At 37.6% G+C, this 53,840-nt stretch overlaps 2 protein-coding genes and 1 pseudogene across 2 annotated transcripts; 2 read left to right on the top strand and 1 right to left on the bottom strand.

Moving 5' to 3' along the window:
- LOC109216429 overlaps positions 1 to 1,939 on the top strand; it is a 4,884-nt pseudogene extending 2,945 nt beyond the window's left edge.
- On the top strand, positions 13,159 to 17,865 carry LOC109244190 (lateral signaling target protein 2 homolog). The gene is made up of 2 exons (XM_019411247.1): positions 13,159 to 13,541; positions 17,412 to 17,865. Exons 1-2 carry the CDS (start codon positions 13,275 to 13,277, stop codon positions 17,589 to 17,591), a joined length of 447 nt encoding a protein of 148 aa, XP_019266792.1. The 5' UTR covers positions 13,159 to 13,274; the 3' UTR covers positions 17,592 to 17,865.
- Positions 19,694 to 51,734, bottom strand: LOC109244201 (pre-mRNA-processing protein 40C). The gene is made up of 17 exons (XM_019411258.1): positions 51,548 to 51,734; positions 49,019 to 49,262; positions 48,782 to 48,934; positions 47,436 to 47,636; positions 46,654 to 47,293; positions 46,378 to 46,541; positions 45,403 to 45,440; positions 43,427 to 43,505; positions 40,442 to 40,912; positions 30,027 to 30,110; positions 28,376 to 28,516; positions 27,866 to 27,972; positions 26,498 to 26,621; positions 25,355 to 25,498; positions 21,884 to 22,030; positions 21,271 to 21,393; positions 19,694 to 20,289 (listed from the first exon to the last, which is right to left on the bottom strand). Exons 2-17 carry the CDS (start codon positions 49,256 to 49,258, stop codon positions 20,017 to 20,019), a joined length of 3,129 nt encoding a protein of 1,042 aa, XP_019266803.1. The 5' UTR covers positions 49,259 to 49,262; positions 51,548 to 51,734; the 3' UTR covers positions 19,694 to 20,016.

The raw sequence follows: 53,840 nt of genomic DNA on the forward strand, positions 1-53,840 counted from the left end.
TATATATATATTCTTAACGGGTTAACGGATTATCCGTTAAGAAAATTGAATAATCCGCCTCCAAAGCCGTTAATAAAAGAATTTCAATCTGTTCCCCGTCAGTTAAACCGTTAACCCGATACCAAGAAGCCACTAAGCTTCGATTTTGGTTCGGTTTTCGATTTCGGTTCGATTTTGAACACCCCTAGCCACCTATGGGTGGTACCATTAAACAATCTATCAAAACTTCTAGGTTAACTAATAATGAGGCCGAGTATGAGGCCATGATTGCAGGTCTCGAACTAGCTAAAAGCTTGGGGTAGAATCATCGAAGCCAAGTGCGATTCACTGTTGGTGGTGAACCAGGTGAACAAATATTTTGAAGTTCGAGAGGACAGAATGCAACGATACTTGGATAAGCTACAGGTAACTTTGTACCATTTCAAGGATTGGACTCTGGATCATGTGCCTCGAGAACAAAATAGCGAGTCTGATGCGCTTCCTAATCTAGGATTCTCGATCGAAGAAGAAAATATCATCCCGGGGACTGTTGTCCAGTTATCTAGGTCTGTGGTTGAAGAGGGTCATGCCGAGATAAATTCAACAAGTTTGACTTGGGACTGGAGGAATAAATATATCGATTATCTGAAAAATGGAAAACTCCCATCGGACCATAAAGAATCGAGGGCCCTACGAACCAAGGCTGATAGGTTTGCATTAGATGAAGATGGAACATTGTACCGGAGAACGTTCGACGGGCCATTGGTGGTATGTTTAGGGCCGGGGGATACTGATTATGTTCTACGAGAAATCCACGAAGGTACTTGTGGGAATCACTCCGGCGCCGGGTCTTTAGTTTGCAAAGTTATTAGAGCAGGGTATTACTGGGATAGCATGGAAAAAGACACTAAGGAGTTTGTTAAAAAGTGTGATAAATGCCAAAGGTTTGCACCGATGATCCATCAGCCCGGGGAACAACTCCACTCGGCCCTATCCCCGTGGCTTTCCATGAAATTGGGAATGGACATAGTCGGTTCTCTACCAACGACCCCAGGTAAAGCTAAATTTATTTTGTTTATGACTGGTTTTTTTTCTAAATGGGTGGAAGCATTGGCCTTCGAGAAGGTCAGAGAAAAAGAAGTTATTGACTTCATCTAGGACCACATCATATGCCGGTACGGGATACCTGCCGAAATTGTATGTGACAATGGAAAACAATTCATCGGCAGCAAGGTAACGGAATTCCTCGAAACACACAAAATAAAGAGGATCTTATCAACACCATACCACCCAACTGGAAATGGACAGGCCGAGTCGACAAACAAAACTATCATTCAAAACTTGAATAAAAGGTTGGATGATGCGAAAGGGAAATGGAGAGAAGTTCTACCTGAGGTCCTTTGGGCATATCGAACAACATCGAAGTCTAGCACGGGGGCTACTCCGTTCTCTCTAGTATATGGCTCCGAGGCCCTCATCCCTATCGAAGTCGGAGAACCCAGCGCCAGGTTTCGACATGCATCGGAGGAGTCAAATTACGAGGCTATGAATACTATCCTTGAGCTATTAGATGAAAAACGAGAAGCAACGCTTGTTCGGATGGTCGCGCAGAAGCAGAGGATCGAAAGATACTACAATAGAAAGACTAACCTTCGACACTTCGGAATCGGGGACTTAGTTCTACGGAAAGTCACCCTCAATACTCGAGACCCGAATGAAGGGAAACTGGGCCCGAATTGGGAAGGATCGTACCGAGTCCTCGGAATTTTCGGTAAAGGATCTTACAAACATAGCACAATGGAAGATGAACAATTGCCGAACAATTGGAACATATTGTTGCTCAAATGATACTATTGCTAAGGTATGAATGTGTCTTCCTTGTCCATTTGAATTTAAAACTAACTCATTACAGGTGTTTGATCGAAGATATCAAAGGCACCTTTTTACACGAAGGCCTTAGGTTTTATAGCATGCGTTGCACTCTTTTTCCCTTAGATCGGATTTTGTCCCAAATGGGTTTTACCGACAAGGTTTTTAACGAGGCAACAACTATATGCTACCTAAGGAGAACTCAACAGTATCCAAGGCTTGTTTTCAATCAACCTCGAATACAGGGGGGCATCACCCTTGGAGGTCATATTTTCGAGGATAATACTTCACGCCTAAGAGAGCCTCGATAGGAGAACTTTGTAATGGGACAACGGTCAGATGAACCATGTCCATATAGAATAGTCGAGCCCCAACGGTAAAACATGTGTATCAATTATTTGAAGAAGCATCTTGTTTATATCAAAAACAATTTGTGTCTCAAAGAAGTCTACTATTATACGATTTCTACACTTATAATCCTACGGAAACGGCTCAAGAGCCAGAGCACGAATGCACCCCCAAAATACTGGGGGACTGTCATCGATAGTCAGCACATCCGAGTCGTCAAAAACACGGGCTCATAAGACCTCAAAGAGGCATCCCCTCGACACAAAGGCCAAGACTAACATACTCGGGGACTAACCTTTCGAACAAGTTAAAAAGGTTATCGGGAAACAAGTTCGAGAGACATACCCGAAGGCTACGGCCATATTAAAGACTACGATCATATAAAAAGGCTACGGCCGAAATAATGCGGCTCGGAGACGTCCGACTTACGCCATAATTTAAGGCCTTCAAACACTTTGAAAAAACCAGTTAAATCAGGCTACCCTCCGCAAAAGCAAAGATAAAGGGCTTCGATAATATCAGCCCTTGAATAATTTAGAGGCTTCGATAACATTAGCCTTCAAAAAACCTCAAGAGGTATCGATTATGTTTACAAAAACAAATTACTAATAAGGTTTCGATCCATTGAACCTTCAAAAAACCCAACGACTACAAAAAACACATGCTAAGGCATAGATAAATTTTCACTAAGTCTTTTAGCCGAAAAGAGGGAAAAATAATAGTCGCTTTAGAAGCCGAATTGGCCCAAATTAAAAAGCCTAAGGGCCGATATATAAGAGCCTAAGGGCCAACTTAAAAGTTAAAAGAGCCTAAGGGCCAAAACATATAGGGTTCGAGACCTCGTTCTCACTCAACTCGGACTCAAGAGTCCCATTATCCCGAGCTCACGCCAAACCAACTTAAGCATAGCTCGAAGACTAACAAAAACCTTAAGAGGTATTCCCTTCTAAGCTCGAAGTTCACACACTGATCACTACAAAACCTAAGGGTTGTTGTATTCAGAATTCGAGCCAAGGTTCACTTGGTCATTGAAAGTTATCAAATTTTTCACAAAATAAAGACAATGCGGAATCAATATGGAATCAAAGATGAAGCAAAGCGATCCTTTTATATTTATAAGAGGGTCTTACAAGATATATTTTACAATACCCATGAGGGGTCCGTGCACAAAAGCACTGAAACAAAAGAAAGAAACCTAAACCTACTCTGGGGCCACATCTTTGGCAGATGCATCTTCGGGAGCTGCGTTTTCAGGAGCCTCATCCTTGGGGACTTCATCTTCGTCTCCTCCGCTCTCGGAGCACTGGCTGAACCCTCGTTATCAGAAAGCAAAGCGGCAGCCTCTTCTTCCAAAGTCTTTGCCTTTTCAATATCAGCTGAGAGATCGAAGCCGCGAGCATGCACCTCCTCGAGAATCTCTCTCCGGGACTGTTGCCTGGCATGGTCAAGTGCACATGATAGCTTAACTTTGGCCGCAACAGAGATCTCTTTTTCTCGGGTGTTAGCTGCTTCAGCATTAGCTCGGTACAAAGTAATAAATACCTCTGCGTCAGATTTGGCCTTGGCAAGCTCAGCAGCAAATAGCTTCGAGCTCCTCGATTTTGCAGCTCCAAGCTAGGCTCTCCTCCTTCACACTTTGAAGCTGGCGTTCGATTGAATCCAGCTTCTCCCAAAGAGTATCCTTCTCTGAGGCGAGACGGTCCATGCCTTGCCGCCACCCTAGGGTCGCGGCCTCCTTCATCTTGAGCTCCTCTCGGAGCTGCTCCACCAGCTCGCCCTTTTGTTGAACCTGCAAAGTTGAAGCGTTAGTCGACCAATCGGGATAATGCATAACAAAACTTCAGAGGGTATGTTACCTTTTCGACAAGCTCGGTCTGTTCTTGACGAGTCTCCGCCAATTCAGCTCGAAGGTCACTGATCTCTCCCTCTTTTTTGACATAGAGGGTCTTAAAGCCATCTCTCTCTTCCGAGAGCTTCTTGAGCTCGACCTCACACCGAGAAAGCTCATCTCGGGACTTGGAGAATGCTTCTCGATGAAGCGTCACAGCCTTCACAAAAAAGGAAAAGTTAGACTCTGAGCAATAAGGATAAAGCGCAGGCGTAATTTTAAAGGGCGGAAACTTACTTGTTCGAGGAGCTGATGGGCCTCATCAAAAACAAAAGAAGCATCTGGATCGGGACCATCTTCCATACCTGCAAGGTACTCTCGAAAGATATCGTGCCCTTCATGGCTCGTCTCGACACCAGGAGTTCTCATGTTCCGAGCATCTCTGAATTGCCCCTCGGAGAACTCAGGACCAGGCGGCGACTCATCCACATTAATTACCCCAAGTGATCCACTCGGGGCATTCTCCTCTCTTTGAAGGGCCTCGGAACCGGGCCCCTGGGTCTCACCCTCTAAATGACCTCCAAGATGAGGTGCTCTTTTGCTGCCAGATGGCTCAGGGACTTTGTTCAAACTCCCCTCGAAGATCTCTTCAGTTTTAGAATGAACCGCATCAGCCACCATCAATTCGGCAGACTTCGAAGCGTCAGTGATTCCTCTTTTTCAAACTACCAACAGGTAGTCGTCGTCCTCGCTCTCGTCCTCCTCATCCCTAAGGCGTTGGGTCGTTCCTGGAGATAGGGCCACGGCATCGGCCTTAGGCTTTCGAGCCTTGATTTTCTTCGGCTTCGGGGAATTTGCAGGCGACCCCCTCTTTCTTTTCCTTTCTTTGGAAGACCTCGGGATCTCTTCTTTACCGGGCGAGGGCGGCTGCATAACAACGGCGTCTCCGAGGCCTACATAAAGGCAAAGTAAGTATTTCTCCGAGAAAAACAAATAAGCAAACAAGAGGACTCACCATGGTTTTTAGCTTCCCATCGACCTTTGGCCAAGTCACGCCAGCTGCGCTCCGCGTACGAAGAAGTGGACATCAGCTTCCAGACCCAACCTTCGAGGTCTGGGACCGCACCAATAAACCAAGCAACAACTACAGCATCAGAAAGGGGTTAGACCGAGAAAAAAGATGAAATCGAGAAAAATAGGGCATAAAGTCATTATCGACAAGCGTGAACTTACGTTTCATATTCCATTCTTCGGAGAATGGCATCCTCTCAGCAGGTATCAGACCGGAGGTCCTGACTCAGACAAACCGACTCATCCACCCTCGATCTTTGTCTTCATCGATGCTGGAGAAGAGAGATTTCGTGGATCGGCGTTGCAGATAGAGACGAGGACTATATAGCCTGATGAGATGATCGAGGGTAAAAGGCATTCCCTTGACCTGTTTCGAGAAGAATCTGATAAGGTTAACGATGCGCCAAAATGAAGGATATATCTGGCCAGGCGTCACTTGGTTTTGTTGGCAAAAATCAAGAATAACTGGATCAATAGGACCCAGAGCTGGATCGGCAGGGCCTAGCGTGCTGGATCGGCAGGGCCTAGCATGAACGGGTAGGTGTACACGCTTAAGTACCCTGCTTTATGAGTAGTAATGTCCTCTTCAGGGGAAGGAATCACTACATCTTTGTTCTCCCAGTTGCGGTCCTTTTTCACTTGCTGGAGCTCATCTTTGGTTATCAAACAAATGTATCGAGACATGGGCTCGCATCGGCCTGGTGTCGATACAGGTTTCTCAATTTTGAAATCGAAGGTTGTTTCACACGGCGGGGGAATACACTCCTCGATACAAGGTGGCACCACTGTTTTACTTCTGGCCGGTCGCGATGACGAAGAGGCTTTTTCTTTTTGAGGAACAGATTTAGATGTTTTAGCCATTACGGTGTAGAAATTCAGAGAGAAAGGTTTGATATTGAAGTAAGGGCAAATTAAAGAGAAAGATGAACTCGGAGAAGTTGAAGGAGCTAATGAGATTTTGAAAACGATTAGAGAAATAAAGTTTGCAAAAATTGTGAAGTTGGCCTATTTATAGAAGTCACTTAAGCGTATTGGGGAAGCCAAATTGCCGACCGTCAGCTGCCTCCAATTAATGACTTTGGGAACTACACGAAAGCGACCTTTCAGTCACTTCAGCCGCTGACATCACGAGATTGACATTGGGACCGAGGTGTCGGAGCATTGAAGATCACATCGTTTCTTATCGACCTACCCTAAGAAACACAGGGACTATCTGTATACGGTCAAATCATGTACGCCCGATTTTCCAGGCTCGAGGGATCACCTTAGGTCCGAGTCCGGATGAGGCCGAGTTCGAAATCGACGAACCAGACTCGAGCTCGAAGACAGAATACAAAGCCCGAAGACAGGATTACGAAGAATATCGAAGCCAAGTATGCTTGACCCCAAATAATGCCGTTATGAATTTGTAACAGAATGAGCAAGATTCATGCCACGTCCCCAAGATCAACGCGCAAATCCCGGAATAAGATTGTACGATTCCGTACTAGGCAGTTAGACAGCTGTACCAATAATATTCCTTACTGTAAATAGAAATGTACCTTATTTAGGGTTTCCCTATTATATAAAGGGCACCTCAATCATTTGTAACATCATCTAATCATTGGCAAAGAATATACTATCCTACCTTTCTCGCTTATTATTCATCAGAGCTGTCCTTTTTGCTTTATTATTCTTACTTTATTGTTCTTGATTCATCTCGAGGTCACTGAGCTCGAGGTCGATACTGCTAAACAACACTGGTTTGATTTACTTGTTTCCTTCATTTATAACTCACATTTCTTGATTATTAATTTGTATTGAACTTAATCACATATCTTTAAAACCACAAATCAAATTTAATTGTTACTCGTATTTTCGAGGTAAACATTATTAACAAAGAATACTAATCAAGCAATAAAAACAATCTCATAAATAAATGTTTTGAATATATATACAAAACAAAAGCCAGAAATATTAAGTAGAAGTGAAATAAAATTATGTGTCATACCTGAGTTATAAAATTGCATTTGTGCATGAACTATCTTTTTTAACTCGCAAAAAAAATTAAAAAAAAATCTAGTTGGTATTTTTTTCAAAAACTTTTGGATCATTTTCGGCAGTTGATTTTTCTTTTTTTAGCAAAAATTATTTTTAAAATTGTGGTGTTAGTGTATTTTTAAATTTGAACCACAGCCTAACCAGAGAAACCAAAGCTAACTTTATCAGAACTAAGCTACCCTCATCTCATTAGTTTTACTAAATAACAAAAAAAAGAAATGGAGCATAAAGCGAAGAACTTGAACTTCTGTTTTGGATAGACAAAATTAAATTGATCTACCCCTAGTGCGGAAAATTACTTGGTCAATAAAATATATCGATACTTTTTCATTAAGAAGTTTAAAAATATTTCTATCAATCTTATAATTTATTTTTTACTTGATAATAAGTAAATTACTAATCCCTTGCTATAAGAGAGAAATACGATAAAATCATTTTTGTTAAGAAACTTAGCTCAAAGTAATAATATGAAACAAGCAAATAGACAAGAATGTAGGGAGCCACGGAGGAGAGATTCTTAATTCTTCATATATTCAAGTCTGTTACAAATGAGTTCTCATCCTCTATTTATAGTACAACTTTGAGGTATACCAAAAGAATTCCATAAATATGCTATTAAGCATTGAGATCATGGAGGAAGATCATGGGTAAGTTATGGAGGTGTGGGAGTTACAACAATAATGGTGAGAAGTAGTGGGGGTTATCTACATAATGGAGAAGAGTAGTGGGAGTTATATTTGATTAGTAGACATCCATATAAATATATATTTCATAACACTCCCCCTTGGATGTCCATAGATAATGTGCCTCGTTAAAACCTTGCCAAGAAAAAACCCTGTGGGAAAAAATCTTAGTGAAGGAAAAAGAGTACACATATCTTGTAATACGCATTACTTGCTGCCTCGTTAAAAACCTTGCCAGAAAAATCCAGTGGGATAAAATCTGTGCGAAGGAAAAAAAAGTACAGCGCGTGCTATACTCCCCCTGACAAAAATATCACTTGATATCTCAAAGACGATAAATTCCAATCATGTATAACAACTTCTCAATTGCTGAGGTTGGCAATGCCTTGTGAAGAAGTTTGCCAAATTATCACTTGAACAAATTTGTTTAACATCAATCATGTCTGAAATAAAACTTTAGTGAAATACGTTTTATTTTGTCTCCTTCGGTAGTCCTTCTTTCAATTGAGCTATGCATGCAGAATCATCTTCAATGTAATTAAAATCTTGTTGAATATCATAATTTGGCATTACGCTCACATCCAAATAGATTATCTGAACAACGAACCATGCCCTGCATTTGTATAACCAACATAACCTTGACAATATTTGTTAGAATAAACAAATCTACATCAAGTATTCCTTTTGAAATATAATACTAATTGTATTCCAATATCTCCACATTGGAATAAAACTATATCTTGCTAGCATATTGTTATACTCATGGTTCTAGCCAGATATATTAGTGCATCAATTGCACTAGACACAAAAATAAATCATGTACGCCATGATCGCTCTAATCTACATAAGGATCTGCCGAAGATTTATTTAATAAATTTCTTGGGAACCTTAATATGCTTCAGAACAATTTAAATCATTCAAGGATTTTCGTTATATGCATATCAAATGTATGTCAGACCCCCCACAGGAGAACATGTCTCCTAATACCAGGATATTTACGAAAATTTTGTGCCACAAGTCGTCTTTATGTCAATCGACTTGATTTTTTATTTCACTTTCAGGTGTGGGGACTATCCGTCCAACTTCACATTTTTCAGGTGAAGTCAATTTCATTGCATATTTTTCATTTGGCCAATCATTTATCTGTCCAAATTCCATGACAGATTTGAGCTCAAGATCCTCGTCAATATTAATAATATTGAGCGCTACATTATATTAACAACATCGTCAACGATCATTTTACATCGGTTCCATCATCGCACAATAAAGACATAACTTATCGAGATCTCATTATTTTTAGGTACCTGAGCCTCTCCCATGAGGTCTTATAAAATGTTATGTCATGGTGCTCTTATAAAGCACTTGCCTCCTTATTATGACCATCTTGAACATTTGCTCCCTCCTTCTTCAAGGAGTTTTATCTTTGGAACCGATTTGTCTATTACGCTTGATGCGTGCCATAGACACTGTCTATCATGAACTTTATTCCATTTGGAGCATTAGCAGCTGAAATATGACATTTAGCTTTGGGTCAGCAAATACGCCTGTCATAATTTTGCAAATGAATTATCACTTGAACTTCAAGTTCATATTTTCTTGTACGAGGATCTAAGTGTACTCATAATAATTCATTCCATGTATTACTTTTTCAACTGCTCATTTTCTCCCCCAAATATTGGGATCAACAACACATATCCCCAACCTTCTTTGGGGACCAATCTTTTTGCATTGTAATGGAATAATTATATCATATCGCACATCCATATTTCTATATAGAAATTATTTGGTTCCTGACCCTGAACCAATTGTGATAGGGAGAATTTATCATAACTTGTTGGCTAGATGCGTACAAGTGCTGTTGTATATTATATAATATACTTAATACAAAATTTCTATTTGAAGTTTTGTTCTCATAACCAATGGTTTAGCTATAATTGGAGGCATACAATTTCTGCTAAACCAGCTTGGATTTAAACCAGCATTATCAAGATAAATTATCATAATATATATTCTGGAATTGTGCTCTAATAATTTGAGCAAACAACCTTGCAAAAACCAAAGTGCAAGTTGATAACAAACGCACATGTGACCATACAATAGATGCATCTATTAAAATCATATAATAGTAAACGATCCACATGGCAGGTGATTGGGCCCATACATATATATCACCTTTTATTCGTTCCAGATATCAAGGGATTCAATCCCAACCTTAACTGGTATATCATGAGAAAAAAACATCACAAGAGAATTCTTAAAGAATCTTCTATTTCTTTAATATATGCCAATGTGAATTCTCAACCAATTTTCACATCATAACTGAACCGGGATGGTCAACCGGTCATGCCAACTAATATTTGTTTCAATAAACCTCTAGTTTACTTATGGCATGTGATTCCATCACGAATATAGTCTCAATATACCAACCACTTTGGCTAATATATTTGAAATTCAAAAAGTTCCTTTTTGAGACTTACTACCACCAATGCCATGAATAATTTTTTTTATTCCGGTAGTAACAAATTCGCTCTTTCGGAGCTCTCAATAATTTTGTACTACAAGATCTTTTATACCACCATCCAAGTGGTGAAATTTTCCTCCACGGAAAAAATTATCTTATCATTGTCACAATCAAAAACATTATAGACAAGACTCATTTCTTACTTTACTTTTGCCTTTAATAACTTTTTATAAGGCATGGTAAAATATTTTTGGCGTACCACGTGTACGCGACCAATGACATATTCATGTAACCATATTGTAATATTCATTATCTTTATTTCTCTCAAACCTCCCTTAGAGGTGAGTTGTGGTATTTATCCAACCATGCATAAGCACATTCTTATGCATAATTTTTATCACATATATATTTCAGCATTTACTTTCAGGAATGAGTCTGCATTTACAATGCTTATCACAAGTCACATTTTCAACGAATGGACTATAATCATATGAACGTGTCTCGTATTAACAGACCACATTGATACATATTCCTTCACCTTTGAAGGACCATTTTGAGAACCCTTATCGTTCTCCTTTTTACAATTACCATAGTGATGACAACTATTATTTCGTCGCTTGCTATGCCCTCGTACATGCATACAGTCATGAAAAATTATTTTCATTAGTCATCATTAGATCATCAATATGGTGCATTGGGACTCAAACCCAATGCCTTACCCATATAAAGCATGCTAGGCCATAATAAGTTTGGACTCAAATCCAACTCTTATTATCATAGTGCATCAGGACTTGAACCCGATATCTTACCCTTATAGTGCGCTGGGACTTGAACCCACCGTCTTACCCTCAATTAATAGCATAATAAACCAAAGTATACTGGGACTCGCCCTCGAGTATTTAAAAGTGTTACATCACTTTAGGCAACCATGCATACTATATAACTCTGTCATGGTTCAAGTATATTTTCTTATGCAAAACATTCAATTTAAAGAACTATTGCATGATAATCCTAGGTACTAATAATAAACAAAACCAAAGTAGCAGCAGCCAAGTGTTAAGAAATTATCATAATTCATTGACAAGCAGATCTTATAAGCGTTCACTGTCAGCTACCACTTATCATCTCTTATTCTTACATCTCTAAATTAAATGTGTCTTAAATGATGTGACGAAAGCATGTGGACATTCATAAAATATCATAACAATGAAGGAATTTTTCAACTGTTTTAGGCAAACTCACAAATTAATTTTGAAACGGTAATCCATACACATTATAACCCCATAAAATACGATTAAAAGTACTATCATATCCTTTCATCTTTATTAATATAACATCAACCAATAATAAAACATTAGAAAGAGCTATTATCAAATCAAAATCATGGGTTCATTTGGTTATAAGAGCACGTAATCGTATAAAATTTTTTTTTCTTTGGTATTGAACAGTGAGGTAAGCACAAAGAGAAAATGACAAATATCAAACATTCAGTAAATTACCTAATAGCTTGGTAGGTTTCTATTATATTACTTAATTGTCATCCTTATTTGTACGTTAAAAAAAAAGAGCATGATTAGCATAAATGAGGAATGGGTAAAATCAAAAGAAGTAGATTCCATCTATACAAACACACGTTGCTGTACCTATTAGCATACCCGATTTTGAACTTATACTCATTCTTTCGCAATTCGTGCTGATAACGTATTACGAAACTTAGCTCAAAGTAATACATAAAACAAGAAGATAGACAACAATGTAGAGAGAAAGAGAGGAGAGAATCTATTTCTTCCATGTATTCAAGTGTGTACAATGTGATGCCAAAACCCTCTATTTATAGGATTACATAGAGGCAAACAAAAGAATGTCATAAACATGCTATTAAGCATTGAGATCATGGAGGAAGATCATGGGTAAGTTATGGAGGTGTGGGAGTTACAACAATAATGGTGAGAAGTAGTGGAGGTTATCTACATAATGGAGAAGAGTAGCGGAAGTTATATTTGATTAGTGGACATCCATATAAATATATATTTCATAACAATTTTAACATTTTGTGATAACTGTCATAAGTTTTGAACATGTAAACTGTCAAGCCGGATCTGATGTATCATGGGGATTTGCGTGTATGTTCCATATTGGGATTTTCTTTTTGTAATTATTACTATTGTCTTTGTCTTATTTTATTCAATATATAGTATTTAATTGAGCACAAATGTTATTGTTTTTCAGAAGTAATTGCTACTCTCTTCGGTCCCCAATAAGTGACTATTTTACCTTTCGGACACCCATTAAGAAATATAAACTCCTAGAGAAAAAATATGTATTCACTAAATTAATCTTAATTAATTGTTACCTTGACATATTGGAATATGTAAATAAGGGCAAATTTTGAAAAAATAAAATTAATTCTTTCTTGATTATGTAAATGGATACTTAATTTGAACCAAAATAAAAAGGTAAAATGGTCACATGGTGGGCCGGAGAGAATAGTATATTACTGAAACAAGACAATTTAAGTGTCCACAGGATCACATGTCATCATTTATGATGCAATTTGTGAAAATTTGCTCCTCATGGAATAAAATGGAAAATAATCCAAATTTTATATGGACTTAATTCCATAAAATTCTGCAGGTCTCTATTTACTATAGTAGGCAAACTAGTTACATAGACCATGGCTTGCTTAGCACAAATTTCGAATTTGAAGTTAATTTGTTGCCGTGCAAACTTTAAACCTCGGCTTTGAAGTTCATCCTCGTTTAGTAAGATTATTTTTGTCCAATTATTAATTTGCTTAGCACAAAGTGGCTAAACGTGTAATTAATTTTTTAAAACTGATTATGTTTTAAACGGTGGCCCCGAAATCGGCTATTTGTGCACTTCTCCCATGAAGTGGTACCTATATAAACTTCGATGGGCCTAGTGTTAAAGAATTCTCGGCCTCACGAAGCCCAATACGCTGAAGAAGAGAGGAAGGGTGCGTATCGCAACTCCAATGGCGTTATCCTCCGTTGTTATGCCGTCGTTATCTTCTCCGCCGCCACGTACGGCGGCGATGTTGAACCGCTCCGGTTCACCGTCGTCGGCATCGTCTTCTGCATCATCCAGTGGCCGGATCTCCGGCTCAACGCCACTAGCCGTCGCTTTTATGCCGTTTGTGAGATGGACATCGCTATCGTCTTCTCGCCGGAGTTCACAAATCGTACGTATGGCACCGGAAGAAGAGAAGATGACTCGCCGTTCTCCTCTAGATTTCCCTATCGTAAGCTTCAAAAACTCTTTTTTCTGGTTATTTAACTTAAGCCAGCTGTGCTCTTCTACAGAAAATGTTATTTTTTAGATAATAGCAGCTATCGAAATTTCAGTTTAGTTTGGGTTAAGTTTAAAACCTATTATATAGAAGATAAAAAGTTCAAGTTATATACAGTGTCAGTGCAAAACTGATATTGATGCAAGAAATTAGGAGATAGTTTGAGTTAGTTTTATTTGTGTATCTGATGTAGTTAGTTAACTAGCAGTGGATTACAGCAGTTACCTTTTGTGTTGCTATATTAACCCTTATGTACTCTTTTCTTCTGGATATCTGTGAAAAATATATCCTTTAGTTTGGTTTAATTGATTACTCGGAAGCTTATCTTCCCTGTTTTTCTTTGCATTCTTCAAGTACTTGTGATTTCTGGAATTACTTCCATCAGACATCTACAGGTAAGCCTCCTTAAGATGTAGGATATGTAATCTTGAAAATAAGACATATTATGTGTTGTAAGCTTCCTTACATGCCCGTGTATTTAACTTGAACTCTTTGTTTAATCTAGTTATATTTTTGGCCAAATACATAGATAGCTCCTTAAACTTGTCACTAATTTTCACTCGGGCACTTTAACTGAGTCTATTACCTTTTAGACACTTTAACTGTGTACAAAATGTGCCAATTAAATTTAAACATCTCATGCTGAGGTGACACAGAGAGTGATTTACACTTGCTCTTGTGCACGTGATTAACTAAAATATTTAAAAGAATTCCTTTCTTCTTCTCTCTTCTTCGTTGCCAATGACCTCTGTTGCAGCAAACCTTCTAATTCAAACACTCTCAGGCTATGTGGACCAATAATCTACAAAAAATTAGAACTTCATATACCCAAAATATTGTACAAACTATGTTCAATAATATATATACTCTTTTGATTACAGGTGCATGCCATTTTTGAAGTTCAAACTATTTTGCTTTGTAATGGTATAACTACGTAGTATCATTCGTCTGTAAGAGATCAGAACCCTTTCAACCAAAAGTAGCAACAGTTTCTTCTATACCTACGTCCTTGTATGTATTCTAATTTTATTTGCGCTGGAGCAACATTATTCTTTGTTGTGTTCCTCGATCATTTTTGTTCGGAAACCCAGATCCTTACTCCTTAAAAGATGGTTGTATCTCGGTGACTTCTTGACTTTTCGGTGGTTTGTATAACGGTCTTCGGCGACTTTCTGTTGCTAGATTGCTACTAAGACAAACCTCTTGATGACAACGGGTGTCGCGCTAGTCCGTTGATCTGTCCAGCGACTCACCATTGATGGTCGTGTTTGGATTTGTGGAACTCCATCCCTGTCTCTATCACCGGCGACTTTTTCAAAAAAGTTCTCTTTGTCAAATTCCGAACCGGAGGCATAAGTTTGAAGGTTTGTTAATGGAGAGTTTTAATCTTTGAAAAGAAATGGAGAGTTCTAATTGGAGAAAAAAGAGAAAATATGGGAAGAAAAAATTAAATAAAATCAGAACAGCCACGTGTCCTCTTTCAGCTCGGTGTTATTGCCACATCGCCGAGGGTAAACATCACGTGCTTTATTCTTGTCAGAGATCATCAGGAAGGTGTTCAATTGGCACATTCTGGATACAATTTAAGTGTCTAATAGGTAATAGGCTTAGTTGAAGTGCCTAAATGAAAAATTAAGGCAAGTTTATGGGGCTGTCTATGTATTTGGCCTATATTTTTTGGTCATTTTAGTGTGAATGATTGTTGTTATTTGGATGAATTAAATTGTGATAATGCAATCAAAGTGTCAAATCCTGTCAGAAAATAGCAATTTGTTGAAGTTGCAATTTGGTTGTGCTAAAGGTAAACCTATGTTTAGGAGGTAAAAAAGTATAGTTTAATCTAGACATAGATTTTGGTTTTTTAAGTGTGAACAATTGTTTGGTTTGGATGAATTAAAATTTTCAAGTGTCTAAGTGGCAACTATTTGAAATATACAGTTTTGGTTGTGAAAATAGTACAACATTTAATTGGAGGATTAGAAGAGAATGAGTTACTACAGTAATTGGTTATTTAAGCTCAAATGGTTATTACTGGTTAGATGAATAAATTGGGAAATACTCTCAAACTACCAAGCTATCCGTTCATGCGAACCTAAACTCCCCCACCCTTATAAAAGAAAGTTAATCCCTTTGTTTGACTAGTCAGTGACTCAGTTTCTGAGAGGGCCGTTCTACTATTAGGTCTGGTCGAAACAACTTAGAAGAAAGGTTATCGACCTATATGGTTAACTTTTCATGCCGGGAAAGTCCGGTATCAGATCTGTGTAATTCAAGCCCCCTTTCCTTACCCATTTGCAGCTCCAGTGTGTGAAGTAGTCTTAGTCTGGGGATACCCTAACCACCACCATCTTTCCCCCAAGGAGGGGCCCTCATTGACTTTATTTAGCGTCCAATCTGTTATATCTCCTTCAAATTTCTCTTTTATTCCGCAAAGTGCTACCAAGAGAGTAAGGGGGAAAAAAGAAGTGCCACCAAGAGAGTAAGGGGGAGAAAAAGAGAAGCGGAATAATTTTGGTAGTATCTTCCCATTCCCCTTCCTCTTCAATGCTCCTGCCCGTTCAGTACCCGTCCCGTCACACATCATGGCCTCTTTACTCTCCTCTGATTCTCTTTCCTTCCTCCATACAATGCACCAAGACTCCTTTCCCTCAGCATCTCAGGCAGTCAGCTGATTCTCTTTCGCTCCTTCTTTGGACGCACTACTCCAATGGAGGACATGATTTGAAGAGTTTTTTTTTTATTCTTTTATGATAAGATAAATGATTGGAAGGAAGGATAGGGGAGGCTGTCAGACTTAGGAGGAGGGAAGGGGAGGTTAGTAGATTTACATGCTGCAATCTGCTTCATAGGCTACTCCACGTGATTGCTTGCTCGATTTGTCGACCACTGGCCTTCATGCAGCCCTTTTGTTTGCAGTAACACTCTTCCTATCTCTCCTTTTTTTTTTTTGCACAATAAGTGGGTCTAATGACATCTCTCCATAGCCTTATTTATTCTTTCTGAACTTCCATGACCATCATATAAGGAGACACAATTTGATAAAAGTTACTCATCCTCTTATTAAGAGGTATTGTCTCTTCCAAGTAGCTAACCTTTATATGTCATGAATCTGGTACTAGAGAGGGACAGCACTTTGATGCATATGTTATTACTTTTAGACAAGTCACTCTTTGTCCAAATAATATGCAGACCTGATTTTGCTTCAAAAATCAATTAGTTAGTTATGCTTTCTTAGCCTCAAAACCTTTCATTGTGTCATTGATTAAAGAACTTGTGAAATAGTCAGTGACTGGTCCATCTTTGCTCTACACAATAGCGACTTTAATCATAGGGCCACAACCTTGTCTATCATCCTGCTCAATGATTCCTTAAAAAGTGTAGTATAAACAGAAAGGAAGAGATAGGATCTCCCAACTGTAAATCCCTGTATGATGGAGAGAAAGCTTCCGCGCTCTCTTTTTCCCTTTTTTTAGAAAGCTTCTGATTCTTTGGTATTATATTCTAAGGAGTCATACATTTCCGTTTGGGCCAATTGGCTGCCTTTATACAACCACCAAATGTGCTCACACCAGGTGGGTTCTAACTTCTGAGTTAGCCCCAGGCCTTTAACAAAGACAAAGATGTAAATACGATTTTGGTCTTTTATTTGTTATTTTCTAGTCGTTTCTAAAAGCCCTTAGACATGTCTTTGTGGAAGTTTCCTGATGTCCTCATCAACAACCTTCTTGCAATATGCTTTCAGAGGAGTTTGAGCTGATACATCGTTGTGCTTTCTATAATAATACCATCCAAAGCATTTTGATGAAACATGTTTATTGGCAGGAATGGGAAAGGCCCAAGCCCGGACGAAGACCAGATATCTTTCCCCAATTCAGTCCCATGAAAACTCCCTTGCCACCTCCTCTGCCCGCTGATCCTCCGGAAGAGGATGAGGAAGAAGAAGAAAAGAAAGAGGAAGAGGAAGATCCTGAGAAAGAAGATCCAGATAAACCAGATGAGTAGTAGCGCAATCTGATGAGTTTGTTTCAGCTAGTCAGGCTTGCATCTACTATTGTTATCTTAGCTGTTGCGGCTTAAATGTGCTGGCCCTAGTCCATGTTCTAGAAAGAATTAATGGCACGAAGAGTTCTCGACTTCAAAATTTTGTAATACAGTCTACTATCTGGACAATCAGTAGTGCAATATATTGTTTTTTTCGCATTTACTATTCTTAGCCTACACGCTGCATCATATGTAGTATGTACATTGGCTCTATTCATATTGTACATTGAGTTGATGGCATGAGTAGTTCTTGACTTCAAAAATATGGCACAAGGAGGTGCTGTCAAAAATATTTGGCGAAATATATAAACAGCCCCTTCAAGTTGTCCACAACGGTCAGTTGAACACCTTAACTTGCCATATGACCAGTCAGATACTTCTATTTAACACAGGTGTGTCTCGTGAACACTTGAATTCAACAAGCCTCATGTGTGAGTTACACTCGCGGATGACATGTCAATCTGACAAATTATTGAATGACACGTGTATTTCTTAAATAAATTATACTCTATATTAAGAAATAGTTGTTATTTTTAATTAAAAAATAAGAAAAAGACCCCACTTTCCCAAATCAGACCTTAAACCACCCTAAACCCTAGACCAACACCATGGACGCTGGACACCATGGAAGTTGCAGCTTCCTCTTTATACATTGCCACCGGAAACCTCTACTCCATGCCTAAACACATCGAGGAATGCCAAAAGGAGCAGAATAAACAAAACCAGACGAAGGTTTTAGATGGGTTCTTTTCAGTTTTTCGGATTTGGGGTCGATAAGGGAAATAGAAGCAATTGAACATGGTGGCTGTGCTTGTACCAGACACCATTTTAAGTGTTTGAGTCACTTTCACATATTGCGTTACTGTATCTATCAATATTTGGTGCTTCTGATATTTAACCTTCCGATTGTCAGTTGTGGATGTGTAAATTTGGAGCTACCGCATTCATTACAAGCTTTTCAGGTTAGTCCAATTGTTTTTGGATTTGTTTAATGGCGGATGGTGATTGTGGATTTGTGATGGTGATGGAAATTTTTGTGTTTTTCCTGTCATGGAGGGTGAAGATGGGTGAAGATGAAGAAGATAATTGGGTACAATATGAAAGAAGAAAGATTGCAGAAAATTTTCCGTTAAGTACTCACTTTTCCGGCCAAAAAGTTTCCGGTGATATTGCTTCCTTCTCTAATGGAGAAGATAATTGGGGCAACGCAGAAGATGGAGGAAATTGGAGGAGGTGGTGGGGTCCACATTGAATTATGGAAAAAAAAAAAAAAAGATAAACCTAATTTTCAAGATCTTCATGCGCTTAGATGTAGGTGTAACAAACAAAATTTGCCATGTCAGCGGAAGGGGTTTAAGAGAATATACTTCTACCAAGTAGAGGTGTCTGACTGGTCATATGACAAGTTAAGGTGTTCAACTGACCGTTGTGGACAACTTGGAGGGGCGCTTTATGTATTTCGCCAAAATATTTACGAGGTACCAACAAAATATCCCTTACTATTCTTGAAGGAAGTCTTGAGTTCTAACACTGTTTCAGCATCGCTTACAGAATTCTGTTTACACCAAAAACGAAACAAAAGCAAACAGTTCATCTTGGTCTTCTGAATAGAGTTTCAATTATATACAAAACACCTAGCATTTTGCTCTCTCCGAACTGTCCACCATACAAACAACTAACTTTCTACTTGACTCAATTGATATATCCATTTAAATGAGACCCATTATGACAGAAAAAAAGCAACAATCAGGTAAAATTGGGATATAACTTTGAGAGAGACTGAAGGGACTGCTGCTTGCAATTGGTTGTTCCAGTTATTGTGAGACGAAAGTTCAATGAAAAAGAAAACCAATGCGCCTAATTTACAGTTTGTCTATTTATTAGTTCTGGTCTAAATATACAGGAAATTCTTACAGTCAGACCTACCAATAATACGAAGTGATATCATTCAAATAAAATATCTCTTTTCCTTGTTCTTTGTTAAGTACGAAATGGTCTATGAAACTGGATGAAAAGAGCCTAGTTTCTACCGCAGCTTCAATTAAAAATACAAAATCACACACTTCAAACTGAAACTCGATTCCAAGGAATTGAACTATTGCTCAACACAAGAAGTAAAACTATTGCTCGACACTAAAAGCAATCAGTACAAATTACGGACAAGAAAAATGGTTGCGAACTGAAATGCTAGAATACATAAAATCAGAAGAAATCAAATCTACTACATAATCGCCTAGGTATGAGAGAGCAAGGAATTATCAGATTTGACAAAAATAAGTTCTGGGCACTAGCTTTAAAATGATACATGAACTGAGAAATATGTCTTTTCTCAGCTTCCTTCGATCATGCAAAATACTTGAGGATTACTACAGCTCTGTTTCTTGCTTTATCTCTTCCTTGAACCAGAAGATCCTTTACTTCTTGCTTTATCTCCTTCATCGAGTGCTGACTTTTGCCTCCGTTGAATATCTTCAACATATCGGCGCCATAAGGATTCCCTATCTTTTCTAGGCATTTTTGAGTACCTGGGATCGGCTTTGAGAAGTTGTTTGGCTGTTGACCAAGAGTTTGCAACTGTTTTACCATCTTCTGTTTCTCGGGAACAAGCTTCAGCAGTTAAAACCTCGGCTAGTAAAGCTTTAAACTCCTGTGCGCTCCGCTGAAAATCAAAATACATAGTTTGAGAATAAGAAAAAGAAAACCATGTACTTGATCAATAAGGAAGAACGTAAACTGCGTGAGAAGGACAAACAGAGGTACACCTCATTTAAATGATGCAAACTGCTAGTAACTATGGAGGGCCCACGTGACATTTTTCTCTTTGGTAGATTTTAGGTACTTAAACACCAATATGGCATCCTCATTGCAGTCAAAATCAAACAAGATTTGGCAAAGAAAAGAAAAAAAGCAGAAAGAATGTCAGAACAGGGCTTTGTCAGCCAGCAAATAAAGTTTTTCGAAAAGATTGTTGCTTAGATATAGTTCTTCAAAAATATATAGATAATTTCTTATCCACTAGGTGTATCGATTATCACAAAATATATTACATTCATTTTCAATATGATTAAGTTAACACATAACTTATACTCCCTCTGTTGCAATTTATGTGGTGTATTTTGACTGGACACGGAATTTTAGAAAGAAGACTAAGCTTTTGAAACTTGTGGTCTTAAACAAGCTAGGAGATTTTTGTGGCTAAAAAAGCATATCATTAAGGGACCGTTTGGTAGGATGTACATGTATTAGCTTTGGTATTATTAATCCCTTGTTTGGTAGTGTTTTTCAACCTATGTATAAGTAATACAGGTATTAGTTATACACCCTATTTAGTATTATCCTATGTATAACTAATACATAGCAAACCATGGCATTAGTAATACCATCGTTTTTAATACATGGATAAGCATTTATACACCCCTAGGCAATGCATGTTATTTTTAATAAACCAAACCAAACAGTGGATAAGAACTAATCACAGCATAACTAGTCCAGTATTTCTAATACACCCTATTCGGTATTATTCTTATACACCCTGCCAAACGACCCCTATGGGTGAAAACAGATAACAAGGATTACATAACTTAAAAAAGAACAATCGAGGTTTCAAACGGTAAAGCTTATCTATCAGTAGTCATCTTACCTCATACAATATCTTCACATGTTCTCGAAAGAGCTTTTCCAAGTCAGACTGATCCAAATGAGGATTAGCTGCACGTCCTTGGGGATCCTTCTCTAATTTAGGTTTTGACTCTGTCCAAGATGCCTTAGGAGCAAGAGAAAGATATCTCAACAATTTGAAGATAAACTGAAAACTAGTACCATCCAGAAAATAAAAAGGAATAACCTTTTCAACAATTCTACCACATAATAAACACAATCCTTCCATACTTCATCAGTAAAGGTAAAGCCAAAAAGATAAGAATTTTTAAAGTTAAATAAAATATCATCTGATGAGCACCAAGTGGGAAATGCTATTTACTGCAAGTTAAAAGATCACAATTATAACCACGTGCTGCACAGAACCGGTAATTACACAAAATAAGCTCTTCCGAGAAGCTAAGCACCTCCTGTAAAGATGGATGGTACTCTTTCCACCAAACAAAGATCTTTCAAATTTTATTGTTTCTGAATAAAGATGAGGCGGATCTTCTGGAACTATCTAAAACTGTCTAATCAAGTAATGGGATATGATCCATGACATATGTTCTAAGATATGTCATTGTAATATTTTTGGGGTCTCTAAAAGTTAATACCTGAGGATCTTTAATTATTTCAACCAGCAAAGCTTGATAGGATTCAACAGCTTCCTTTCTACGAGCTTTTGACCGCACCCTCTCCACTTCTTGCTCTTCTCTTTCTTTACGTTTTCGCAAAGCTCGTTCTCTTTCCTTCAATTTCTCCTAAAAGCGTCAAGCAGAACACCATTAACGCCTTCAACTGAACAATCACATCAAAATGTGGAATCAAACAGAACCTGGCGTACTACATTCTAAATTTGCCAAAACTTTGGACAAAATACACACATACAGGTGAAATAAGTAAATGCATTAAAATCACAAAGTGCAGGTTTTTAGTTTTCTACCAGGATTAAATTAATAGGGAGAATCAGCAGGAAACCTTAGTTGGAGGCACAAAGACAGTGGCTCAGATCAGCAGACGGAAGAGGCAACCAGTGAATAAATACAAATAAACATAATTAAGCTACTAAAATGGGTGATTTATGCTGATTAATGTGTATTTTTTGTTTGAACTACTTTCCTTTATAATGATCACTTTACTGACGAGATTTGAAGTTAAGGGGATAAGTTGGTATTCTATAGCTCCATACACTTAATAAAAGTAATCGGTTAGAGATATTTGTACGCGAGGAGGTGAGAAGTGGGACTCTATAAATGGTTAACAATGATCGAGTAGGCCTTGTTAGAGTTTGTTAGATTCCACATTGGTTTAGAGTATGGGCTATTGTCTCCTTATATTGTCCTGCACAATCCCCACCTTTTGAGCTAATAGGGATTAAGTTCAAGGTCTATTTTCTTTACATGGTATTAGAGCCAAAAGTCCCTACTCTCGGTTTGACTTTGCCATATGTTAGGCTCCCCTGTTAGGTTATCCATGTTCTAGATGTCCGGTCCGGGCGTGCAGGGAAGTTAGAGTCGGTATGGGTTGTTGTCTCTTTATGTGGTTTTGGCAATCCTCTCATGACCTAGCTTTTGGAGTTAGATTCAAGATCCATTTTATCTAGATATGTTCATATTGGATGTGGGAAGTTTCTCGAGGAACTCAATGCATTTGGATTCAATGGTAAAAACATAAATCTCACCTTTATTTCAGCTACAAGAAAGCTTTTATTTTCTATCCTGAGATCATTGCAGAATGATTTGGCTATCGAATTCCTCTGAAGGGGCTGGCAGTTTTTTTTTATTTAGTAAAATGATATCATTGATGAGCATGCATCAGGAGGATGCCAAATAGCAAAAGAGTTACAAAAGAGGGTAAGCTCCGGTATATGAGTGACTAAGCTAAGTCCAGGGAGCTAACAAAATCCAGAAGGTTGAAGGGGCTGACAGCTTTATGCTGCAGCTTAATGATTTAGTGGCATATTGATTGGCTGATGATGTCAAGGGAAGAAGGGAGATAGTTCTATGCTTCCAAATTCACTTGAAAGTGAACGCAGAAAGTGCGAAAGATAAAGCAAAATTTGTGATGCGTGATGGAGGGCGGATTGATAAGAGCGGGTTAAGAGGACTGGCAAAGCTTCTAAGTTGGCAAGCTTTGGAAGAGGCAAATCCCAAATTGGAAAGGGACTGGAAAATAAAGCGCCATATAATAGAGAACATAAGTTTACATGGTATGTGCACTTCTACGCTCGACATGATGTAGTCAAGAGACAAATCCGTGAGGCCTACTGAGTCAAACCGAGCAATACGTATTATGGACTTGGACTGTAACAAATACGATAGTTTACTAGATTTTCCCACATTACTAAAGGTATTTTCTGTTTTTAAAAGAAAGAAACTTGCATACAAAATGTAAACGTCTTTGACTAGCTCTTTTTACCATAAAACACTAGAAAAAAGCGTCTATATTCTAACATGTGTGAAGCTGTAAGGTTTTTTTTTTCATATTTTCTCAAGACAAATAAAATAAACCACTCAATTCTATATAAACCAACAGAAAGAAGACATGTCTGCATATCCATATCCACCAGTATGGAGAGGGAAATATAGGTCCTCTTCCGAATTATGTGTTGGTGTGACTGGTGAGGAGGGTAAAGTTGTGATCCTGAAAACTCAATCAATCAATTATTCCTAAATCTCAAACTAGTTGGGTTCATCTATATCCTCTTATTTGACAATTTTTACAATGAGAGTCCTACCACAACCCTTCCTTTTCAACCGGACTTGAGACCAGCTATGCTTAGCAAAACTCAAAAAGGTGGAGTTATCACGATGAAATCTAAGTACACTAAACTTCATCAAAAAAGAAACTAAATAGAAAAAACCATTGAGGTCTAAGGTTCACTTGTCAAGCTTGTACCAAGAACATTCAAATTTATTCACAAATAAAAAAGGAAAAACCTACTGCAATGCATATGCACAGAAAATTCCTCATCAAAAAAGAAAAACATATGCACAGAAAATAAATCTCAGATTGACATCAGTCCATCTAGTCTAGTTTTCTAGACCACAGTGGCCATATCATGCAGAAAAGAAGGATTAGTATTTGCTTGAGTTAAACTTACTTCAATGGTAGACAAGCAAATGAAAGCCATGATTTTTCCTTTTTTGGGGTTTCCCTCCTTCCTCTCACATAAGACACCAACTCATCTAACACATCCCCTCCTCAAGTTATGCATTGCAAGAATTTCATGTCATAAAGTATATCATAAAAAGAAAGAACACCTGTTGTCCAGACAAATTTAAATCCTGCCACCCACACTCTCAAAGTCAAGGCCATAAATCTTCTGCAAAAAGATGCTACACTTCTCCCCATTCCCCATCCTAAATAGGCATCCGAAAAGATAAAGATGTCCCAGGAGGTTTAATGAGCACCCCACCTATGAGAATCTGACACCATGAAGCCTTACTATCTGCATTTGACTATAGGCAATTGAATGTCCCCGTTAAGTATAGGATTTTAGGCGTTAGCGCCACTAAAAGCTCAAAGTCCCATATTAAAATGAAAGTGAACAGTATTGTTTTCTATATCTTTGAGAAGGAAATAGCCGCAGGTTAGAGTCGAATTTTAGGTTTTATCTGTACATTTTAAGTGCCAAACAAAAATTTACGGTATACTAGTTGCATGATAAATAGGAAAAACATAAAAGCCCTATATTAGGGTTCGAGCCGTGGAAGCAGCCACTAATGTTTGGCATTAGGGTAGGCTGTCTACATCATACCCATTAGGGTATGTCCCTTCCTGCGAAAATGTGTGAATGCGAGATCTTTGTGCACTGGGCTACCCCATTTTTTTAAATATAAAAGCCCTATATTAGCAAGAAAAATAAGAGGTTCTACCCCCCTACCCCCCCCCCCCCCCTAAAAAAAAAAAAACCAACACACACACAGAGAAAGAGTTGACAAACCTAATATGAGATATCATAATGATACATTTGGAGTATCTAATCAATATTGATACAATAATATAACAAAAAAGGCAAGTAACAACAAATCCTAAAACAAAGAAAAGTAAGGCCCCAAAGATGGAAATAAGAGTATTCTCACCTCTTCATCATGTTTTGCTTTTGCAATTCGTGCAACTTCCTGTTCAGCAGCCTTGAGTTCCGATTGATACTCATTGAATAAAGCCTCTCTGTCCTCATGCTTAACAGACTTATAACGGGGATCATCTCTTAAGCTATCCTTTACCTAAAATCAGCAGAAAGTTGCAACTTAGGGAGGGAGAAAATATAGTTAATTGCATTTATCCAAGTAAAGGGGGAAAAGGAAAGCTTAAAGTAAACCACAAGGGCAAATGTTTATGTCTGGGAAACTTCAAGGACCATATCACCAAATGAATTTTGGAAAGTTTAGCACTTAGCACGACAACTTCCATTGGTTTCAAGGAGAGACATATGCGGCTGAATGAGAAAATAAAACAATGTCCAAAATACAAATCATCTTTCTATCTTGTTGATTCGCAGACATGATATTCATCATCTAATTCAAATGGGAGCAATGTCGACATTTGAATTTTATTTTCGTTCCATATAGCAAGATTTTTTAATTTCTAATATTCCATTACTCCCTTTCTTTCAGGTTGATGCTTGCTTGACCTCTGTTCACCTCTAAGATAAAAATATTGATCTAGGATGGTATATTGAATTGGAGCTTAAAATACGAAGTACATCCAAATAAGGGAAATTAAGTCGGGAAGTGCGAATTGTGACCCTTAAACTTGTGATTATTATATAAAACAAATGGTGAGACATTCTGGTTTAGGAAAGACAGATGTTATTTCGGCATTGCCCTACATAAAACCATGACATTTAATTTGAAATAACGAACTTCTTTTTCAAGAAAGTTCAGGAATTAGTGATAAATTTGATGACATCGTCGACTTTGAACCAATTGTAGTTCAACAAGACATGAGTTTTGTGAAATGACCAACTGTATTAGTAAAACATGAAGGGAGGTCTGTTAAGCAAATTAAATTGAAGATCAAGTGTAACAGAACTGAGAAATTAAAAAGCTGCAGGCCTCATTTATTAGTCTATTTAGACTTAAACAATAAATACTATAAGTTTAATCTTAAATAGGCATGCCAATCCAGACTAAGCATTCAATTTGCAAGCAAGTAAAAAGATCTAAAAGGCAACTAGTTACATTGATATTTTCTTGGCATCACATCTCAACATATACACCAACCTTTGACCACCGTGTATTTAAGGTAATATCTTCTCGTTCCCGAAGCATGGACTTGAACTGTGATATAGCAGCAGCACGTACAGCGTAAGCTTTTTCTTGAGCTGCCTTCCTAAGCTGAAGCACCCTACACATTAAGTAGATTCTTGCCTAAACAACCAGATCAGTAGGAAAAGAAATGGAAATCGAATCATCCTAGAAACAAAAGGTGAAGAACAAATTAAGGCCAGTCAACAAATAAGATCAAAAGATTAAGTACGGCGATCAGTCTTCAACCGGTTGAGCAGAGTCACAACACAGACTTGCACGAGCCAAAACAAAAACATGTTCACTTCACATTGAAATCTCTTTTGGTATAACACCACTCCAACTCGTTAGATCATCAAAAAAGAAAAAGTGGAACACTCGCGCCCCCCCCCCCCCCCCCCAAAACACACACAAGGGGTAAAGCTATGCATGGCCAAGGTGGTCAGTTGAACAGCCACTGCCCAAAAATTATACCATGTATATAGGTCAAATGTTATTTTTAACTAATATATTATGGGTGCTAGAGAGTTTTCCATGAGAATGTAAAAAACAGAACCTTAGAAAACGGAATAAGGAAAATGAAGGCTCTAAAAGAATATATGGAAAAATGAGAAAATTATACACAGAAGCTTACCAAGATTAGTAAAAGCCAAGAAGAGACATAGAGTAATTCTGCTGAAGCCTTTAACATAAAGAAGTCATATAGGTTATTTAGAGTGCTATTAAGCAACCTAATGGTAAAAGGTGATCCAGTGATCCACAAAGGTCAAAAAAATCCTTTGGTTCCTTACTCGCTGTCTCAAAAAATTTGGCCTGATTGGATTTGCAGGTAATCAGGAAAAATTTGCATATATCAAAATTGGAAAAAGAACCACTATTGGACTCCAGATATGTGAAAACAAGGATGGCCACTATGGAAAGAGGGATTGATTTTTTGAAATGTCAAAATTAGAAGTTGCAATGGTATCACAGAAAGATTACGATAATAAAGTAGTAGTATTTGTTTACACTATCAAGTCGTCCATTTAACAAGATCGATCAAGTACCCAATGATTGAAAAAAGGGGGAAGTAAGTTGCATTCTCCCTGTAAATGCTTCACAGCACATTCTTCTTGCTGGATATTTCAATGCATTATCTTTAACAATCAAAAAGAAAAAAAAAAGGGGGGGGGGGGGGGGGGGGGTTGTTAACTTTTTCTAAACTAGGGAAAGGGTAATACTATAAATGGTGCATCAAATTCGAAAAAGAATCACTTCTTAAGGCTAATATCAGAAAACATATTAGGAAATAAGTGACACCAGAACTAGTAAATCTAAACCAAGATTGGAACAGTTGACTAATACCTCTCATTCAGAAGCACTTCTCTATCCTTTCGATCTAAGGACTCAAAGCGTGGATCATGACCCCATTTCTTTTTGAATGATTGATAATCAGTGTCCTCGTTGATATCCTGAAAATAAGCAAAGTAACCAGCAAGTAATGTAAGCCGCTAAAGCGATAGATAATGTTCCAACAAAAAGTTCAGCTTTAATTGGAAACAATTTACTCCCTTCACCCTCAAGTGAATATTTACTTTTCCAAAGAAAGCTATATCATTTACTACATTAAACCAAACTGTTTATGATGCTTTCATGATTTAATATCTCCATCCCAGATTCCCTTTTAACCTTAAATTAATAAAGTTTTAATCATGCCAAGTAGAAATTGGGCACTTGACGACCTTAAACAAATAAAGTTTTAATCATGCCAAGTAGAAATTAGACAGACATTCAACTGTGACGGAAGAACTAGTGGAAAAATATTGTGAGATTACATCTGAAAAGAACTAAAGAGCGCTTAGTAACAAGATAAACCTCCTTTGCTTCTTCCAGTAAATGCTTGAAGCCCTCCACTGCAGCTTTCTGTGCTGCCCGTTTCTCCTTCCTTTCTTCGTCCGCACGTGTCTTGACATAATGCTCAAACAGAGCTTTTCTAGCACTGTAACTTGGAATAGCCTGGACAAGGAGACCCGCTATTTAGGAAAGCAATGAAGAAAGCACAACAAACAAGAGATGGAAAAAACATTTAGTAAAATGATATGTGCATGAATGATTATATGGCAGCTTTGAACCTGGAAGAGGATATACATACATCATGAACAAACCATATAGTTACTCTCAGAGCAAGAGACAAGATCTCAGAAAGTTATTAGCTTGCAGATAATCTATGAAAACAACATAATTTTGGTTAGTGTCCCGCATTAATCCAGGATATGGGTTGTAGTCTCCTCATATGGTATTAGGCAACCCTCACCTCATGAGCTAACCTTTGAGGTTGAGTTAGGCTTAAGGTCCATTTTCTTAACATAGTATCACCATATCAGAGCCAAACCGTCCCTATCCCAGATTCCCAGGTTTATCCAATTTTGGGCCTCGATGTTTTGTTATCCACGCTACAAATGTCCAGCTCTGGACGTTTGGGGAGTGTTAGTGTCCCATGTCGGTTGAAGTTATGGGTCGTAATCTCCTTATCTAAGAACCAAAAAGTTCATCCGCCCAGGGGAAAGTGCACGGCATGACATAGTTTGATCCCAAAAAGACCTTTTGGAAAAATGACTATGGCAAACTGACAACTGATTGCATCTTCCATGTTATAAGGGTAAAGATGTACTTTTCTAATAAGACAAACAATACATGTCCGAGAGCTTCTTTAAAGAAGCAGAAGGTAATTTCATTATTTAGACCAGAAAAAAGTCTATGTTATGTACATCTTTCACTTTCTTCCTTCTTTTTTCCTTTATTTTTTGTTATGTACAGCTTTCACTTTGCACTAAGAAGATGCATTCATTATCAGTTTGAAAATTCAAAAGCCTCGATGTCTTTATCAATTTGAAAGAGAGACACATACAAGGCTACAACCACAAATTTTGACAATAATGCATTGGTATAGTATTTGCAACAACTGAGATGCACTTTCTTCACATGAGTACACTGTACTCGGGAAGAATGCAATGTTAAAATATTCCAAGATCCTCCTCCTCCAATCCTTTTAAAGCAATAAGCCACAGCTACCTTTTTTTTAGGGTAGTGAATAGGCCTCATCTACCATAAAGAATGGGAATGTGCCAATTTTTCATGTAACTTGTAGCTTTCTTGGAGATAGGTTGTCCTTCACACCAAATCTGCCTACTTTGAATGACTAACAGCTTTTGTTAGAATAGTAAGGACCTTTTAGTTAAATGGATAATATAACCAAATTCTGAACCACCTAATACCTAAGCTAAGCTATTCATTTCCGTTACAGCTACCACATACAACCCAAGAAAGCACTGCATTCCTTGAGGATGGAAGCACAAATATTGCTAAAAGGACATTCAGTTGGCTGATGCAGCAAACTAGAGACGTTAATTCACAAAAATAAGCTCATGCAATGTAGGAAATGTACGATTTATAGATATAAACCTGTCTTTTAGGAGGTGAAGAAAAGGCCACTAAGTCCCACATAAAGTCTTTAGTTTCAACGAACCTTAAAGCGTGGATCAAACACTATCTTCGGTAATTCCTTCTCCCACTTTGAGAATGGTGCTACTCCACGTTCCTTCAGCATCTCCTGTAAATTTCACACGCATGGGATACATTTAGAACCAAAAAAACAAGACCCACAAGACAAAGATTCGATTGCAAAGCAAGAGACAAAATGATGATATGTCCAAAAACCATCTTCAGGGTACTTACAGCAAAGAAGCTAACTGAATAACAATAACGGAACCATTGGCGGGTGGCAACGGACCTCGAACTTTTCCGAAGTTATCAATTTAAAAGTATAAAGTATAAACCAGGTACTTTTAGCACTCACATTCACTTCGGGCCCAAGACTTTAAGGTCATGGCTTGATATCAAACATAGGAAGCAACAGCGGATGATAGTTCAACCGTTCTGATTAAGTTTGAGAATAACTTAAGAAAACCTAGATGGTTGCAATGAATGACTACCTCTTTTAAATTCACCAAGTGTATGTTTGGATGGAATGAATTGCAAAGAAAGAAAGGAGAAGATACAAAAGATACTAATTGTTTTGTGTCCAAGTATCTGTTAGATTGTATTATAGTTATGTAAATAAGCCTAGTTCCACATGGAATAGGAATAGAATACGTATTGTGTATTGTTATAAATAGGGGTCCTTGTATTATATGTAAAGCACATCAATAATATAATTCTCCCGTGTATTATTTCTCACATGGTATCAAAGCGTGAGTGAGGCACATCTGGGAAAGTCAGACAGTCGCCGTGCGTCAATTTCCGACGACTTTCTAAGCTAGATTTACGTCAAATCAATTTCTACTGGCGTTGTGTGAAAACCAACACCACCACAAGGTCCCCCACCCCCCGGCGACCAAACCCCCACAAGAATCTCTGTCAGCAGAGGCCTCACACACTCCAAGCGCCGATCGAAGACAACTTTTTGCAGCGAGATCTGGTCCCCACTTGCCGGCACGTAGGACCTTTTCCGGAAATAAAATATTTCTAGTTCTTACACTCGTTGGATTTCCTAGGCCGGGTTTTGGCTAGTCAGTCTATCCCTACAGTTGATGAATTAGTCTCTCAATTATGTCGCCTTGCTGCAGCGCCTAGTCATATAGTGATCTCATCACAAACAGCAGAGGCCTCACGCACTCTCACGCGCCGATCGAAGATAATTTTGCGACAAGATCTGGTCCCCACTTGCCAGCGCGTGGGACCTTTTTCGGACATAAGATGTTTCTAGTTCTTACACTCGTTGGACTTCCTAATGACCTTGATTCAGCACACGACCAGATTTTGGCTAGTCTATCTGTCCCTACAATTGATGAATTATTCTCTCAATTACATCGCTTGTTGTAGCGCCCAGTCATACCGTGATCTCATCACAAACAGCTAACTACTATGTTCTCGCATCACAAACAGTGGAAAATCGGGCATCTCGACCCATGTGTTCTTATTGTAATAAGCTTGGAGCCTTGGACACGCCCATAAGATGTGTTACTCTTTGCATGGTCGACCAATTAAAAATGCTCATGTTGCTCAAACTGATACCGCAAGTAACCAGGGATTTTCTTTATCTGAAGGGAAATATAATAAGTTCCTTCAGTATCGAGCAAATAAACTCCTCCACAATTAGCCTCTATTGCTTAGACTGATACTTTTGTTGCTAATAATTCCTTTGCTTGTGTTTCTCAGTCTACTACTCTTGGACCGTGGGTCATGGACTCAGGCGCCTCTGATCATATTTCTGGTCATAGGTCACTTTTGTCAAATATTGTTTATTCATAGTCTCTTCCCAATGATACTTTAGCCAACGGAGTCCAAACAAAAGCAAAAGGAGTTGGACAAGCTAATCCCTTATCCTTTGTCACTCTAGATTTTGTTCTTAATGTCCCTGGCTGTCATTTTAATCTTGCATTTGTCAGTCGGTTGACTCGTGCCCTCCATTATGGTATATATTTTATTGATGACTCTTTTGTTATGCAGGATTGCAGTACAAGACAGAAGATTGGCACGGGGCATGAATCACAAGGCCTTTACTACCTTGACTGATTCAATCCTTCCACAACATATCCAGTTACAGATCCTCCAGACCTAATTCACAGACGTTTATGACATCCGAGTTTATCCAAGCTTCAGAAGATGGTGCCTAGTTGTCTACATTAGATTGTGAGTCATGTCAACTTAGGAAAGATACCCAAGCCACCTTTTTGCGTAATGTTGAGAGTCGTGCAGAGTTTGTCTTTTTAAGTTCAATCTTATATATGGGGTCCTAGTAGAGTCATTCCAAGTGGGTGTTCCTTGGTTATTCCCCGGAAACGATAAGTTAGCTCCTCGTGCTCTCAAGTGGGTGTTCCTTGGTTATTCTCGAGTTCAAAAAGGACATCATTGCTACTCACCTGATCTTCGTAGGTACCTTGTGTCCGCTGATGTCACATTTTTTGAGTCTCGACTTTACTTACCTTTTCTGACCACCTTGATATATCTTAGGTCTTACCTGTACCCACTCTCGAGGAGTTTACTATAGCTCCTTCTACATCTTCAGACTTCAGCCACAGAAGTCTTACCCATAACAACCATTGAGGAATCTAGTGTTGCTCCTCCTAGATCCCCAGCCACAAGAACACCACTTTTGACTTATTGTCGCGTCCGCGTCCAACATCAGGCCCAACCAGTGTTTAAAAAAGCGCCCACTTCCTCGCTTTAAGCGAGAAGCGAAGCGAAACGAGAAGGTGCACGCCTCAGCAGGGTGAAGCGACTCAGGTGTAGAAAAGCGATCGCTTCCCACTAAAAAGCGAGAAGCGGGAAAGCAATGCGATGCGAGAGAAGCAATCGCTTCTGTGTTTTAAAACAAACCCAGCCCTATTTTATTAAAAACAAGATGTCTAGTCTTTCATTAAACGAACAAATGCGACTAGGGTTTTAAAGCAGAGAGACTGGTCGACTTCTTCTTCTTCATCGACTTCTGGAAGCATCGACAAGCATCGACTAGGGTTCTTCTTCTTCTTCAACAATTCAACTTCAACTTCAAGTCTTCAAGTTCAACAGCAACAGCTATGTTCTGATTTTCCTCCTCCTCCTTCTTCTTTTTCTTTCACCGTTTAAACGTCCAAAAAGCAGCCAAATGCTGGTGAATTTTTTTTTTACAATCGGTTCTAAAGCAGAGACGCTGCCCAGGTCTTTTTTTACCTCTGCCCAATTTTTAACAGATAATTATTGCCCTTCCTCTAATTATTATATCATTTATTCTTAGGTCTTATTGTCTTTCTTATGTGTTATGTAGTTGTTCTTTCAATGGCACCAAAAGAAGATAGGAAAGACCCGGCTTGGGCTTACTCTCAAAGAGTTAGCGAGACCAACAAGATGGCAATTAGATGTCTTTTTTGTGACAAGATTTCAAATGAGGGAATCTATCGTCAAAAAGCGCATCTAATCGGTGGTGATCCAAATGTCGCATCTTGTCCTAAAGTTCCGTCGCATGTGAAAGAAGAATTGAAAGCATTCCTTCAAAAAAAAAAGGAGAGTTAAAGACTCAAATGATTCATGAACAAGAACTGTATAATCTTGATGATGAAACAGAAGAAGGTGACGATGCTTCGTCGCTTCCACCAAAATCACAAAAGCGAGGAAGGATGCAACCAATGTCTTCTAGTTGTGGATCTACTGGCAAGACCAAAGGTCCTATGGTTTGTTACTTCCCGCAAAAATCTGGAGATAAGGGAGAAAAAAGTGGTAATCCTCAAATTGATGCCAAAGCGATTTTGAGGGATCGTGCAATTACAATGTTTGCGCGGTGGATGTATGATGCAGGTCTTCCTTTTAATTGTGTTAATTATATTGACACTTTTTCTGCTTTCATTGAGGTCGTAGGCCAATATGGTCCAGGAATGAAGCCTCCAACTTATCATGAAGTTAGAGGTCCATATCTAAAAATAGAGTTGGCAGAGGTGAACAAAATTGTAAAGGAGCACAAAGTAGAATGGAACAAGTTTGGTACCAAACTTGTTCCATTATGATGGATAAGTAAACGGCGAGAAATGGAAAAATGATCATCAATATCTTGGTGAATTCTGCTAAGGGAAGCCTGTTTCTTGAGTCCGTTGATGCAAGCGACTCTTCGACTAATTCAACCAAAATGTACTCCTTGTTCAAGAGTACAATAGACTCTATAGGAGCAGAAAATGTTGTTCAAGTTGTCACGGACAACGCCAGTGAAATGTTAAAGCTGGTGATTTAATGTCTGTTGGGTACCCGCATATTTATTGGACTCCGTGTGCAGCACATTCCATTAATTTGATCTTCGGTGACATTTTCAAGGAAAGACCCTTCAGTTCAGTCTTTATTCAAGCAATTAGAGTGCATTCCTACATTGTTCAAAGGCCTTTGTTATTGAATATGATGAAGAGATTCACTAAACAAAGAAGCTTGGTGAAACCTGCAAAGACAGACTTTGCATAGGATGTATGAGCAAAAAAGCAATTTGAAGAAGTTGTTTGTTTCAGATGAGTACACTAACAGTGCCTATGGAAAGGAAGCTCGAGGGAGAGAATCTGCAGATATTATACTTTCTCCTTCATTCTGGAACAATGTGGTTCATGCATTGAAGATGGGTGGTCCTTTAGTTAAAGTGCTTCGTTTGTGGATGGGGAGCAAAGGCCACCAATGGGCTACCTGTATGAAGCCAGGGATAGGGCAAAGGAGGCTATTCAAGCCTCTTTTGGTGATTAAAGAAAATACAAAAGAGTCTTTGAGATCATAGATAAAAGGTGGGATAGTAAGCTTCATAGCCCTTTGTATGCAGCTGGACTTGGTTTGAACCCGGAACTGTTTTATGACAATGAACAGAGGATTCTATGAGATGAACCTTTGTGGAATGGATACTATGAATGTATTGAGAAGTTGATACCTGAAGAATCCGTGCAAGATAAAATAACAGAGCAATTTAGTATTTATAGAAATGCTGAGCAACTTTTGGAAAAAACATGGCGATTAGACAAAGAAAGACGAAGTCACCAGGTGAGCGAGTGCTTATATGTTGTTTTATAGTTAATAAGTTATTTCTTTATCAATATTATGTTTTGAAAATTTGTTCTACTTCTACAGTTGAATGGTGGAAGCAATATGGCCATTCCACTCCAGATTTACAAAAGTTTGCCATCAAGGTTCTAAGTCTAACATGTAGCTCATCCGGATGTGAAAGGAATTGAAGTGTGTTTGAACATGTAAGAACTAAGAAGAAAGATTTAGTATATTGAGATAATTAAATTATATCTCAATTGTCCTAATCTTACTAATTACTTATTATTTGCAGATTCATACCAAAAAGAGGAACAAACTAACCTTGAAGCGTCTCAATGATCTAGTATTCATTAAGTACAATAGAACATTGAGGCGTCGTTACAACGCTCGCAATGTAATTGATCCAATTAGTTTGGACAACATCGATGATGCTAATGAATGGCTAACTGGAGTCGCGGATGATCATGCAGATGAAGAAGTATTTGAGGAAACTTCTGATTTCACTTGGGGTGATGTTGCGGAGGCGCGTGGAATTGGGGAGAAGATTTATGGTTTGAGAGGGAGTACCTCAACTTCAAGTTCACAGAGGAAGGGGAAAGAGGCAGCTACTTTATCCCTAGTTGATGAAGAAGAAGAAGTTGAAGAAGATGACGAGCAATATAATAATGATAGTGGAATACAAGAATTTGACAATCTTGTAGAAGAACAGGATGCTCATTTTGTGCTTTAATTGATGCTACTATTTAGTTTTTACATTGAAGTATTGAACATTTGCTTACAATTACATGTGTTGTCTATGCATTATTTATTTTGATTTTTTTTTAAAAATTCCTCTTCACTTCAAAAAAGCGAGCGCTTCACTTCTCGCTTTAAGCGAAATGGGGGTTGTCGCTTTCTCGCTTCACGCTCTGCACAATACTGGGCCCAACTAATTCACGTCATGCACCTGATCGTGCTCCTACTACGGACTTGTCTCCTTATAGTCCATTGATTACATTTCAGAAAGGTATACGGTCCACATTTAATCCTAATCCACATTATTGGTAAGTTATCATCGTTTGTCATCACCCTACTATGCTTTTGTATCTTCTTTGTCCTCTGTTTCTATCCAGAAGTATACAAGTGTCCATTGTTGGTTGTAGCTGGGTTTATGCATTCAAAGTTGGTCCGAATGGCGATACTAATCGGCTTAAGACCCGGCTTGTTGTCAAAGGGTACACTCAGATATTTGGGCTTGATTACAGTGATACTTTCTCTCCCGTGGCTAAAATAGCATCAGTCCACCTCTTTCTAGCCATGGTTGTTATTCGCAGTGATTAAAAAAGCGAGCGCTTCCTCGCTTTAAGCGAGAAGCGAAGCGGAGCGCACAGTTCATCGCGTTTGCCATTAAAAGCGACTCTGGTACGAAAAAGCGACCGCTTCTCTGTAAAAAGCGAGAAGCGGTGAAGCGAGAAGAAGCGAGAGAAACGTCCGCTTCTTTGTTTAAAATACACAAAGCTCTATTTTATTAAAAACTTGGTATTCTAAATAGTCTGGACTTCTTCGACTTCTTTGAGACTTCAACAGCAGCGAGAAACTAGGGTTCTTCAAACAACAACGATTTCTTCCTCTCTTCTTCATTAACTTCAAACAACAGCAACGATTTCTCTTCTTCAAACTAGGGTTCTTCTTCTTCTTTTTCAAGAGTACAACAGCAACTTTCAACAGGTATGTTCTGCACTTTTGATTTTCATTCTTCTTCTTCTTTTTCTTTTTCTTTTTCTTTTTCTTTCTAAACGTCCAAAAAGCGCCGAAATGCTGGCGAATTTTTTCCAGAAAAATTCTGCCCAATTTTTCCAATTTCTGCCCAAAATTCTGCCCAATTTCTGCCTAACTTTGTCCCTAGTTGATGAAGAAGAAGTTGAATAAGATGACGAGCAATAATAATGATAGTGGAATACAAGAATTTGACAATCTTGTAGAAGAATAGGATGCTCATTTTGTGCTTTAATTGATGTTACTCTTTAATTTTTTAATTGAAGTATTGAACATTTGCTTACAATTACATGTGTTGTCCATGCACTATTTATTTTTAAAATTTTCTTTTTAAATTTCGCTTCACTTAAAGAAAGCGAGCGCTTCGCTTCTCGCTTCTCGAGAAATGGGGGTTGTCGCTTTTCCTCGCTTCACGCTCTTCACAACACTGGTTATTCGTCATTGGCCTCTTTATCAGTTGGACACTAAGAATGTTTTTCTTCATGGTGATCTTGAGGATGATGTTAATATAGAGCAACCACCAGGTTTTGTTGCTCTGGGGGAGTCTGGTAGCTGGGTATGTCGATTGCGTCGGTCGCTCTATACTCGTTTTGATGCTGGGGAGATGAGATCCATAGATCTGGATAAAGTCTTGCTCATAGATGACGTCTAATAAAATCTCATCAAGCCTGGTTTGGTAAGTTCAGCACAGTTATTCAGGAGTTTGGCATAATTCAAAGTGAAGCTGATCACTCTGTGTTTTATAGGCATTCTGCTTCAAATCTCTGTATTTATTTGGTAGTTTATGTTGACGATATTGTTATTACTGCAATGATCAGGAAGCTATTACGAAGTTGATCAGCACTTTAAGACTAAGAGGGTGTTTGGATTGGCTTATTTGGCGTGCTTATTGACTTTTAAGCACTTCTTTAGTTTTTATGGTGTTTGGCAATGATAAAAAGTGCTTAAAAACACTTACTTTTAGGCATGAAAAGTACAAAAATAAGTCCAAAGCTAAAAGTTGGATATTATCAACTTATGGCTTTCGGCTTTTAGCTTATAAGCTACTTTTTAAAAGCCAATCCAAACACCCTCTAAGAATCTAGGCAGATTAAAATACTTTCTAGGTATTAAGGTCGCTTAGTCTAGGTCAGGTATCGTGATCTCACAACGAAAGTATACCTTAGACATTCTTGAGGAGTCAGGAACAACGGGTTGTAGACCCGTTGACACTCCTATGGATCCGAATTCTAAACTTCAGCCAGGACAAGGGGAGCCGCTTAGCGATCCTGCGAGATATAGGTGATTGGTTGGTAAGTTAAATTACCTCACAATGACTAGACCTGACATTTCCTTTCCTGTCAAAGTCGTAAATAAGTTTATGAATTCTCCCTGAGATAGTCATTGGGATGCAGTTGTCCAAATTCTCTGGTATATAAAGTCATCCCTAGGCAAAGAATTATTGTTCGAGGGTCGAGGCCATGAGCAGATCGTTGGATACTTATGCTGATTGGGTAGGATCACCTTCTGATAGACGTTTTATGTCTAGATATTGTGTTTTAGTAGGAGGTAATTTGGTATCTTGGAAGAGCAAGAAACAAAATGTGGTCACACGGTCTAGTGTAGAGGCAAAATAACGAGCAACGGCTATGGCAACATGTGAGCTAGTTTGGATCAAACAGTTACTCAAGGAGTTGAAATTTGGTGAAATCAACCAGATGGAACTTCTGTGCGATAAACAAGCCGCCCTTCATTCATTTGCATCAAATCTGATGTTCCATGAGAGAACTAAACACATTGAGATTGATTGTCACTTCGTCAGAGAAAAGATACTCTCAGGAGATATTGCTACAAAGTTTGTGAAGTTGAATAATCAGCTTGGATATTTTCACCAAGTACCTCACTTGTCCTCGTATTAGTTACATATGTAACAAGCTTGATACATGTGATCTGTATGCACCGGCTTGAGGGGGAGTGTTAGATTGTATTATAGTTATGTAAATAAGCATAGTCCCGCATGGAATAGGAAGAAAGTATGTATTGTGTATTGCTATAAATAGTGGTGCTTGTATTATAGTTAAAGTATATCAATAACATAATTTTCTCGTGTATTATTTCTCACAATAACTAACAATCCCATTTCTGTCCATTCATCAATTTTTCTTTTTTTAATAAGGCGGTGTCCGATCCATTCCTTTCCACGCAGATACAAAAAATAAATAGTTTCCACTCTGTTCCCACTCAGAAGCAACAAATAAGTCATCAAGCTCGAATTAAAGATTGTAATTTCGTCTCTGCCTCTGCCAGGAGGATTTATGGTCGTCCCAAGTAAACCAGTTTGGAACTCAATTTGCCAACAAATTTGACGTAGATAAAACATTTCATGATAGTTGTATCCCAACTTACAACAAATAACAAAAAAGATAAATCAAGCACCTCAATTAATAATTAAAGTATTTATGTTCCAAAACTAGGAAGATGGCATGTTCTATTATAAGAAATGCTTTTATGTCCCAAAAGCAAGCTGTAATAGTAGGAAGCTTGTATTCTTGTAAGGTCTTCTATTCTTTGGTATACTTCTTGTATGCAGACATGTTTTAGCCCTTTTGTTTGATGAAATTTTATTACTTCACCAGGGAAAAACTGTAGGAAACTTGAAAAAATATGTATCTATGCCAGAAAGCTAATATGAAAATCAAGACTTATCATATTATGAAGGATGACAGCATCAAAAATATTATACCCCAAATATAGCTCAACTCCATGAGGATGTTGGAAAGCAAGCCACCATAGGGATTGGGGGGGGGGGGGTGTCCTGAGTAGTATTGCAGGACGCAAGTCCCCTATTTTGGTAGCATAATTTCAGTGTAGAACAGGTATACTCCCTCCATTTAATTTTATGAGCAATGTTAAAAAGAGAACTCTTGGAAAGAGAATTGAACACAGAAAATAAATAAGCAGTGGAAATACAACATGGACATTTGCAAATGTATCTCAGATTTCCAAAAGAGGTCATATGCATAGAAGATTTGCGGAGTTTTTATAGAAAAGCAAGGGAGTAAACATAAATTATACACCTCGAAATATTAAGCTCATCAAGAAAGGCTTAAGTAATTCGTGGTTGGATGATATTAATACTTCAAGAATCGAAGCTATATCTAAAGGAGGTGTAAATTTAACCACTTCCACACTATGCAAATCATGTTTTGGAGGAACATTGATGCATGAGTCATAGAAAAGTACTAGAAGCAAAAGGGTTTTAATGCTAGCACTGAGATGGAGGTGAGAAGGAATAGGCCAACTCTTTTCTTTGTTCAAACAACAACAACAACAACCCGGTGAAATCCCACAAGTGGGGTCTGGGGAGGGTAGTGTGTACGCAGACCTTATCCCTACTCCGGAGGAGTAGAGAGGCTGTTTCCCATAGACCCTCGGTGTTCCTAACAGCAAATTAAGTCAAAAACCAGTATCTAGAACATGTTGGCATCAAAATAAATGTTTTGGAAAAATGTCAACAGAAACTAGATATATAAGTAGAACAAAAGTATATAGATGAATGTACTTGTATATCCATAAAATTTACATAGGTCATAAAGTCATGAAAAACAGCAAACTAGAATTGCTATAAAGTAGCGAAATCTCCAAAAGAGAGAAGGAAAAATATACCTTGAATTGGATGATACAGTCCTCTTTGGTTGGTACGCTCTCATCATCTTCTGAATCTGAAGAGGACTCAGACATATTGCCATTGTCATTAGCTTCTTTTGACTTCTCTTTGCTATTTTCTTTTTGTGGAGCTCTGACGGTAGATTCAAGTGCTTCGAATCCATTTAGTTCAGATGATATTACTCCTGAAGAGGCTGGGGCTGGTGAAGAAACAGCAGTTGTAGCACCAGCATCCATTAACTTCTTTTTTACAAGATCCAGTGCAGAAGATCCTGGAACAACTGAAGATCTTAGAGTTGTTGCATCACGACCACCTGTATTAACAGCCGGAATGCTCAAACTAATAGGAGAAGATCCTTTTTCAGTTAATGCATTAGCATTCGGCATTGACGTTGATTGAGCCTGCAAAGCATCAGCATCATGCTTCTTTTTCAACTCTGTCACGTCATTAGGAATTTGCCAGCTGCTTAACTGGGTAAGAAGCATACAAGGAAAAAGGACATTAGAATAAGTATTCAGTTACGTTTACAGTCTTTGAACTAATTCACCAAGAATCAATGTCACAATGTACAACTCAATTTCTGATTAAGGATGATTTGAAGGAGCGTGGTATGGTTGCCAAGGAGATTCAGACGTTTCTGGAGTTTTGTGTAGTTGTGGTGGAATTCTTTTAATAAGGAACTGAATGGAACAAAGAGAACTTCTTTATTTTGTTAGTACATAGTAAAAGCTATGTGAATTTTGTTTTTAAATATATCATCGTTATAATCTTTTGTATCAAAAAATTGAAGTAATATATCAAAAAATCATAATAAAAATGTTTTAAGACGACGTAGGACAGCTCTTAAACAACCATTTTGGAACATTATCTACTTTTATATAGTTACTGTTTTCGTCTCTGCTAAACTTCATGGATACTAAAAAAGTTTACTGTTATTGTGACTCAAGAATCAGAAACTGAAAGTCAAGGAAATCAGCACTTCACTGTGCTTCACTAAAACAAATATTATTGATACACTATTCAACCAACATTTGTAAGGTCTTCCCAGTAGTAAAAAGGTCCAATGTGCCCCAAAATTTTTATTTTGTTTTGATAAGGTAATAAATTTTATTGAACAAGTTTGGGCATAAAACCTGTATACAAGGGGTATACCAAAAAGTAGAGTACATAAATATATGATTCTCTACGAATAACACCCAATCATCTAAGCAAAGAGGAACTTCATGGGTGCACCAAAAAGAAATAAGGGATAGAGGCTACTTTTCAATTGTAAAAGCCCCTAAATTATTAATTTATTGAGTGTAACAAACTACAAAAATCAAAAATCTTGTGTAACGAGAACAAGTCATGCCTTGATTCGCATTTTATTCAACTAACGAACAGTCTGTCAAGCTTAGCTCAATCAACAGTGTATATAGCCATACAGTTTTCTTTGAAACAAAAAATGGAGTCTTCTAAGAATTTCAGCCTTGTAGAAAAGATGGTAAAAAAAATAGAAATGTCGGAACTGTATTATCTGACCCGCCCATTTGCTAGTACTAGTTATGTCCTACTTAAACCTCCATATGCATCAGTCTGTAAAATTAAGAATATACCCACTGCAAGTTAGCTCGCATAAGCAAAGTGAAGGTCAAGTGAGATTACACACCTAAATACTGACAATTAGATATCCGGGTTCGGCATTCTAGGAGAAGGGTATATTAGATGAATATATAACACATCGAACTAAAATAGAATAGTTGAAATGGAAAAGTGCTATGAGAGTGTTGGGCGATAGGAGTATAGCTACCTACCAAGGTGCAAGGCAACTTTTATAGAATGATTGACCAGCAACTTTACAAGGCAATGGCGTAACCAGGAATCTCGCCAAGGGTGTTCAAACTTTAAAGAAGTTAATAATTTTTTTTCCGATGAATGGGTGCGCCAACATTTTTATATCAAACTACGCAACATTTAGCTAAACAATAAAAACACTTGTAATAGAACTATAAATTTATAAGTCAAAACTAACATAAGAAAGACCACAATAAAAAATTTACTAAAGTAAGCATAAAACAGAAGGACAGAGAGAGTTTGTAGTATGCAGAGAGCTTTTGTTGATGAGATTTTTGTAGACCTTGACTTTTAAATTACAAAATTTGTTTAAGAAACAATTTTTAATTTTAAACTACTTTTAAGATTAGTTATTTGTTTTTACACAAAACTTAAGTTTTAAGAGTTATTTATTAGGAAGTATTTAAAATTGAAAAGAGTCAAATAAACCTCATACGGTGGTCTCCGTTTAGTTTTGGCAAACAAAATGGGCAAATAAAACGTTTAGGCAGGGATTTGATCCTGTGAACAACACCTCACTTTGAACACCCTAGACCACTGGACAGCCTCACCCAACTATGTTAAGAATGTTTAAAATGTAAGATATACCCATATAAAGTAGTATTTGATCTATATAAGCAGTATAATTTCCAACAAAGGGTGTTCGCTTGACCACCCTTGGAATAGTGTGGCTATGCCACTGTTACAGGGAGTGAAAGTTAGGCCTCAAGGACCAACACATCACAAGATGAGTCTCACAAAAATGCAAATGTTAAGATAGATGGCACTAAATCCAATATTAGACAAGACCATAAATGATCACACTAAAAGGCGCAAGCAGCACACACGGAGGATACGAGAGAAAATTGCTTGAGATGGTTTGGTAATGTCCTATATTGACCTCAACATGCATCTGCCCGCAACTACGGAACTATGACGATTGAAGGGGAACGAGACAGACTTAAAATCATACGAAAGGAAGTTGATGGTTTGGTAATATCCTACATGGACCTGAAAATGTATCTGATAAGGGAGGAAAAGAACATCCAATATGATTTGATAGACTATTTCAGACCTCAGGCCATTCTATGCCAAAAGATACGTGCCAAATGAAACAAAATTAATGAGAGTCAACCTCTTTGTAGGGAAAAGAATAAGGTGATTGACCATACCTTTGTTTTGGTGTTATAATAGTATTTTTGTCCATCATTGGTAGTAACCAATGCCCAATCTGTACCAGCCAACTTTTCCCTGATTATAGGTTAACAAGCTGGAATGGTTAGTAGAGCTGGTAAAGCTTGCTTCAGCATTAATAGATGCTTGCAAACAAGAACCACAGAGCTCAAGTAATATTTGTTTATGAATAGAAACTTTCATAAAAAACAAGTAAGAAAGCAAAAAGGAAAAGAAAACTTAAAGATCAAGCGATAAACTCATCATAGAATTGATTTACACAATGAAACATGGGCGGTGAAACTCCCAAGGACTAACTGCTACTCCAACAAGAAAAACAGGGTAATATTCTGACATCAAATGGGAATGAATCCAAAGTGAAGTACACTCCTTACTGATGTTTTGCCCAAATCTTTTTTTATTTTTTCCAATAAGCGTAGGGTAAAAATTTATTAATAGAGTACCAAGGTGGTACAGCAACTACTGTTCTGCCCAAATCATTCTACGATAAACACCCTTCACGAGACAACCTAGGCTTACACCGTTAATCAAACCTCTTGTTAATGACACTATTAATCAGTTCTATGATGGAGAGAATTGAACTCCATGTAATCCTTCATTCTAACCTCTGTAGAGACACCTGTACCAGTATTGAATAAAGGGCAGCCCGGTGCACTTTGCATCCCGCCTTTATAGATGAAGAAATTGGTTTTATAATCAATTACAGCATATTGTTGTTCACGTCATCACGAAGAACAATTAATGGAGTTTGATGTATGTGCTAATTACTGGCATTGATCTAAGAAAAGCAAAAGGTGAAAGCAAATCTCAAGAGGTACAGTTGCTTAAAACTTGCTCTAGGATCTTGCTGAACTATGAAGTTTAACACTACGCTTTGATTAACAAGGAATAAAAGCTACCCAGCTATTGCCCATTATTTAAGGCTTTACCCTTTAGCTGAACATTCTCTTTTGCTTGGTAGTATCCAGGTTGAGTAGTCCTCTATTTTAATTGTACTCCATTTGATTTCCAAATAAACTGTTCTTATCAACACTAGAATGCATGCATGGCATACATCCTCCCCGAAGTATTGAATACAAAATAAGATATGTTCAGTTGTCCACATATGACTAAGATCTTTATGTGTGTGTGTGTGTGTGCGTGCGTGTGTGAGAGTGTGTAGGGATAGGTAAGTAAGAAGTTGTAATAATGAGTTTCAGCACTAAGATGGTGCACTGTATGTACAAGATTACAGTTGCAAGAACTTAGTCCCTATGTCAAAAAAGATTTATATAACTTATTGCAGCTAATAATTCAACCGAAGAAAAGTTGAAAAGCTTTTAGAAAGACAAATTGAAGCATACAATGACCGAATTGATTGTTTATAAAGATTGAAAAGAAATTTCAGACCAGAACAAGATGCAAACTGATAGCACAGGCAATGAGAAACATCATACAATGGAAAGAAACAAAGGAGAAGCATCATATGCAGACACTCATGAATCATGAAGCCTAAGAATCTGAGAATGCAAGGAGCACAGATTTCTCTGGAAAACAATGGTGTACTGAGCTCATTGACAGATCCCTGCCGACATATTATCAATTATCATCCATTTACAGATGAAGATGGGTAGTCTTTTCCTATAGGATAAAAAGGGCTAGTTGATCCAGTATAACTTGAGCAAACTTGCAAGTGTTCACCAACATACAAAAATGGCAAGTTAATGAACTCCCAGCTAGCATATAATGTTCGAGAAAAATATTTACATTCTCAATATGCATGTTCCAATAGATCACTATTTCTGTTTGTACACTTGAAGAACATTGCATGTATATGAATATACTTAAGCAGTCGGACTATGTAGAATAAGTCATCAGATACGAGGGTGCATTCGCACAAACACAATGAATTTAATTAGAAAAACAAAATACAATAGTACGGGTCAATAAACTTATTATTACTATAGAGATTTACCATGAAACGGGAGTTGGCTGCGCAGCGACTTTGGCCGGCTGCACCAGAAGGGGAAAAACGCTGTTGTCAGGTGCTATTGTAGACAGACATGCATGGATGACTAAAAATGTGAATAAAGAAGACAATTACTCTAATAAATAAAAAGGGCAAACAGTGACAAAGGTAGGCACAGCCAGATCATTGTAGTTAAAATTCGTGAGCAATGTCGATATAGATAACGGAATTGAAATTTCTAGAACCACCCTGTAGCCAAATTAACCATAACCAAGCCAAAAAATGATAATCTCAACAAAAGTTCCACACTATTGCTTCTTCTAAACAACAGTAGTCATCACCAAAGAAGAAAATAAACTGGACAAAGAAACACATGTTATCAAGAATACTCAAAAATCACAACCAGATGACGTGAATGAAAGCATATCACTTTTGCTTTTATTGCATGTAAAACATTCAAGGATTTGGTGCTTCTAAGATGACCATGGACCACAAAGTAATTAGAGATTTTCTTTTTTTCAGAAAACAAGAAGCAAGAGGATAAGTTACATGACCTTTGAATCGTTCAGAAGGGAAGAAAGATTTGCAAGTAAAAATGGCCAAGCGTATACTCCTTGTACAAAATTTTCTGAAGAAGAGACATTATCAGAAAAGAATCAGAAGTAGAAAGACTAATGCTAATATAAGAAGTGGAAAGGGAGACAAGACCTCTTGTTTCTTTATCATCTTAGTTTCATCAAAAGAGGGAACTCCAAGGGAAGAAAGTAGCATCCTCATGAGAGAAAGAAGATCTCGAAGAGCTATGAGTTAAAAAATTAATAGACTATCAGCTAGGTAACTCATTTAGGCAGCGCCCTACCTACAGGCCTTAAAAGAAATCTAGTACTCTACTAGATTGCCATTACCCATTTCCAGATGAAGAATACACCTACTAATTAAGCACCTGCTTCACAGTCAAAGACAGAAAAGTGATATTCATACCTCTCCGCTAAAGCCAGCAGGTTTCTCATAAGTAGATTCTCCAGTCAAAGAATTATAGTAGTATATGGCTCCTGTTTCAGTCCGGTGAGCAGTCCAGGTCTCCAGTTGTTCACTGGTTGGAGCTCCTTCTTTAGTGTCAGCATCATTTACATGCTTACCGCTGTCTGAAAAGGGGGAAAAAGGACAGGAAAGGCCATATGCTGTGAAATGAAGAATGGATAAATAGAAAGGATATCATTAAAGAAAAATTCTTCTGGGCATGGACTATATGCATACCAACTCCAGGAGGTAATTCTGGCTGCAACCCTAAAGTAGGGATTGACTGGGTAGCAGTAGTCGGCACTCCAGGTGGAGTTGCCACTGAAGCGACACCAGGAGGTCGAGTGTCAGGCAATGTCGCTGAAGAAAGTGGTGCACCAGTAGCTGACAAAGGAAAGGGAACAGCAAAACCTGCGGGGTGTGATGGAAATGGTGGTCTTAGCATGGTAGTGACAGGTGAAGGCTGCAACCAAGGTCCCTGGTGAGTTGGAGCCATAGGAGAGGCAGAAAGATAGGGAGAGTATATTTGTTGCTGAACAGGTGGATTGGCCAGAACAGGAACAGGAGGCCCATTGGGCCTTAAGGATAAAGAAGGACCTCCAGGTGAAGCTGTAGCAGTCACGTTGGAAGATGAAGGTATAACTGGACAAAGACCAGGAGGACCAGGTGTAACAGGACTCCTGGGCACTCCAGCTGGAACCTGAAATTGAGGTGCGTGGGGCATTCTTATATTTGGAGAGCCCAAATGAGAAGTTGGAAATGCAGCTGTCGAAGAACCAGAACTCATGTGACCAGCCTGTGAAAAAGACTGCATGACAGAAGGTGGAGAAGTCATTGCTCCCATTTCATGTGCAATGTCAACTCTTCTATTCTGCAGCTAGAATAAGATCAATCAGATGTGAAGTCATGATCAGTTGTTTCAATTGCTTACAATAGAAAAGGCTCTGGATTTTATTTTATATATATTAGACCAGCTAATCTTTTTACTTCAAGGGACATAGCTTTGTAATAACACGTACAAGTTTCATTGTTTGATCAGTCTGCACCATTTGAGGCCTTCCATTGAAAGATAAGTTCGAACCACTTAACGGGGAGGCTGCAGGTGCAGCACTTCCAGGTACGAATGAGCTTAACCTTGTAGACACCAGAGGAAGAGGAGGCTGCAATGATGCTGCAGGAGATGCATTCTTTACATCCACTAGTTGATTAGGAGCAACAGGCTGCCACAAACCAATAGGTCTAGTCAGACACAAGTCAATCCCAGCAAAAAGTAAAAACTAAATTAAGAAAATAAAAGCAGTCACTTGAAGACACACGGGAGAATCCTAGGAAAATCCATGAATACGGTTTTACTTTAATAATTCATGACCCCAATACAACAGTGCATACCCCACGCGTGCCAGCAGCAGAGGATGAGGGGAAGCAAAAAGTACCACATATTTCAGAGCAATCTTTTAAAGAAAACTACACAAAAGGACATTTCAAAAGAAAGCAACATATGGTCTTTAGAATTGATATGAACAAAGTTGCCAACTGCTTTAAAAGCTAAACCACACAGAAACACATAGCTTCATAGGAAAAATCACATAAATGAAATAGCATACAATCAAGGACTTTTAGTATTCTGGATCAGTTAAATCTTATCTTCTTAAGAGATGCACAAAATAAAGAGCAAAACCAATAAGTACCTTTTTTATAAGGAACCAATAAGACAACAAGTACCTTTTTATGGATTAGCAATCTTTAAATGTCCATGTAAAGTTTCTAAGTAATTTGATTTTGATAATAGACAGCAATTGTGCTCCTGAATTGTAAAATGCACTTCTAAACCAAATGAAACCCGAGGTACAATGCAAAGATATCTGGGAGCAATTCTTAAAACTTGTCATTTATTTATTTCTTTTTGAAAAAAGAATCTCTTCTCCATATTTGCTTACTGTTTTGAAGCCCATACCCTCAAAATATTGTTTCCCTGTATGAAGGACTCAATACACACATCCTAAGTACACATCACGTTCTTCACAACGTTACATCCTACAATGTCCAGCTAACTTCACTTACTCTTACTCTGATAATTGCAGGATTACAGGTCAAAGATTCAACTCCAGCTTCAGGCTTTTAGCGACATATCCGTGTTAGATTTATCCACTGACATTTACCTGGGTCTAATATACACACGTTACACAAACTTACCACTATAATAGGCTTGGCCATGCAATAGAAAACAGTAGTCCTCATATGAACCTATCCCCCCACCACCACCACCAAAAACTACAGCCACTGACAACATGTAACACGTTCTGACAATATGTATTAGCCAAAATGTATGGCGTAATATTACTGTCATCAATCAACAGAAACTAACCCTCAATGGGCTAGTCGAGAACTGTAGGCCACCGGAGAAATTGTTATCAGCTTGTGAAATGTTGTACGAAAATGAAGAGCCAACATTTGCAGACTGGCCGGGAATGGGAGGTTGGAGCGATGCTGAAGAACCTGAGGAAGTTGATGGAATGACCTGCAATAAAAGCCAAGTGATTCATAGTTCTCTCCAGTTGAACCACTGCATCTCCGGAAATAAAAAATGTGAAAATTGACTAACAGGACTTGAAGATGACTGTTGAGAGCTTCCAGAAGGCACACTAGCATTCACATAAGAGAAAGAAGCCCGACCAGCGCTATATCCAGGAGGGGGGATAAATTTCCCTTGGACTGCTTCCTGAGTTGAATCTGCATTTGGAGTCGAAGAGCTTGTAGTTGGTTCTCCAGTTGCTAAACTCATACCAGATGTTTGTGAACTTGAAGACTGCATTTCCTGGGGCAGCCAAGCTGGGGATGCCATTTCACTGCAAAAAACTTGAAGAGATAAAAGGTATGATCCTTTATTGCTGCTTCTTTGAGTTTTTTCTTCTTTTCTTTTCTCCCTTTTTTTTTTTTCTTTTGCTTTCATCTATTTGGTTGAGATGTCGTGTTTTATTTCAAATTTAAAAGAAAAGAAGAGAGAGAGAGAGAGAGAGAGAGAGAGAGAGAGGAACAGTTACAGGGAAAGGTTTTTCTTATTTGATAAGGAAAGCAATATAAAGTTACAGGAAAAGATTAAGGTATTCTTTCATAATGGAAAACAATGACAAAGGAAATGCATGTCCACTTAAGAAGACGCTCCCTCTGCCGCAGGATGATGGTTACTCTCAACTCCCTAAAGTTAAACTAATTCATAGTATTAAACACCATCATTTCAAATGCAGTAGCATGCAACTCATAATAGCTCCCAAGTAGTTTCCACGTCTCCTAAAAAATAGTTTCAAAGAGATTTTTTTTTTAACTGAAAAAAATATTTTAATTAAATGCACATATAAAATAGGTCAAATTGACCCTTGATAGGTCAAAAAAGACAAATTAAAATGTGAACAAAAGAATCGACATATATTAACTCACTACTCGCCAATATCTCTTACTTTTGCAATTTCATAGTACTAGTTTAGGTTAGACGTATGAATCCTCTATATCCATTCCTTCTGTTCGGGCCCATTTCATTCCCACTAATAAACAATTAGAAGTTACTCGCGTCACTTTCATTCATGATTTGAGAACCATAAGGGCATATGGCTTGGAGATGCAATATAAAGTACGTAAATATAACAACAATAAATGTGTTTAGGGCACCGCTATTGGTGCAGTTAAACGACATTAAAATGTAAACTACTAAGCAAGTGAAATACAAAAGAAAGCTCTGTGCTTCATATTTAATTCTCTGATCCCTCTTTTTCCTCTCTATCAATTCAAAAATGCTGTAAATTCAAATATTAAGTTCCATATCGAATATTTTATTCCTCGAGTCCAAATTAGTTGGGGTCTGCTACATGAATCCTCTATATCCATTCTGATCAATTCATGTTTATTTTTAAATTATATGCATGAGTATGTTGATATGGACGTGTGGGCATACTAGGAGAGACATGGTCCGAAATGAAGATATTCAGGACAAGGTGGGAATGGCCTCCGTGGTGGATAAGATGCGGGAAACGAGGCTGAAATGGTTCAAGTATGTGAAGAGAAGATGCACAGAGCCCCCAAAGAAGAGGCGTAATAGGTTGTCATTGGCGGGGCTAAAGAGAGGTGGAGGTAGGCCGAAGAAGCATTGGGGAGAGGTGATTAGGCAGGACATGGCACATCTTCAAATTACCGAGGACATGGCACATCTTCAATTTACCGAGGACATGACCCTTGATAGGAGCGTGTGGAGGTCGAAAATTAAGGTAAAAGGTTAGTAGGTAGTCGAATATATTTCCTTTCCATACCAGTAGTTCTATTACTATTCTCGTATTTCCTTTTTTCTTAGATTTCTAATGCTACCTAATGTTGCTTCTGCTTCGGTTTTATTATTGTCTTATTGTTGTTACTGCTCCCTTTTCTTTTTTATTACTGTATTTCCTTTGTGTAATGATGTGATTATACTTGCCTTAGCCGAGGGTCTATCGGAAACAACCTTTTTACCTGCACAAGGTAGGGGGTAAGGCATGCGTACACACTACCCGCCCGAGACTACACTTCTGGAATTACATTGGGTATGTTGTTGTTGTTGTATGCATATGAACTTGGTATTGCAAGTACTCCTTTCATGTTACATTACAAGCATAGAGAAATGAGAAGAAAGTCTAATTGATGCTTTTTCTTTATCAGAGTTCATCAGTCAATCAATGAACTATACCTCATCTCGAACTAGTTGGAGTCCTACATATCCATTCAGTTTAATTCGAGCTTATTTCTTCCCAATACTGGTTATTAATCTATACTTTTTAGCCAGAAGATCAAGAATTTTAAGTTTATGGGTTCTGGATTCTAGCCCTTTTGAGTTAATGAGTTCTAATTAATAATTTTAATATATTAAATGTGCTTTTTTCAGACAAGTACTAGGTTTGGGCCAAATATACCATCAACTCTCCACCCGCCACTGCTCGGAGTTCAAGGGAAATAAAGGGCTTTACCCAAATTCCACCAGTCCTATGGCTAGGGTTATAGTAACTAACTATACTTAAAACCTATGGCCATACGAGTGCATATGTTGCTATTCAATAGAGAGAGAGAAAATGATAAGCGGAAACATACAGAGAGAGGGAGTGAAAAAAAGAACCTGTGAATAGAAGAATGAGAGGAACTGAGCGATTGGTTGATATAATGGGGAGAATGACATGCAGAGACAACAACACGCTGCCCGCTGGGTGTGTGTGCGCGCGAGAGAGAGAGAGATGTCGAAAGAGGAGAAGAAATGTAAGGGATCGGGACTTTCAAGTGGAGGAAAGTAGAAGTGTTCAAGTCGTTTGGTTTAATTTTTGGGAAATTTAGCTTAGCTATATTATAATATAATTTATTTACCACTTTTCTTTAGGTTTCATAAAAATTATATTTTTTAGCTATATTTATTATTTATATATAAAATCTTAATAAAGAGAGTATCCTTAAAGCTAGTATGTAGCCCTCTCACTCTCATGTATTTCAGTTATACAAAGTCCCTAAAATTACGTTTTCATCCCATTTTCAAAAAAAATTTCAAAAATTTCTCTCTTTCATACAAATTAACCCAAATCTCATCCTCTTCACAAATTCATCGACATTATCTCTAAAATTGCAGTAGCAAAGAGTTCTCCGTTGACAACCATTAAAAAGCTTTGAATTCAACATATGAGTTTTACGAATTTTTGATTTGTTTGGATTAGGTACTCTTGCAAACGATTGAGAATATAACTTGGAGTTTATATCTCAATTTTGAGGGAGATTGGTTAAGTTTAGAGTTATTTTTAAGTAAAATTTCATATTGAAACTCGAAGAAGAAAAGTTTCTGAATTGTATCACGATTGTGTGATAATTGCATCATAACTGTATCGGATTTGTTTCATAGTTGTATCACAATTGTATCAAAGTTTGTATTTGACTTGTATCTGATATATCAATACCTAAAATAATACCTAATACAATTATAATACAATATTGTAATCAGAATTTAAATTTATAGTTGTGATTGAAACTTGAAGAAGATGAAGAAGATTGGAACTGTATCATGATTGTATCATAAATGTATTTGTATCATAATTGTTGCAGAAATTGTATTAAAAATGTATGATAATTGTATGTGGTGATGGGCAATTGTAAGTTTGTGACCAATTTCACATTTGAATTGTGTATGAGCCATTATACTATTAGTAACAATTTTGCTAGAGTTTAACGATTTTCGAATTGTTGAAGAAACTTTTTAGCAACTGATTTTTTTTTGTCATCGTATGACATTCTTTGCCGTGTGTATAGATTTTTAACCGCAAAGAAAAAGGTTTCTTTTTGGTTGCTATTATGGAAAGCAATTTTGTGTTATTGGATTTGTTAGATTAGGTATCACTTTCCTAACATTATAAGGATAATAGGAACATAGAATATGTGGTGTCGCATTATATCTTGTATTTGAAGGTTCCAACCAATATCATTCAACAACTGAAGCGAAATTACTTGCTTCTTGTTGAAGACGTGCAACTATCAAAGATAGAGAGAAGAGAAGATCTGCATATTGAAAAAGTTAGGATGCATGAAATTAGGAAAAGCGTGGAAAAAAAAAGAAAAGGATATGATTGAATCCCTTAATTGAAGGCATTAATAATGGGATGAGAGGTTTTTAAAGGAGTAATGTATAGAATTTATAAGAAAAATCTAGATACTTTTTTGAAAATTACAAAACCTAGAGAAAATAAAATAATAAGTTCCTATCATAGTATATATAGGAAAAAATCCCTTAATTTTTTTGAGATTATTACACCCTAAGAGTCTATTTGGAAAGCCACAAACTGGATTTGGAATTAATTTGGTGTAATTACACAGTTTGTCATGTTTGTTTGGCTAATTAATTACTTGGTCAGCATGGAATTGGGTGTAATTGCACTCTTCAATTCTCAAAGAAAGGTGAGAATTAGTAGTAATTACATTGTGTAATTACAAGCTTACTTTTTAATTTCTTTCTTTTTTGTTTTTATTTTAATTTATTTTCTTTATAACTTTTTATTTATATTATTTTAATTTTTTTTATTTTTACGGTTATTTTTTTTTAATTTTAAAATATATTTCTTTGTACATTATTTATTTTTTATTTCTCTACCTTTACTTCTTGTGATTCCATGTAGGTGCTCGTATATTTTTTATTTTTATTTTATTTTCTTCATTTAGTGTAACTGTGTTATTATTTTATTTTTTTAAACTACACCTCCTAATATTAGAAATAATGAGATCATTAACAAACTTGACATATAATAAAGATGTCATTAAAGTAGAATTTGGTTGCTGAATGAGGTTATAAACTTATTATATTTTCTAATCTTAAGTTTTATTTGAACTTATTTTTATTTTGTTGGAATTTGACATATGTTAAAGTTTTTTTTTTTTTTTGG

Source organism: Nicotiana attenuata, chromosome 2 (assembly GCF_001879085.1).
Source record: "Nicotiana attenuata strain UT chromosome 2, NIATTr2, whole genome shotgun sequence".
In the NCBI taxonomy this organism is placed as follows: domain Eukaryota; kingdom Viridiplantae; phylum Streptophyta; class Magnoliopsida; order Solanales; family Solanaceae; genus Nicotiana; species Nicotiana attenuata.

Bases quoted from the DNA above. Each gene is read 5' to 3' on its own strand.
- LOC109244190 (XM_019411247.1), top strand. From the start codon at position 13,275: ATGGCGTTATCCTCCGTTGTTATGCCGTCGTTATCTTCTCCGCCGCCA. The intron at 13,542-17,411 runs GTAAGCTTCAAA...GTTTATTGGCAG, and splicing joins CTCCTCTAGATTTCCCTATC to GAATGGGAAAGGCCCAAGCC.
- LOC109244201 (XM_019411258.1), bottom strand. From the start codon at position 49,258: ATGGCATCCCCAGCTTGGCTGCCCCAGGAAATGCAGTCTTCAAGTTCA. The intron at 47,637-48,781 runs GTTAGTTTCTGT...GGTTTGTGGCAG, and splicing joins TCTCGACTAGCCCATTGAGG to CCTGTTGCTCCTAATCAACT. The intron at 30,111-40,441 runs GTATATTTTTCC...TGAAATTTACAG, and splicing joins ACTGTATCATCCAATTCAAG to GAGATGCTGAAGGAACGTGG.